Source organism: Castanea sativa, chromosome 5, assembly GCF_040712315.1.
Source record: "Castanea sativa cultivar Marrone di Chiusa Pesio chromosome 5, ASM4071231v1".
Taxonomy (NCBI): domain Eukaryota; kingdom Viridiplantae; phylum Streptophyta; class Magnoliopsida; order Fagales; family Fagaceae; genus Castanea; species Castanea sativa.
Genome location: NC_134017.1, coordinates 75,330,754 through 75,402,842, shown reverse-complemented (window position 1 = coordinate 75,402,842; position 72,089 = coordinate 75,330,754). Strand labels below are relative to the sequence as shown.

Below are 72,089 nucleotides of genomic sequence, written 5' to 3'. Positions count from 1 at the left end.
TTGTACTCGTAACTTGCATTAAAAGAGGTAATTAAAACAAATAATTCTCTTTATATAAACATTGTCCTTTTTAGTAATTTACCCCTTAAACTACAAATTTTATAAGTGCTAGCCAAATACTCAGCTTTTAAAAAAAACACTTTTTAACAGTTTTTACCAAACACTCAGTTTTTCAAAAAAACACTTTTTTATTATATACTTTTTAAAAACTCTACTTTCCATTATCCACTTTTTTTAAAGTACAACTAAACTAGCCTTTAAAAGCTATGCAATGAAGTCATAAACAAAGTAACACCCATTCAGCAAAAAACAAAGTTACACTCAACCCAACAAAATATCGTACCACAGATCTAAGGGGTCCATGTCATCAGTTAACGTTCCTAAGATCACTGCGGTATAGACATAAACATCCCAGATAACAAACACGATAAAGAGGATTATGCCAATCAGTTCAGCAGCGGAAACAACCCCAAGTGGTCCATCCACAAGAACGGGAAAAGTCCACAATCGGAATCTTGGAGTCTTCTTCCTGAAATAGACGAAGTTTTTATGTGACTCCAATTAAGCAAATACATTATGGGCAATATTATATTATTCCTTTTGCAGCTAGCTATCATATCTCGTAAAAACAAAATGCAAACTTGTTAAAGGAGTGCATAGATTAAAAAAATACATACTCTTGTACTTGTAGTTGGTCTTCCCCAGAGATGAGAAGATATGGAACAGCAAGAAAAGCAATAATGATAATTGGGCCACTGTATAGCAGCAAATAACTCCCTGAAAATGCACATTTTTAAGTCAAACTCTTTTGAATGCGACAACGAGGTTGAATTAAGAAGTAGCTACCTGTGTACCCAAATAGGGTTTCATTCGTTGCACCAATCCAGTCAGCATAGAGTTCACTCCCGAAGTCTGTAGGAATGACAAAAAAGAGAGCAACCCATGCAAGGAATACAATCCACATGGTAAATTTAAGAACCCATTTAGCCAATGACACAAAGTTGATGTTTTTGTTGTTGTTGTTGGCATGAGCTACATTGGAATGAAGAAGAGGGTGAGAAGTGTGTAAAATGTCATCGACTGCCATGCCTATGAGAACGAGGAAAAGGAATCAGCAGCGCGCAAGAAGCAGGGTGATGTTGTTATTGGAGATGATGATGGCCATTTTCATATGGAATTGTACATATATATATACAGGCCACTGGCGGAGCCAAGGGGGGGGCACCTGCCCCCCGACTCCTAAAATTTTCTAGCAACTCAAGTACTTACTGACTTTGAGGAGAAAAAGAAAGAAAAAAAAAAAGACTTCTTAGTTGAAAGTGACTCTCAAGAAAAAGAAAAGGAAAAAAAGGTTCACAAACACTAAACTTTTGTCTTGTCCTAAGTGACTTATTTCACTATTTTTTTTTAATTTTAATTTTATATCATTATTTACACAATTTTCATTATTTATGATACTTTTATAATATTTTATTCTTGAATGATGTTATGATACTACATATTTTACTACTTATATCTTACAAATTAGCATGTCACCAATAAAAAAAAATAATTTCAAACATTTATTCATTATGTTTTTTTAAGTAACACTAATCACATTTTTACTCTATCAGTTTGTAAATTTTTTAGTAGCAATGAATTTGTTATTTATTTTGATAATATGAAATATATTCATATTTGCTTATGATTTTTTATTTATTCTGTTATTATTTTTTATTAGTATTTTTTAGATTAATTTCACTTTTAATATTGCTCACTCTAGACTAAAATCCTGATTTCGCCACTGATACAGGTGAATTCAAATATACTTTTTAAGAATAGTAAATATTTTCTCAGCAAAAAAGAAAAAGAAAAATGAATAGTATGAGTTTGTGTAGTTGGAAAATTCTAGGATCGTTGTATAAAATTATGTGAAAATTATAGTTTAAAAAGTGTTGTGAAAACACATGTTTTCAGTATTCATAAAGTAAAAACTGTGTTTGGTACCATATTTTAATGTGTGAAAAAATATAATTGTATGGTTGGTATGTGTGTGTTTTATTTTTAAAAAGCTAACAAGTGGGCCCCATGGTTAGAGAAAGAAGTCAGTTTCTGTTTTGTCTAATTGAGTGGACCCTATGGTTTTTAACATATTTACAAAAGTGTTATTAAATAACGTTGTTTGAAAACTGAAAACTAGTAAGAAGAGTTTTTTAAAGTCAATGTTTAAAGACCCTAGGATGAGCAATGTTACTCAAACACTCCGATAAAAAACACCCTTACCAAATGTGTTGTTTTTTTTGGAATCCACAATTTTCAGTGTTTGTATATTGAAAACTGTTGTTCAAACACCTTAACCAAATAGGCCTATATATTTGTTTCGCCTTTTGTATGAACTTATGCGCATTAACAATTTCTCCAGAAGAAAATTTTTTTAGTTGTCAACAAAAGGTCTTACTATTTAGTTGTCAACAAAACGTCTTAATATTTAGCTATCAACAAAAGGTCCTACCAATTTTAGTTAGAGGTTGAAAGTTCTATGTAATACAAGGCCGGCTCAACTGTTGATGCAATTGATCTTTTTCTATAACCTCAGTCTAGTTTGAAATCTTTCTTCGTTCATTTCCTTTAATTCACAGTAAATTCAAAATTAAAAAGAGGAAACGTGAGCCGTGGCATACCAAAGGTAACCTTGTCTCCCTCTTCATCTTTTTGAAAATTAAGATGGAGGAGTTAGCAATTTATTCAATTTAAATATTTTAAATTATATATTTTTTAAATCTATTTCAAAACTTGATTGATTGATGTGAGTCATACGACAAAACGTTTTTTGCTATTTATTCAATTTAGATATTTTAAATTATATATATTATTAATCTATTTTAGTACTTGATTGATTAATAGGATTGATAGGGCAGTACGTTTTTTGCACATTGGACAACACTTTTTTGCACATAGGTAAAATAATATTTCCATCCCAATTTTTCAAAGGAAGTACCAAAAGGAAAAGACCAAAAACAGCCTTAAGTTTATGTAACTTATAAACGCTTTAAAGGGTAAAAAAGTGACTTGATAACCTATATCACCACACACTTTTATTGGTATTGACCAAGCAGCAAAACCAGAAGACTCTACAAAACCACCATCCAAATTAATGCAAAACAAAACCACTCAAACTCTTTTTTTTTTTTTTTCTTAATATATAGTACACATAAAATAAGACATAGGTCAAAATAATAAGTAGGTACAGAATAGATTATCAAAAAACAAAAAAGTAGGGACAAAATAAACATTAGCTTCCCATAAAAAAAAACAAACAAACAAACAAACATTAGTTCAACGCCTTCTTGTGTTGTGTTTTTCGAGATCAAATCTTCTATTTCACTTTTCGTACTCCACTCTATACTCCACTAATAAAAACTTGCCACGTGTTTACCTAATTAATTAAATACTATATTTATTGACTAATTAATGCTACCGTTATTAATTAATAATAGTATTTTATTAATTAGGTAAACACGTGGCAAGTTTTTATTGGTAGAGTATAGAGTGGAACACGAAAAGAGAGACAGAAGATTTGGACTCGTGTTTTTCAGGCTCACTAGGCCACTATGTTTTTGGACTTTTTTTTTGCATCAAAGGCGGGGCAACTAGTTTATGGTTTACTCAATTCAACATTTCAAAATCGTGCCCATTCTGGAAGTTGAAAACAGTCACCCACCATTACTGTTATTAACTGCCAAGGTATACGTAACATTAATTTTGCATTACTGTTGCTAGCAGCCCATGGTATATCTGACATTAATTTTTTTGAAAGAATTGCTACGTTTACAATATTTTTACAATAAATTTTAAATAGTAAGTTGTTCTTAGTTCTAATTTTAACATTTTTTACCCATTAGTAACAGTTAATAATAATCTATTATTTATGATTTGTTGTGAAAGTATTGTAAAAATATATAATTTTGAAAATAAAAGGTATTAATTTTGATGATATTTTCTTAGTGTCGATGAAGATGATGAAAAATGTTGACTCTGGTGTTCAACATAAAATCTAATTGAAGATTTGAGTTGAAAATCTCCTCTCTAAGTGGAATGAAGCTGAAGATTATTGGGTGCATTGCACCACATCTAATTGAAGATTTGAGTTGAAAATCTCCTCTCTAAGTGGCATGAAGCTGAAGATTATTGGGTGCATTGCACCACATGGGTCTAGCCCATTAAAGCTTGTTCAACAAGCTACTGAGAAGTCAGCATACTTAAATAGGCGAGCTGGAAAAGCTTGCCAAAAGTGAAGAAGAGGGTGAGAAGTGTGTAAAATGTCATCGACGGCCATGCCTATGAGAACGAGGAAAAGGAATCAGCAGCGCGCAAGAAGCAGGGTGATGTTGTTATTGGAGATGATGATGGCCATTTTCATATGGAATTGTACATATATATACAGGCGAATTCAAATATAATTTTTAAGAATAGTAAATATTTTCTTAGCAAAAAAGAAAAAGAAAAAAATGAATAGTATGAGTTTGTTTGGTTGGAAAATTCTAGGATAGTTATTTAAAATTATGTGAAAATTGAAGTTTAAAAAGTGTTGTGAAAACACATGTTTTTAGTATTCATAAAGTAAAAACTGTGTTTGGTACCATATTTCAGTATGTGAAAAAACATAATTGTATGATTGGTATGTCTGTGTTTTATTTTTAAAAAGCTAACAAGTGGGCCCCATGGTTAGAGAAAGAAGTTAGTTTCTGTTTTGTTTAATTGGGTGGACCCTATGATTTTCAACATATTTACAAAAGTGTTATTGAATAATGTTATTTGAAAACTGAAAACTAGTAAGAAGAGTTTTTTAAATTCAGTGTTTAAAGACCTAGGATGAGCAATGTTACTCAAACACTCCAATAAAAAACACCCTTACCAAATGTGTTGTTTTTTTTTGGAATCCACAATTTTCAGTGTTTATATACTGAAAACTGTTGTTCAAATACTCTAACCAAATAGGCCCATATATTTTTTTCGCCTTTTGTATGAACTTATGCGCATTAACAATTTCTCTAGAAGAAAATTTTTTTAGTTGTCAACAAAAGGTCTTACTATTTAGTTGTCAACAAAACGTCTTAATATTTAGCTATCAACAAAAGGTCCTACCAGTTTAATTAGAGGTTGAAAGTTCTATGTAATACAAGACCGGTTCAACTGTTGATGCAATTGATCTTTTTTTTCTATAACCTCAATCTAGTTTGAAATCTTTCTTTGTTCATTTCCTTTAATTCACAGTAAATTCAAAATTGAAAAGGGGCAACGTAGGCCGTGGCATACCAAAGGTGACCTTGTCTCCGTCTCCATCTTTTCGAAAATTAAGATGGAGGAGTTAGCAATTTCTTCAATTTAAATATTTTAAATTATATATTTTTTAAATCTATTTCAGAACTTGATTGATTGATACGAGTCATACAGCACGTTTTTTGCTATTTATTCAATTTAGATATTTTAAATTATATATTTTTAGTACTTGATAGGGCAGTGCAAAAAATTCTATTTTAGTACTTGATTGATTAATAGGATTGATAGGGCAGTGCAAAAAATTCTATTTTAGTACTTGATTGATTAATAGGATTGATAGGGCAGTACGTTTTTTGCACATGGGACAACATTTTTTGGATAAGTTCACAGACTACATAGCCCACATAGGTAAAATAATTTTTCCATCCCATTTTTTCAAAGGAAGTACCAAAAGGAAAAGACCAAAAAAACCTTAAGTTTATGTAACTTATAAATGCTTTAAAGGGTAAAAAAGTGACTTGATAACCTATATCACCACACACTTTTATTGGTATTGACCAAGCAACAAAACCAGAAGACTCTACAAAACCACCATCCAAATTAATGCAAAACAAAACCACTCAAACTCTTTTCTTTTTTTTTCTTAATATATAGTACATATAAAATAAGACATAGGTCAAAATAATAAGTAGGGACAGAATAGATTATCAAAAAAAAAAAAGTAGGGACAAAATAAACATTAGCTTCCCATAAAATAAAATAAAAACAAACAAACAAGCATTAGTTCAACGCCTTCTTGTGTTGTGTTTTTCAGGCTCACTAGGCCACTATGTTTTTGGACTTTTTTTTTGCATCAAAGGCGGGGCAACTAGTTTATGGTTTACTCAATTCAACATTTAAAAATCGTGCCCGTTCTGGAAGTTGAAAACAGTCACCCACCATTACTGTTATTAACTGCCATGGTATACGTAACATTAATTTTGCATTACTGTTGTTAGCAGCCCGTGGTATACCTGACATTAATTTTTTTTGAAAGAATTATTACGTTCACAATATTTTTATAATAAATTTTAAATAGTAAGTTGTTATTAATTCTAATTTTAACTTTTTTTTACCTATCAGTAACATTTAATAATAATCTATTACTTATAATTTATTGTGAAAGTATTGTAAAAATATATAATTTTAAAAATAAAAGGTATTAATTTTGATGATATTTTCTTTGTGTCGATGAAGATGATGAAAAATGATGAAAAATGTTGACTCTGGTGTTCAACATAAAATCTAATTGAAGATTTGAGTTGAAAATGGGTCTAGCCCATTAAAGCTTGTTCAACAAGCTACTGAGAAGTCAGCATACTTAAATAGGCGAGCTGGAAAAGCTTGTCAAAAGTGAAGAAAGGGGTGACAAGTGTGTAAAATGTCATCGACGACCATGCCTATGAGAACGAGGAAAAGGAATCAGCAGCGCGCAAGAAGCAGGGTGATGTTGATATTGGAGATGATGATGGCCATTTTCATATGGAATTGTACATATATATACAGGCGAATTCAAATATAATTTTTAAGAATAGTAAATATTTTCTCAGCAAAAAAGAAAAAGAAAAAATGAATAGTATGAGTTTGTTTAGTTGGAAAATTCTAGGATCATTGTTTAAAATTATGTGAAAATTGTAGTTTAAAAAGTGTTGTGAAAACATATATTTTTAGTATTCATAAAGTAGAAAATGTGTTTGGTATCATATTTCAGTGTGTGAAAAAACATAATTGTATGGTTGGTATGTGTGTGTTTTATTTTTAAAAAGCTAACAAGTGGCCCCATGGTTAGAGAAAGAAATCAGTTTCTGTTTTGTATAATTGAGTGGGCTCTATGATTTTCAACATATTTACAAAAGTGTTATTGAATAACGTTGTTTGGAAACTGAAAACTAGTAAGAAGAGTTCTTTAAATTTAGTGTTTAAAGACCTAGGATGAGCAATGTTACTCAAACACTCCAATAAAAAACATCCTTACCAAATGCGTTGTTTTTTTTGAAATCCACAATTTTCAGTGTTTATATATTGAAAACTATTATTCAAACACCCTAACCAAATAGACCTATATATTTGTTTGGCCTTTTGTATGAACTTATGCGCATTAACAATTTCTCTAGAAGAAATTTTTTTTAGTTGTCAACAAAAGGTCTTACTATTTAGTGGTCAACAAAAGGTCTTAATATTTAGCTATTAACAAAAGGTCCTACCAGTTTTAGTTAGAGGTTGAAAGTTCTATGTAATACAGGTCCTGTAATATCCCACATAATTTTTATTTAAGAGTTTTCTTTAAAATATAATTGTTGGGCTATAGGCTTTCTTTTAATTATTATTACAGCCCACTATCCACTAAGCCCACATCTTATAATACAAACTACAGGGTAGAGGAAGAGATAGTCAGGGTTTTATCTAAGAGGCTAAGAGGTGTTTTCCTTGGAGTTAGAGCACATACAATTGAAGAGACAATCAGATTGTTCAAGGTAAGATTTCTCACAATTAGAAACAAAAAAATTAGAATTTTATAAGGTTATTTAGAAATTTGATTTTGATCCTAAAATTTATATTCTAACGTTTAGATTTGCCGTTGGATTAGATGTTAGATTTGAGCCATGGGATTTCACGAATCAATATTGGGTTTAAGTCTTCCATTGGATTTGTACATATAATCCTAGATTGAAGTCAAACAATTTGGTCATTCTTCTTCCATTGAATTGGTACATATATATATATATATATATATATATATATATATATATATATATATATATATATATATATATATATATATATATAATATGGATAGAAGAAGTCAAAGATTGCGGCTGTGTTTTGCCTCTGAGACCTTGCCTTGAGATTATGCTATAAGTCAAATAATGCGGTTGGTTTCATTGCCTTTGGGACTTATGCTATGCCAGTGTGGTGTTATATATATATATTAGGATATTAGGATAGCTGTAAAGTTTTCTATGGTGGATATATATATAAAATATGGCTTGTTTGGGGTTATGTATATCAACTTAAACTCTAAGGTATTAGCTGCTGCCTCTATGTTCTGATAAATTCAAGGAAAACACATTTTTGGGTAGAGATACTTTGCATTAGTGTTATCATTTAGTTCAGCAAAGTATTTTACTAGTGAGTCAGTTTTTGTAGTATTTTGTAGAGGATATTAAGTAATTTTCATAATTGATTATAGGTCCTATTTAAGAGTGTCTTGAGGCTCTTTAGAGATTATTTTGGCTAGACTTCAGAGTAATTCGAGTGCGGTAAGTAATTATGCATAATATGCACATGTTTAATTCTTTAGGTTCTTAGAACTTAAAGATTTTCAAAGTTATATTTTTAAGCTTACATTTTTTTAAAAGTTTATCAAAAAGCATTTTTACACTATTGAAAGAGAAATTTTAATTGGCTTTTACATAATGTTTTAAAAGAAATTTCGAATTTTAAATAACGTTTTGAATGTCCAAAACCCATTTAAAAGAAGATTTTTAACTAAACTATTTTATGAAAATAATTGAGTTTCAAAGTAAGTTTTCTAAAAAGATTTTTGTTCTTTAAATTGTTTCAAACCAACGATTTCGAAATCATATTCTTGTTTTTCAAATGGTATTTAAGACGTTCCTTTTAGCAAACTGGATTTTTAAACTTATTCAAGAATTGTAAAAACATTTATATAAACTCTTCAGTTCCTATTCGTTCCCTAAGAGAGTCAAGCATCTTTTAATTTATGTTTCAATTTGATATTATGATATTCAATATATCTTTATTGTTGGAACAATTGTTAATATTGAGAAAATTATTATATGTTGTATAAACTTTTATTGTTTGTGATATGTGACTCAAAATGAGGGTTTTAAGAATTGATCAGATATATGTGTAAATCCGCTCACAGGATTGTATGTGAGAATATGTGTTGATCTCTCACCAGCAGGGGTTAGATGTTGGTATCCGCTCACAGGATTGTATGTGAGAATATGTGATGTGTATATGTGACACTATGCCCTGATCAATTATTTGTATGTGTTTCCAAAAGACTTTAAGATATGATTATATGTGTATTAAGTGATTCTTTACATGTTTTGAAAACTATATTGGATATTTTGAGTGAAATTGTGAAATCAAACTCGTGCTTTGCTTGACTCTATTCCGTTGTGTATTCTGTATAATTGCTTACTAGATGTGTGGCTCACCCCATCAATTAATATTTTTAGATTAAAGTATAGTTGGGAATTAGAACCTTTGGACCGCTTGTGAGGTGCAAGGTAGAGCGTGGAAGTTGTAGGCGACTTCAGTGTTACTTGAAGACTCATAAAATTTTAGTTACCTTTGTTTTGTAGTTCACATTTTATATAGTGGAGTTTATTTTCAATTTGTGGAGTTTTGAAAAGATTATTAGTTTTTTTTTTTTCTGCTTAGACTTCACAATATTTTGGAGATTATTATAAATTGTGGATTTTAGTTATTATAAGAGGTTTATCAGAAGCATTGTTTATTTGGAGTTTTATGGAACAATGTTTAAATAAATTATGTTTATTGAGCTAGGTCATGACAGGGCCGGCTCAACTGTTGATGCAATTGATGCAATCGTCTAAGGCCTCCACATAAAGAAGGCCCCCACTTGTAAAATATATATATATATATATATATATATATATATGTATATAATATATTTATCTATATATTTTAATTTTTTTAAAATTAAGTACTTTTATTGGTCAATAAAATGTATTAAAAATGCCGCATTGTATCCCAAAATGCAAAAGATTAAAAAGACTTTGCTCAACACTTGCGCAACTTGTGCTTACTTTAATGGCCTTTAAAATAATCATTTATATGTCTAGGGTTATAAGAAAAGAAGGCCCAAAGACATATCCATGAATTAGAATCAAAACAATATTGAAAAACTGTTTTCCTTAGATCTCGATAGCTAGAGGTGTCGAGGTGCTGTCAAGCCAACTGTCGAGCTTTAATGAAGAGTACTTCTCAGCTTGTTTCTTGGACAGTTTTAACACTTGATCTTGAAACTTTGTTTCTTGAAGTATTAAGAACATCCTAGATCTACCCAATTACAAGTAAAGTGCGTTTTTTCAAAAGATTAGCCAATTACATAAAAGAATGACATATGTTCTTATTAACTGAACCACATATGTCCTAACAGGTGTCTTTTTTAGTTGTGGTGATTCTCTTCCTAGATATTGCTATTGTCGTCCTTACCTTCTGCGCACAGTAGTGGCTTTTTATATAATGCTTGTCGTAGCTGGCTTTTATTATTTTAGCCCTTAACTATCATTGTCTGGTGTGGGCGTCCTTGCCGACCATTACTGATTGGTTAGTCGCCTAGCCAGCGCCACTTACTTGTGCTAGCCGTGCCACTCCACCTTACCAGTCAAAGAAGACAATTTTGTTTGTTTGCTTGCTGTGGCATTCTCACCTGCCACAATGTAAGTACTCTCTTCCTCTCTGTCCCTCATGGCATGCACCTAGTGGTTCCAACTCAGTTTTGCTTCTTTTGGGCAGTATGTCATTCTAGCAGGACATTGCCTCCAAAAAATCCTGAGCAGGAAACACAAAAATGGGTTTCCCCCTCCCCACCACCAGACCATGCCCTCTTACCTCTGACCCATGATCCACCACTTCCTGTATTGGTTGGGTACAAGCTGGTGGTGTTTGGGCCTTGCGCGTGCCTTACTTCCATGCTCGTCCAAAATTTTTCTGCTGCTCATGCACTCGCCGTGGTCTGAAGGTCTGTCTGCCTGCTTGTTCTACCATTTGTTCTTGACTTCCTACGGTGTGGGCTGCTTTGTTGATTTCTCATTCTTTATGGCTTGCAGGGCTTTGCCCGATTGTGGGCTTCTCCTCCTTAGTGCCATTCTCCGTGTTCTACTCTCAGCCTTGATATTACTTCCTGCCACATCATTCTGCCATGCCTTCCATGACGTTTATTTGACCCAGGATTACTGGGCCTCTTTGGGCTTGCTGTTCATCCTTTTTCTGATGGACTAATAAACTCATTGGGCCTTTTACTACATTACTTGTGGGCTCCCGCGTCCTGCTTACTTCCTTTTGAGCATCTTGGGCCCTTTCTAATTCTGTGCTTCCCATGGACTTTTTACTAACTCTTTTGGCTTCCTTGGCCCAAGTATTTTATACTTCATCTTTGGAGCTTATGGGTTCTCCATTGCCCCCTTACTTTCTTTACTTACATTGTTTTGGGCATACTATGGCAGTTGTGACCCATTCTCACTTTTCTAGATCCATACAGCCCATGGGTTTGCTACTTTTCTCTTTCCGAGCCTTTTTAGACCCATTTACTTCTTCAAGGTCCATTTGCTTATTTTATGGACCCATGATCCATTATTCCTGCCGCTTGGACTTAATGGCTTTTCTATCCCACTTTCTTCTACCCACGTTGTTAGGCTTCTTTCTCCTGCTGGGCTTCCAAAATAAAATGAGCATCTACATTTAGCCCCCTAAGCATATGAAATGCTTCCTGTCCCTTCTATTTTCTTCTTCTTCTTTTCCTTCGCAGGCGTTTTCTAATACTGGACCCCAACTCATACATTTTTTTTCTATTCCTACCGTGAACAATGTTGTCTCTTCGAATTTTCCAGTTTAGCAGTTATTATGAAACACAATCTCCGCTTCATTAACTCCTTCCCTTATCTACTAATTGACCCATCGCATCCCTTCGTACCACTGTCCATGGTGCTGGTATTTAAGATCGAGTCCCTTCATATTTCAGACACAAACACTCTTTCTCTTCCCTTTTCTTCTTTGTATCCTTCTTCCCAAACACCACAAATCGTCTTCCCCGATCAACTGATACTCCATGACTCCGGTAAGAGGTCAAACCTCTTCTCGCCGTAAAGGGAAAGAGGTTGTCGATGATCCTACTACACACGAGGCGAGTGAAGAGGCTCCTACTCTGAATCGGAGCATTCCAATGAGGAAGAAGAACAGCGTGATCCCAACAATGAGTGTGCCCCTCTTATTGATCCTTGGTATGATGTCCATGGCCACTTCCCCAAGGTTCTTGATGATTATGCGACACTGCCGCCGGGTCGTGTGTGGCTCGCCCTTTACTAGCGTAACGCAGACATTTCTTAGGCTCCATTGGCCTCTTCGATTTCCAATCTTGCCATCCGCCGTGGCACTTCACTCCCCATACCCATTCACTTCAAATTTGGGTCTGGCGCGGTTTTAGGTTGGAAGGAGAGGGAAGATAGAGAGTTGTCCGATACAGGCTTTATGGGATTACTACAGTAGGTTGGTGTATTAAAGGTTATTGTTTTATCCCGCCATTTATCTAACTTCAGAGACTTATTCAACCTTTTCCATTTAGTCCATCGATGGTGCACCACTACCCACACCTTCTTTCTCTCCTGCGGTGAGATCACCGTGACTTTGAAAGATGTGGTGAATCAGTTGTGCCCATCCTTGGCAATGTCAATCCTGCCACTCTAGAACTCTCTCCAGAGGAAGAGGCCATGGAGGCCGAGTTGAAGAAAAGAATGAGTGGTAACGCCAAGTTATCATTTTGGATTGGTTCTCCTTCAAAGCTCTCTGTCCTTGCTAGCCATGCGACCTTCATCACATTCTGGCTCTGTAAGTTTGTCTTTGGCTCTCATCCCCACTATGCTGTGAAGCCTCTGTACTTTCAGTTGGCTATTAAGATTTCTACTGGGGTGAGTCTGCCGATAACGCCTATGTTCTTGGGGCATTTGTATGTCTAGTTGGATATTCTACGGAGCGATGAGAGTCAAGTAGGTTCCTATCACATAATCACCACTTCTGTTCATAGTACCATCCTGCAACATTTGTTATATGAGCGTTGCGCTAGGCATCTGGCAAAGTGTAGGCCCATCCGATTTGCCAAGAAGAAGTACAGCTCGTGTCCAAAGGTCTTTATAGAATTCTGTGGCAAGTTCGATTCTGATTTTCCCTTGGCTTTTCATTGGGTTGGTTTAAAACCGATTGATCATCCCATTGTTGAGTTTTTCGATAAGGGGGTTGGGTTCTCATGGAGGGCATATAGGAATTTAGGTATAGGCTACACATGTGTAGATTCGGTGATGCGTACATTTGTTGATGTTGTTGGCACCACTTCCCCATTGACCAGCTTTGAAGGGAGGGGTATCATATACTTGGCAGCCACCAATGCGGGGTGGTTGCCTTACTTGGCTGATGAAGGCGTCAAATTTGTACATTATCCTGCTAACCAGGTGAGAAGGCAATTTAGGCTGGATCAGGACATTCCTAATGATATCTCTTTTCTCATGGAGTCTCCTACTTCCGTCCGGCCATTCTTGCGGCATACCATTTTTGAGTTTTGGAGACAGCGTTTTATTGTAGTTACCATCCTAGGCTCGCAGAGGGAAGGTATGTGTACCGCTGCCATGCATGGGTATTGGCAGGCCATGATGATTTCATTCGAGAAGGAGCTGTTAGGTAGTCGTAGATTTTCCTTCATCCCTCTTGATGGGCTTGGCGCAATTGTCTTTGCCAACCCTTGATTACTTCTGCCTTCTGCGCTCGTGTTGGCGTATGCTAGGAAATAAAGTCGTTCTGCCATGTTCGAGTGGGTTGAAGAGGAGAGAGGGTGGTACTGGCACGCCGATGATTATCCCAAGGGTTGGGAGAAGAGGGTAAAGGTGACCAATGTCCCCGTGCCTTCGAAGAAGAGTTCCACCAAGTCCAAGTCTGCAAAGAAGAAGGTAGGTGATGATTCCTCTAAGACTTGCTCAGATATTATACCTTTCAAAAGTGACCTTCCTCCTATGAGTAATATTGTATTAGAGAGCACTACTCCTCTCTCTGTTTGCACCCGTTCCAACAAGTGTTCGGCCGTAGGCAAGACCAAGCCCACCATTCCTCGGCCGTCTACTGATGCTCTTCCTTCTAGCAGGACCCGAGGTAGTAAAAGGAAGACTTCTCCTCCTCAAGCACCCACCACTACTGAGCGGAGAGTATGTCATCTCTAACTTTTCCTGTTCTTTATTATTCTTGTATAGGATTCTTTTTACGGCTAACTCTGTGCTCCTGTTGGCTCGTCTCCTTCTTCTCGTCTTTTTATTTTTTTTATTTTTATAGTCTAAGTACAGGGAGGACTCATCTGCTACCCATCCTATTTCACTCAATGAGCCCGAGTTTGAAGTATTCCTCTTTCTTCCCTTTTTCTTTCCCTTTTTTATTTTTTATTTTTTATTTTTATACATGTCATTATCCTCCATCCTTGTTTCTCAGGCCGAGCCTGAACCTATCTCCGTGTATCACCCCACGGTTGAAGAGATTTCTGCCTCCATGGGTACACTTATGGAGGGTTTCTTTGACGAGGTAGATATGGTGTTTCTTGCCGCGGCTTCTACCACTCTTACTGCCCCACAAGGAGTTCCTGTCAAAGGGATTAGTGAGACCGTTCCCATTCTTGCCGCGACACCTACTTCCCAAGAAAAGGTCATTCCTGCTACTGCTGTCTAAGCCGAGGCTGTCTCTCCAGCCACACCCCTCATTATTTCTACCAGTGACCCTTTTGCGGCTCTATCTCAGGCCGTGATGGATGGCTCCCCCTTAGTAGTTACCCCTTCTTCCATCCCTAATTTTGCCACATGTGGTCCTGATGCGGACTTGTCTTCTGAGGAGTCTGAGGATGTTCTTGAAGACCCTGACGATGAACCTGCCAAGAAGAAGAGGATTTCTGAATCTGAAGGAAAAGAAGAGGAGGGCTCTAAGCACGAGGCCGAATTCATGGGTATGTTTCTCTTCGTATTGCTGAGTTTCTCTTCCCCCCTTTTTTTTTTTTTTTTTCATGCTATCTCCTTTGTGTGTGTGTGTATATATATATATATATATATATATATATATATATATATATCTGTGTTACTCCCTCTGCTGCGGTCTCCCTTTATTTATTATTTTTTTTGCATGCCCATTTTTTTTTTTTTTGATTTGCAGAAACCTCTAAAGAACCAGAGGTTGCAGCAGACAAAGACATGTCTACAGCCATTTCCCCTGCCGTACCTGTAGCACCTATTTCTGTCGTTCCCACAGCCCCTATTCTTACAGGCCTTAGTGATTTCCTCCTTTCGTCTTCTCTCCCTTACCCATTTCAATTTGCTTGCCTCATGTTTTCTTATTCCACTCTTTACACATTCTGCCGGGCTTGCTTCCCACTGTTTCTTCTCAGTTTGAGGTGGATAACAGTTCTGCCATAGTGCCGGATCCGGCGAGTGAGGCTACAGCCTTTTTTTCCCACTTCGACCAACACAAGGTCAATGACCTCGATCCTACAGACTTCTGGGGTTTGAGGCCTCTCTATGTCAACTTTCATGGCTTTAGGATACTTGAGGATGGCGCTTCTCACCTCGTGGCGATTTACAGTAGCCGCGACAACTTTATGCAAGGATTTTGATATGGTCGTTCTACTAGGGAGCACTTTCTGAAGCTACTAAGGAGCATGATGAATGATATTGAGCACAATTTTGTTGACACCATTTCTACCGAGAGGATCCTGCAGTGGAGGGCTGCGATTCAGGAGCTTGTTAGTGTGGGGTTCACTGTAGAGTTCATCCTGGATCATCTTCGTGAGATTGCTTGTGCCTTTTTTATGAGGAAGGTTCAGCCTGCTGTTGATGCCATTGACACACGCCTTAAGGTTCTGAAGAAGAAGGTGGCAGACTTTGAGGGTCGTCATGAGCACTTTCTTTCCAGCAATGGTGGTTCTAGCCGTTTTGGAGACCAGACCCTTATCTCTAGACTTCGTTAATGATGATGTGGTTCCCTTCCTTTTCTATCTAGTACCTTTTATATTTCCCCTCCTTTTTTTTTCTTTTCTTTTTTTCTTTAGCACTTATTTGGGGGGTATGCCACAATTTGGGTTTTGTAATTATAAGATGCTACACTTGGTTACTATTTCTTTTCTTTTTGCTACTGTTATGACATAGAATGTTTTATAATGCTTCATAACTTTTCATTGTATATTTCATGAAAGTACATTGCAATTCTTTGTTTTGTAACATAGGCACTTTAAAAGAAAACAAAAGGGAAACATAAGACTCATTAAACAAAAAAATGGGTGATTTTGTGACCTCTTTTTCTTCCTCATTCTATGTATAATAACACTTCAGCCACTTCCCATTGATGGGATCTATCAAGCCTTTGCCATCAATCTGGGTCACACGGTAATACCTAGTGGGATGCGCCTCTCTTATCACAAAGGGTCCTTCCCATTTTGGTGCAAACTTAGACGGTCCTGCCATGCCTCGCCTGATGTAGTCTGCCACCTTTAACACGAGTTGTCCTTCTACGAATACCCTTTCTTTAGTCATCCTGCCATAGGCTTCTGTCATCCTTGTTCTATATCTGCGGTTGCACTCCTGAGCTTCTTCTTTCTTCTCGTCAAGCCCTTCTAAGTCCTAACACCTTTCTACTGCAAAGACCTCCTTCTCCTTTTCCTTCTCCTTCATTTGCATAACCCGTAAGGAAGGGGTCTTTACTTCTGCTGGGCTTATCACTTTTGTTCCATAGACTAGAGAGAAGGGTGAGAATCCTGTGGCTAACTTCGGCGAATTTCTGTAGGCCCAAAGGGCGTCTGGCAGATGCATTGCCCATGCTCCTATATACTTTTGACTCATTTTTCTAATGATATTTATGAGGGTATTGTTTGTCGCCTCCGCTTGCCCATTTCCTTGTAGGTAGTAAGGTGATGATCGATGGTGTTTGACCTGGTAGAATTCTAGTATTTTCCTCACATCACTGTTGACAAATGCGTGCCATTGTCGCTGATAATTCTATGAGGTACCCCAAACCTTACAATTATATTTTCCTTAATGAAGTTTGCCACTGCTCCTCCCATGGCTTTGCGAAGTGGCACTGCCTCTGCCCACTTCGTGAAATACTCTATAGCCACCACGATACATATGTATCCGCGTGATGGTAGGTTAACCGACCCTACCAAATCAAGCCCCTAAGTATGGAATGGCCGTGGGGTAACCATACTGTGTAGATTCTGCAGGTGGGTGTGAATTAAGTTGGCTTGTACTTAACAGCTGTGACATTTTTTCACAAATTATGTCGTATCCTTTTTCATGACAGACCAATAATAACCCATCTGCAGTAGGCATCTGTATAACTTCTTCTTCCCCTAGTGTTCCCCACATTCTCCTGCGTGTACTTCCTTTATCATATTATTTACTTCCTCAGGGTCCAAATAGCATAATGGGTCTACGTCATATCCTTTCTTGAAAAGGATCCCGTTGTGTAAAAAGTAATGTGTCGCTAGCCTCTTAAGCTTGTATTGATCACTGTGCTTTTATGGCATGATGCCTTTTGTTAAGAACTGAGTGAATGGTTTTCTCCAGTCTTCGCTGACAAACACAGCATAACTTTCTTCCCTATCTACCACAAGTTGGCAGGTCTCGCATTGGACTTGGACTTGGTTCACGTCTTTTCCCATACTCGGTCAATAAAAGCCTACTCTTTGAAGTCTGCAGTAAAGGTTGATCTCTCTGTTGGATCGACAAGTCTTATCATGCACTTCCTTCAACTTCCTCTGGGCTTCCTCTGGCCCCATGCATCTAGACAAGACCCCACTTGACATCCTACGGTATAGCTCCCCTCTTACTATGGCAAAATCTTTTAGCACCTTGAATTCCGCAAGCTCTCCTTCCTTCATCAAGATCTCCCTTATGAAATTTCGCCAATCCTTTTCACACTGCTCCTTCTGAAATCTTTCTTTTAATACTTCAATAATAGATTCTTTCCTCTTGCTGACTTCTATCCTTGTGCTATCCCCTTCAAAGACTATTTGTGAGCCTAACGAAGCCAGCGCATCTGCGAACCAGTTTTCGCTCCTTGGAGTGTGCTCTATTTCAAAGGTCGAAAACTTTTCCTCCATCTTCAGGGTCATTGCCCTATACGGGGCTAGACTAGGTTCCTTTAAAGAGAAGCTTCCTTGGTCTAGCAAACCACTAGGTTGGAATCTCCTATTACTCTTAAGTGCTTGACCCCCATTTCAAGGGTCGTGGCTAACCTTGTCAGGTAGGCTTTGTATTTTGCCATGTTGTTTGAACAGGGGAATTCTAATTTGAATGATAATGCCACAGCCTCATCTTCTTCATGATACAAAACTACTCCCACTCCCCCTGATTGGGTGGAAGAAGACCCATCAAATTTTATTACCCACCATTCTACAACTTCTTCTGCAATGGCTATTTCTCCTGGGACTTCATCATCTAGCGGGAATTCTTCTTCTCCTGGGAATTGCGCCAACAGATCCGCTATAGTCTGGCTCTTTACCGCTTTAGGTGTTCCCGCCTTCAGATCATACTGTGATAATTATAGCAACCACTAGGCTATTCTTCCAGAGAGAATCGGCTGTTGTAATTAGGCTTTGATGGCATGGGACTTGGTCATCAGCCACACCTCGTAGGCCAAGAAATAATGACGTAACCTTTGCGGGGCATACACGATAGCCAAGCATGCCCTCTTTACCTTTGGGTAACGAGTTTCTGCGTCTTTTAGAGCTCCATTGATGTAATAAACTAGTTGTTCCATACCATCTCCATCCTCTTGGGCAATCAACGCGCTTATGGCATACTAGTTGATGGCTAAGTACAACAACAGTGGCTTCTTGCGGATTGGAGCTTGCACAGTAGGGAAGTTCATCATAATCTGTTGTAGCCTCTTGAAGGCCGCCTACTGTGCCTCTCCCCATTCAAACTTTTGCCCCTTTTTGAGCAGTTTGCCGAAAGCAGAGGTAATGGATACCAATCCAGGGATGAATTTTCGGATATATAAGACCTTCCCCAAAAAGCTTTTCAATTCCTTTATTGTGGCTAGAGGCTTCATAGTTGCTATGGCTGTAGCTTTGGCTGGGTCTATGTCTATTCCTCTACTGTGAACTAGGAAACCCAAGAATTTCCCTGAAGACACTTCGAATGCGCACTTGAGAGGGTTCGTTCTTAGCTTGAAAGTTCTACATCTTTCAAATACCTTCCTCAACACTTGGACATATTCTTCTCGCTTCTTTAATTTTACCACTATATCATCCACATAGTCTTCTAATTCTTGATGCATCATGTCATGGAATATAGCCGTCATTGTCCATTGATAAGTTGCACCTGCGTTCTTTTATCCATATGGCATTACTGTATAGTAAAAGTTGCCTATAGGTGTTCTGAAAGCAGTCTTCTCTACGTCCTTTGGCGCCATTCTGATCTAATTGTACCCATTGAATCTGTCCATGAAGGAAAACATGGCGCTTCCTGCCACAGATCTATTAGTAAGTCCATATTTAGCAGTGGGAATTCATATTTTGGGTAGTCCCTATTGAGATTTCTAAAGTCTATGTAACACCTTATCTGCCCATTCTTCTTCTTTACTGGCACTATGTTGGACAACCAGCGTGGATGTTAAATGGGTTTGATGAATCCTATGGCTAACAGCTTCTGTACCTCCTTGACTATCTACCCTTCTATTTCGGTAGGGAATATTCTGGCAGACTAAGAGACTAGCTTGACCTCTGGATCCACATTCAACGTATGAACTACTAGCCTAGGATCCAATCCTGGCATTTCACTATAATCCCATGCAAACACATCTTTGCACTCCTTCAATAGCTGTATTAAACCTTTTCTATTTTGACAACTTTGAACTGATTGAGATAGGCCTTGGTTCCTGTGAGTTGGATCCCAAGTTGACTTCCTCTAACTTCTCTTCTGCCATAACTTGTACATCCATATCTGCTGTAACCTCCTCATCTTCCTCTTTGTGACTTTCTTCTTCTGAGCCTTCTTGAGCTATGCAACACACCAGGCTTTTGTGTTGCCATTCTTGTCTGGGGCCCACTCGTGTTTCACTCATGGGCCCCGCGCACCTTCATAGTTTATACACAATCCTACCATCAAGTCCTTAAACCCTGACGCATTGTGGCATGTCATCCAGCTCTGCAACAGGTACTTATTTTCTCTTCTTCTTCTGAGAGAGTAATTCTCTTAGATCAGGTTCTGGGTCACCTCGAATGTCCTCCCACCTAGGGACAAAGGTGCCTCTTCGTTTTGATACTGAGGTTTCCCTAGATGGTGCCCATTGGTCATAAAACATAGTTTCTACTAAATGAGCCTTTGCTTGCTCAAACAGCAACGGGTTTACCGCTATACGTATCATCCTGCCATTCAACCTCCTTTTCATGCACTAGTAATAGGTGGACGGCACCAATCGGTGCTTATGCAACCATGGCCTTCTTAAAAGCACATGGTATGAGACTTCAGTCTTTACCACTTGGAACCTAGCTAAAGAGGCTATAGGACCCACTTTTAACCATAGTTGAATGTGACCTACGGTATATTCACTACTTCCTCCAAACCCAGTTACTTCCATTGGGCACCCTTGGATCTTTCTTTTTGAAATTTCTGCCACCTGCAGGGTGCTTAATGGAACAAGTTTTACTAAGGCACCCATATTTACCAAGGCTCTTTTGATAGGGATTTGATTTATGGATGCGGCTAAGTAAAGGGGCCTCTTGTGATCAGGGCACCTCACTTTCATATCCTCATTACTGAAAGTGATTTCACTCGATTCCTGTAAGAGAGCTCTATCATTTGCAACTTTCGCCGACAAACATTCTACCCCTACCCCGGAAGCAATGCTTACTAAGGCCTCTATGGCTATCTTCCGTTCTTTCGCTGTAAGGCCTAGTTAGTCAAACAGATTTTTGAACTTGGAGCTATTTTGTAGGGTGGTGATTGCTGCGGCAGGTAGGGTTGGATTCTCCTCCTCGTCTTCCCCTGGATCTGCACAAATTACTACCACTGCTACACCCTTCCCTTTGTGGTTTAGGAGGGGATTTCTTTGAACCTCCTACTGTAACAACTCTAGGGTTCCTTCTTTGATCCTACGGTGCACTAGTCTGCGGAGTGCCCAACATTCTGCAGTAGGATGTTGCATATAGTTGTGCAAGCGGTAGAAGCGTGGGTCCCTCTGCTCTTCTTTTGTGGGCTCCCTAGAGACTTGATTAGGTTTAAAGACTTCGTCTGCTATCCACCTGTCCAGGAGCATATCTAGCTTTTTTGGGGTGCATGGTATTGGGGGAGGGGTATCATACTCCCTCCCATTAGCGTTCCTCTTCCTTTCATCGGTGGATGCTGCCATGGCCTACGGGGTGTTTCTTTTGTCAGAACTTGGCCTTACCAACTGAGCGGTCTTTTTGGCCTTTTACAACAGCTACGCCAACTGGGAGATTTCCAAGTTTTCCAGAACAACTCTGTATTCCCTGATCATATTCGTCATACACATCTCTACCAATGTATTTTCCTCACAATGGTTATAGCAATCAAGTGCTATGTCTCTGAATCTCTTGATATACTTCATTAAATCTTCACCGTTTCTTTGCTTTGTGGCTTGCAAAGTTGTGAGTGTCACCGTTTCCTTTATGTGGAAGTATTTAGTGCAAAATACATCCACCATGTTATCCTAAGTTGGGATTGATTCTGGTTTTAGACCAATGTACCAGGTGTAGACACGATCACATAATGATTCCTGAAGACATAAGTCCTCGTCTGCCGCATAAGGGCCAAGAGTATCAATGAACTTGCTCACGTGCTCAACAGCGCTTCCCTTCCTGCCATCATATTGCGTGAAAGCACGTGGTTCATACCTTTCAAGGTGTGGCTTGCTAAGCGATCTTAAAGGATAAGGAGGCCTCCGCGCGTAGAATCTGTCCTTCGGCGCTCTAGCCTTCTACTACTCCTAGAGAGCCGCTACCTCGGCCATGGTGATGTATCGCTGTCCTTCGTTCTGCGGAACGCCTTCGACTAGCGTCTCCTCTTTGTCTGCTGCATCCTCTAGGACATGCTGGCTCTCTTTCTCTTTCGTCTTTTCTGTCTTCAATTGACGGATATCCTCTATCATCTGCTGTTGTGAATGTTGCAGTGCTTACAGCACCTCAACAAAAGCACTAGCATTATCAGTATGATTCCTTGCCTGCGGTTGGGGTCCAACCCCCAGCCCGTTAACACCTTCCGCCTGGTTAGGCTGATGAGGCGTGGTTAGCCTCGACTTCACCTGAAAGGGCACAGCGCTCATGTTTTACGTCGTCCTGGATTTTGGCGGCATTTGTTTGCAAGGATCTTTGTTCCTGTCTGTCTCCCAACTCCCTAATAAAGTCGCCAATTTAAATGTGGTGGGTCTTTTCTGCAAATGTTGGGTTGGGCTGCCTCCTGCTATATTAGGCTCAAAGTTTTCTGGGTCAGGGAGTTGGGACTGATCCAATAGCAACCCTCCTTGGTCCAGCTTGTGCGAAAACTATGCCCCCATTTGCCAAGATTTTTATCACATGCCCATGGCAGGCAGAGGTGTTATAATAACCACCGCAAGCAGATACAATAAAGACAATAATAGAGATTCTTTTACTATTTAGCCAAAAGTAAATAATGGGTTTTGATAAGGAATATTCGTTTTATGAAACAGCAACAAAGGATAAGTACAAAATGAGTAGCAATAAGCTTATTAAAAGAAAATATCAGTCTGTCGCGTCAAGTTATGTTGTTAAGTCTAAATCAAGATGGGAGCCATCTCCTCAACGTGGATAATCTCTCTAGGGAAGAAATTAACTGCTTTGAGGGAGCAGGCCTAAATGACTTGTGCTAAGAGAGGTCCTTTGCCGTTAATAGAGAACATGGGTCGAAGAGGGAGAGAGGAAATCAACCTATTTGGTGCATGTTTACCGCTCTGTTCTCTCCGTTTTTACTTTTCTTTCTTTTCTCTCTAATTCTTTCCTTCTTTTTCTTCGTTTTATCTTTCGGTGTCTTTTTTAGTTGTGGTGATTCTCTTCCTAGATATTGCAATTGTCGTCCTTGCCTTCTGTGCACAGTAGGGGCTTCTTATATAATGCCTGTCGTGTCTAGCTTTTACCATTTTATCCCTTAACCGTCTTTGTCTGGTGTGGGCGTCCTTGCTAACCATTACTGATTGGTCAGTCGCCCAGCCAACGCCACTTCCCTGTGCTGGCCATGTTCTCTTCCTCTTTGTCCCTCATGATATGCATCTAGTGGTTTTAACTCAGCTTTGCTTCTTTTGGGCAGTATGTCATCTTAGCAAGACATTGCCTCCAAAAGAGCCTAAGCAGAAAACACAAAAATAGGTTTTCTCCCTCCCCACCGCCAGACCATGCTCTTTTATCTCTGATCCATGACCCATCACTTCCTGTATTGGCTGGATACAGGTTGGTGGTGTCTGGGCCTTACTCGTGCCTTACTTCCATGCTTATCCAAAATATGCCTGCTGCTCATGCGCTCGCCGCGATCTGAAGGTTCGTTTGCCTGTTTAGCCGTTTGTTCTTGACTTCTTACGGCGTGGGCTGCTTTATTGATTTCTCATTCTTTATGGTTTGCTGGGCTTTGCTTGATTGTGGGCTTCTCCTCCTTGGTCCTATTCTCCGTGTTCTACTCTTAGCCTTGCTATTACTTCCTGCCACATCATTTTGCTATGCCTGCCATGACGTTTATTTGACCTAGGATCGCTAGGCCTCTTTGGGCTTGCTGTTCATCCTTTTTCTGATGGCCTAATAAACTCATTGGGCCTTTTACTACATTACTTGCGGGCTCCCATGTCCTGCTTACTTCCTTTTAAGCATCCTGGGCCCTTTCTAATTTTGTGCTTCCCATGGGCTTTTTACTAACTTCTTGGGCTTCCTAGGCCCAAGTATTTTATACTTCATCCTTGAAGCTTATGGGTTCTCCATTTCCCCTTATTTTCTTTACTTACATTGTTTTGGGCCTGGTGTGGCAAGTGTGGCTCATTCTCACTTTTCTACATCCATACAGCCCATGGGTTTGCTACCTCTTTCTTTCCGGGCATTTTTAGGCCCATTTACTTCTTCAATATCCATTTGCTTGCTTTATGGACCCATGATCCATTATTCCTACCGATTGGGCTTAATGGCTTTTCTATCCCACTTTCTTTTGCCCACGTTGTTGGGCTTCTTCCTCCTGTTGGGCTTCCAAAAGAAAATGAGCATCTACACACATAACAAACTTTATTCTATCTTTATGTTTTCTCCTTTAGGTAGCTTTCAAATGGCTTGATAGTCATACAATGCACCTACCATTTTTACTAAAAAAAAATGAAGTGACATTGTGTCTCAACTTTAAGTAGAGTGTAGGTAATGGCCAAACAACTAGTTTATAGATATGGATATTTTCCAAAAAGAAAAACTTAAAGAACATTATAGCATTACATCCCTTTGCATATACCTCATTCTAATTTTATGAAAAAAAAAAAAAAACAGTTGTTCTACATTGGTGCGGGGTCTTTCATTGATCAAAACAAAGATAACATAGTCTTCATCCCTAATCTACAACTATGAGAGAAGGAAACACCAAAACAAACAATTGCATGATATACACATTAAATCAACTTTTGGTTATTCTTTCCCTTTTGAAATCATCTTGTAATGACCAAGGAAATTAAAATAAAAATCCATAATTCAAGCATATTATAGTAACAAATACAATTCCAAGGACATAAGAAAAAATTTTACTTTGTTAGAGAAAAAACATATAGGTCCTTGGAGTCAATTATGGTGCAAACAAAGAGAAACTAAGGGGAGAGACCAAATTCAAACTATAGTAAGAAAAAAGTATCATTTTTTTAGTGATGCATCCAAAAGAGTAATGGCATAGAAATAAGGAACCAAGCCAATAAACACTTAGGTATACGCTACCAAAAAATACACATGCATAAAGGGTTCTTTCTATTACTTTAATTTAGTAGCTTTCCTTCATTGCCATTTTAGTTTACAACTAATTGGCATTTTTCAATTAGCTTCCATAGCCTTCGGGTGCTATCTTTTAGAAGCAGTGGCCACAGTAACTTTCAGCACTTGTATATACAAGAAAACTTTAACATTGTTAGTGCAAAGATGTAGTCACTGAAACCTTTACCATTAGAAAGAAGAAGCTATTGGCGAACAAAGAATAAATGAAAAGGCTAACTTCAGAAACCAAGTAGGATTAACAAAATATGTATAATATTATTACTAAATTGCTTCAGACATATAGTTTTTAAACAATTCAAGCCAGAGAAGTCCCAAGTTAAGGTGCAACAGTTAATTTTGGGATTTCTAGGAAGTAAAAAGCACTTTAGATTATCAATCACTATATGTTATACCCTTTGGGTTGATGAGACCAACAAAAGCAACAACATCACTAACAATATTTTGCATAATTTAACTTCCTAAGAGCATTTGCATCAGCTTTTGCAAAAATCCCTCTTTATTTTAGCATAAGAACCTACTTCTTTTTTTTACATACTGTTGTGAAATTTTAAAATACTCGCAAGTGTACGAACTGTACCGAAGTATAGTTTGACAAGAATGAAGTCGAACCCACAGGGACTTGAATGAATGTAGGAAAATTAATTAAATCTTAACTATATTAATCCTAATCTAGTTTAATAAAAATTGGTTGTTTTGAAATTAAATAAACTAAGCAAATAATAAAATTATGCAAATAGTTAAACTAAGCAAAAGATATAAAGCAATAAAAAGATGTAAACAATCAAGGGAAATGAATTAAGGTTTTGGAATCCGCCTTGTAAGTCATATCAGCATGTATTTATGATCATTAATTTTTCCCAACTCACTACATGATAATCTAAAAATCAATCTTGCTATCATGGAAAATATTCTCATTAAAATCCTTATTTTAAAAATCAAAAGCATGTTCTTCTTCACTTCTTAAGTATAAAATCAAATCATCAATTGTATCCGTAGCCAAACAAATCACAAGATATATCCAATTCTAAAAATCAAATCGTAAATTGTATTCATTGACAGACAAATCGCAAGTGATATCCAATTTAATAATCAAGAATTAATAAACCAAGCATTCAAGTAATTAAGATATATCCTAAATCATGAGAAAAACATGATTGAACTCATATCTAGAATCTCATCTTAGTCAATTGATAGGAAGCAAGAACAATTTAAATCATTAAACAACAACTATTGTGGGAAAAATCAAATCACATAAATATTACTGATAATCCTTAACATGGTTTCATCCTCAACCCTAATTATAAATTTAGCTACTCATAGTAATTAAAATAAAACACGAATAAAATACTAAACATTAAACTAAACAAATAAAATAGAGAAAGAAATAGTCACAATGCTAGAGAAAAGTCACAAAGGAAGCCACATGCGGCTGCCTCTTGCTCCAATTTTTTGTTTTGCATCTCAGCCCTAGTACTAGCCTCCCTGAATTTTGCCCTAAAGAGCTTTTAAATAGATCAAGGAATCCTATTAAAAGTTGAATTTCCATTTGGAGAAAATCTCAGATTTTTAGGCTTCTCCTAACTGATAATTTTGGCCCATTTAACGTCATAATTCAGACTTTTGGTAAACTAAAAAATTGTAGCCCTTTAAGTTAAAGTTCCAGGCCAATTTGAATCATTTCGATTGGATATCTGAGCCAAAAGTTATGCCAAAAATACTAACTGATGTGCAGGTTGGAATCCTAATTCGAATTGGACTTGGATTTGGTGCAAATTTCCTTTGATTCTTTACTCCAATTGGACTTAAATTTAATTGAGTTGGCCTTCTTTAACTTCATCATGGCCCTTATAAATGTAAAGTCCATTAGCATTCTTCTTTGCACAAATCCACTTATTTAATTTCATTCTCCTACAAAAGATAAATTCACACAATAAGATTCAATTAAACACAAAATTGATTATTCATCATTATTCTAAAACCAAATATAAAATGCATGAATTAACTCAAAATAAGTATGATAATACTTTCTAATAATGATATAAATATGCAAAATTAAGCTATTATCAATGCACATCAATTACCCTCAAACCTACATTTTGCTAGTCCTCGAGCAAAACAGATAAAGAGTAAAACAAAACAAAGAAAATATCCTAACTAATCCACTTTCGCTAGAAATTTCAATTGCATTTAGCGTATGCAACAAGCCTTTAAACCCCTAGCTTACACTAGTGGACAAGTTGTAGTCTCGTGAGGGTTTGCAGGGAATATACCCACAAAATTCTGAGGATGAATACTAAAAAAAAAAAAAAACAAAACAGAGAAAATCAAACAATTTTTTTTTTCAATTGCCTTTTTCAAAGAGGATTAGCTCAAGTTCAAAAACACTACAAATGCTAAAGAAATTTCTCATGCCATCAGAACTCAATGTGAGTGAAAAGTGATAGCCAACCCAAACATACTCTTAGTTTTAGAATAAACTTGACTCGAATCTCTATTTGAAAGTATGCTTCAACTCAAATCTTTCCAATGTTATCACTCAACAAATGAAATCACTCTGAAATGGGGTGTAACTCTCTCAACAATATATGTGAGCAGAATAATGTCAAAATCAAATACCTCACATATAAATCTCATGAAAAACACTTAATCAATAAAGAACAAGTAGTCTCATGAAAGGATGCCAAAAATATTTATACCACACCTTTTTCTTCATAGTCATATCAATATCTGAACTACACAATCTTCAAGATCAAATAAGGACTTTATTATGACGTAATGTAGGGTAAAAGCAAAGGAAATGAAATAAAAATGGGTGAAAGTAAATATAAGAAGTTTTTTCAAGATCAGTTAAAATCTCGATACTTTTTGGAATTTACATTCAACACTTTTTTTTTCAACTCTTCTTCTTCAAAGCAGTACTCCTTCCTTACATCTTACTTCTCAAAATTTGATGAGAACCCTTTTTATTTTCTTCTTTTTGACACTTTTCCTTCTTCTTTTTTTTTCTTGAATTTTTTTTTCTTTCTTTGACTTCTTTTTTCTTCCGTCTTTGAATTGTCGCACAAACCACCATATTGAAACAAACTGATCAAATTCCATCTTGAAACACTATGGATAAGGGTTTTAAGAAAGAAAGGCTAATTAAAAGGCTTAATGGGGTGACTAGCGATAATGTGTCAAGAAAGAAAAAGAAAAACACATATATGGCTCAAAGTACACAAAAATGGCCTAATCTCATCTCTCAAAGACTAGTATAGTTCATTCAACATCAATGACTTCAAAAGATTCAAGTGTGGCATAAAATTAGATTTTTTTTTTCTTGGCCAAAAGAAAAAACAATGAGATTATAACAAGGAAAACATGTTACGCACTTCCAAATTAACTTTAAGATTAGAAACAATAAATAACTCTCCAAAAATAATGATTGGCTCAAAACTCACAGGGGTTACAGTCTCCACATTGTTATCATCAAGATTTTCTAATCATTTTTATCCTTCAACAACAAGTTATGTCTGAGTGGCTACGTGCATGTGCAATGAATTGAGCATGAAAGCAATGAAATTCTTTAAGCAGGTGTAGTACAACAAACTCAAAACATAAACCTCAAGTTAGGCAAAATATATATATTTTTTTTAAATACAACAAAACAAAAGGATAGAAATCTATGTACACACCCCCCCCCCCCCCAAAACCTAAACCAAACATTGTCCTCAATGTTAAAAATGATACTCTCAAATATATGTTTTGAATAAAAAGAGAGCAAAAATTAATATGAAACATGAGAACCAAGTAGAAACAAGTAAGGTAAGGAGAAGGAGGAGACATACCTTGATCAAGCTGATTGTTGTAAATTTTAATTTCTGTTAAATATCAGCTAGAACAAAAGAGAATAAAACTAAACAAGAAAATAAACACAAAGTCTAATCTAGAAGCAAAAAATAAACAATAGAAAAAGAAAGAAAGAAAAAAATTGCAAATCTGATAAACACAACTGGGATCAATCCTGATAAACAGGATCATCCAAGAGGACTTCTTCAACTTCTGGAGGCTCAAGTTCTAAAAATGGTTTCAAACATTGGCCATTAACTTTAAACATATCACCATTTTTAGGATTCTCAATCTCAATAGCACCATGGGGATAAACAGTGCGAACTATGAATGGACCAGTCCATCGAGATCGTAACTTGCCTGGGAAGAGACGCAAACGAGAATTATAAAGAAGAACTTTCTGACCAGGTTCAAATGATTTTCTCAAGATGTTTTTATCATGAACCCTTTTCATTTGGTCCTTATACGATTTGGCACAATTGTATGCATCATTGCAAATTTCCTCTAACTCATTGATTTGGAGTTTCCTTTCAGCACCTGCTTTGTCAAGATCAAAATTTAACCGCTTAATAGCCCAATAAGCTTTATGCTCTAACTCAACAAGGAGGTGACAAGCCTTACCATACACAATTTGATAGGGAGACATTCCAATGGGAGTCTTAAATGTTGTACGGTATGCCCACAATGCATCATCGAGTCTTAAAGACCAATCTTTCCGAGTAGGGTTAACTGTTTTCTCCAATATTCTCTTGATTTCCCTATTAGATATCTCTACTTGACCACTTGTCTATGGGTGATAAGGTGTTGCAACCTTATGAGTGATACCATATTTCTTCATTAGTTGCTCAAAAACTCTATTGCAAAAGTGATTTCCTCCATCACTAATAATGGCACGTGGTGTACCAAACCATGCAAACACATTCTCTCTCAAAAACTTGACTACAACCTTGTGGTCATTAGTTCTACATGCAATGGCCTCAACCCACTTAGAAACATAATCAACAGCAACAAGGATGTATAAGTTACCAAAAGAATTAGGAAAAGGACCCATGAAATCAATACCCCAAACATCAAATACCTCAACAATCAAAATCGGGTTCAATGGCATCATATTTCTTTTTCCAATACTCCCCAACTTTTGGCATCTCTCACAAGCTGAAAAATATGGATGGGAATCATGAAAAATGGAAGGCCAATAAAATCCACATTGCAAAATCTTGGCAGCAGTCTTTCTTGAACTAAAGTGACCTCCACAAGCATGATCATGACAAAAGGATATAACATTTTGTTGGTCACTTTCAGATATGCATCTCCTAATTATTTGATAAGAACAGTACTTAAACATGTATGGGTCATCTCAAAAGAAATACCTTACCTCAGCCAGAAATTTAGACCTATCTTGTTTAGTCCAATGCAAAGGCATTTGATTAGTGACAAGATAGTTTGCAATATCAGCATACCAATGTTTTTGGGATACATGCAGCAACTGCTCATCAAGGAAATATTCAAGAATAGGTAAACTGTCATCAGTGTGCTCAACAATTAATGTAGGCAAATGGTCAGCTACTACATTTTCGGTTCCCTTCTTGTCTTGAATCTCAAGATCAAATTCTTGTAACAACAAAATCCATCGGATAAGTTGAGCTTTAGCATCTTTTTTGGAGAAAAGATACTTCAATGTAGCATGATCCGAATAAATTAAGACCTTAGACCCCAACAAATAGGACCTAAATTTATCCAAGGCAAAAACAATTGCTAACAACTCCTTTTCTGTTGTAGAGTAGTTCATTTGAGCATCATTTAGAGTCTTACTAACATAATAAATCACATAGGGAACCTTTCCAACCCACTGTCCTAAAATAGCACCAATTGCATAATCAGAGGCATCACACATAATCTCAAAAGGCACTTTCCAATCAGGTGGTTGAATGATAGGTGCAGAAGTCAACTCAATTTATAGTCTCTTAAATGCATGGAGACACTCGTCATCAAACACAAATGGGGCATCTTTGGCAAGTAAGTTGCATAAGGGCCTTGAGATTTTACTAAAATCCTTGATGAACCTTCGATAGAATCCTACATGACCCAAAAATGATCTAATTTCCTTAACAGATCGAGGAGGTGGAAGGTTAGAAATCAAATCTATTTTGGCCTTATCAACCTCAATACCACTTTCTGATATGACATGCCCAAGAACAATTCCCTTTCTCACCATAAAATGACATTTCTCCTAATTAAGCACAAGATTCTTCTCCTTACACCGCACTAACACTAAGGATAGGTGGTGCAAACATTCTCCAAAAGTAGACCCAAATACTAAAAAGTCATCCATAAATACCTCCAAAAATCGTCCCACCATATCAGAAAAAAATACTAATCATGCACCTCTAAAATGATCCAAGAGCATTACATAAACCAAATGGCATGCGACGGTAGGCAAATGTCCCAAAAGGGTAGGTGAAGGTAGTCTTTTCTTGATCTTCTGGTGCATTGGGAATTTGATTATATCCAGAATATCCATCAAGAAAACAATAATAAGCATGACCAGCTAACCTTTCCAACATTTGGTCTACAAAAGGAAGAGGAAAATGATCTTTTCTTGTCATGGCATTCAACTTACGATAATCAATGCATACTTTCCATCCCGTTTACACACGAGTTGGGACTAACTGATCATCCTCATTCTTGACAACTGTTGTGCCAGATTTCTTTGGTACAACTTGCACTAGACTCACCCAATTACTATCAGAAATTGGGTAAATAATACCCACATCCAAAAGCTTCAAAACTTTAGCTCTCACTACCTCTTGCATAATAGGGTTTAGACGTCTCTGTGGTTCACATAAAGTTTTAGAATTCTCTTCCAAGTGAATTCTATGCATAACCACAAATGGACTAATACCTTTAATATCAGCAATTGACCAACCTATAGCTTCCTTATGCTCTTGAAGTAAACTTATCAATTGGCGTTCGCTAAGGTCATCCAAATCTGAAGCTATAATGACAGGTAAGGTCTTAGAAGAACCTAAAAAGGCATACTTAAGTGTGTAAGGTAATGGTTTCAACTCCAACTTTGGTGGTTCCTCAGCAGATGGGGGTGGGGATGAAGAAAATGGAAGAGGGATCACTTTTGGTTGCCATTCATCAGTACTTAAGAGAGGAACAGAATCTAACAATGCATTGACCTCTTCAATTGAGTGTTCAATATCAAAATTGCAACCAAAAAGATTTAAGCAAGCCTCTAGAGGATCCTCATAACTCGATTGTAGGAAAGTATCATGGACTAGACTCTCAATCATTTTAACCTCACAGATATCCTCATTGTCTAGCACTTGTTTACTTATTTGGAAGATATTAAGCTCAACGGTCATATTCCCAAAAGAAATCTTCATTACACCACTCCGACAATTGATTAAAGCATTGGATGTGGCTAAGAAAGGGCGACCCAAAATGACATGGATTTGTGTACTGGCATTTAGAGCAGGCTCAGTGTCTATGACAACAAAATCAGTAGGAAAATAGAATGCATCCACCTTAATCAGCACATCCTCAACAATACCTCTAGGGATTTTCACAGACCTATCAGCTAATTGAAGTGTCATGGTTGTTGGTCTTAACTCCCCCAAACCTAGCTGTAAGTATATTGAATATGGCAATAAGTTCACACTTGCCCCCAAATCTAGCAAAGCTCGCTCAATGAGATGATCCCCAATCTTGCATGAAATTGTAGGAGATCCTGGGTCCTTACATTTTACTGGATATTTATTCTGAATGATTGAACTAACTTGCTCGGTCAAAAATGCCTTTTTAGGGACATTTGTCTTTCTCTTCATTGTCACAAGATCTTTTTGAAACTTGGCATAAGCAGGAACTTGCTGAATTGCATCAAGAAATGGAATGTTTATTTGCACTTGCTTAAAAACCTCTAAAATGTCTCCAAATTGTGCACTTTTCTGAGGACTGATTAACCTTTAAGGAAATGGAGCTTTAAGAACAAACCTCTTATCAAGGGGGGAACTAAGATCCTGAATTGGAGTGGCGGGTGGGTTGTCCTTCTTTTCTCCATGATCATCATGTGAACTATAAGTACCTTTTTCCTTTAACACAATATTTTCATCATCCTCCACTTCTGGCATTTTCACTTGATTATCAACTTGCTTACCAAACCTAAGTGTAGTAATAGACTGAACATGCTCTTGTCCATGAGTAGAACTAGAAGAACCATTGATGGCATACTGTCCTTTTGGGTTAGGTATAGGTTGACTAGGAAACTTTCCTTTTCCCCTCTCTCCAACTTGGGTTGCTAACTGGCCAACTTGATTTTCCAACTTTGAAATAGCTTAAGTATTCAAATGGGTGGAACTTTTCATCTCTTGAATGGCTTGGCTAGTTGATTGCATAAAAGTTTTGAGAGACTCCTCCAAAGATGGTTGTTGTCTGGGTGATGCTACAAACTGAGGAGTTGATTGAGGAATGGGAGGATATGCTTGAGTAGGTGGACGAAATTGACTTTGTTGATACACTTGTTGTCCACCTACATTTGTGGGAGGCTGATTTTGCCTCCACGAGAAATTAGGATGGTTCCTCCAATTTGGATTGTATGTCTCTGAAAATGGACTAGCAAATGGTTTTCCATAATTATTCAGTGTATTTGCTTGCTCAGTATAAAAATCAGGGTACCCAGCTGTGGAAGGATACATTTGTGTTGTATGCATAGGACTTGCACAAATAGAACATGTTTCACTTTGAACTTGATTTACAGAATTCATCCATCTACCTAAAGCTAAAGCCTCAACCTTATGAGTGAGATTTTCCAACCTAGCTTTTATGTCTAAATCTTCACTAACTTCATACAATCCTCCTTTCTTAATTGCAGGGGCGAATCTCTCTTTACGATTGGAAAAATCTCATTGTTGTGAACTTTCAGAAAAATTCTCAAGAAATTTGTATGCCTCATCATCTACAAGACTAAAAAATCCACCACCATTCATGGACTCAATCATGTTACGATTTGTCTGAGCCAAACCATTATAAAAATATTGTACTAGTCTCCATGTTTTAAAACCATGATGGGGACACTTTAAGATTAAGTCCTTAAATCTCTCCCAACTCTCATAAAATTTCTCTTATTCATCCTGATAAAAATCTGCAATTTCTCTCCTCAAAGCATTGGTCTTGGCCATTGGGAAAAATTTAGAAAGGAATTTTATGACCAATAGTTCCCATGAAGTGATAGATCCAGGTGACAAAGAATTAAGCCATGCTTTTGCCTTATCCTTCAAGGAAAAAGGGAATAAATGCAAGCGAACAGAGTCATCAGTGAAATTCTGGAACTTACAAGTAGCACAAATCTCAAGAAAATCCTTCACATGCATATAAGGATCTTCTCTATCCAATCCATGAAAAGTAGGAAGAAGATGGATTATCTGTGGCTTTAACTCAAAATATGTAGTAGTGGTTGCAGGCAATACTATGCAAGATGGAGGGTTGGTGGTTATGGGTGAGAACAACTCCCTAAGAGTTTTTGAATCATCTCTTGTTTCTCCCATTGTAGATGAATAATCAAAACTAACAAGACGATTTTCTTTATCACGTATCCAAGTTCCCATACACCATGCACAAAGAAATAATTTTTTTTTGTTTTTTTTTAAAATAAAATTTAACTATAACTAGAAGAAGAAAAAATTCAATTACGACCTAATTTATTTTCCTAACCAAGTCCCCGGTAACGACGCCAAAAACTTGTTGTGAAATTTTAAAATACTCACAAGTATACGAACCGTACCGAAGTATAGTTTGACAAGAACAAAGTCGAACCCACAGGGACTTGAATGAATGTAGGAAAATTAATTAAATCTTAACCAAATTAATCCTAATCTAGTTTAATAAAAATTAGTTGTTTTGAAATTAAATAAACTAAGCAAATAATAAAATTATGCAAATAGTTAAACTAAGCAAAAGATATAAATCAATAAAAAGATGTAAACAATCAAGGGAAAGGAATTAAGGTTTTGGAATCCGCCTTGTAAGTCATATCAACATGTATTTATGATCATTAATTTTTCTCAACTCACTACATGATAATCTAGAAATCAATCTTGCTATCATGGAAGATATTCTCATTAAAATCCTTATTTTAAAAATCAAAAGCATGTTTTTCTTCGCTTCTTAAGTATAAAATCAAATCATCAATTGTATCCGTAGCCAAACAAATCACAAGATATATCCAATTCTAAAAATCAAATCATAAATTGTATCCATTGATAGAAAAATCACAAGCGATATCCAATTTTATAATCAAGAATTAATAAACCAAGCATTCAATTAATTAAGATAAATCCTAAATCATGAGAAAAACATGATTGAACTCATATCTATAATCTCATCTTAGTCAATTGATATGAAGCAAGAACAATTTAAATCATTAAACAACAACTATTGTGGGAAAAATCAAATCACATAAATATTACTGATAATCCTTAACAAGGTTTCATTCTTAACCCTAATTATAAATTTAGCTACTCATAGTAATTAAAATAAAACACCAGAATAAAATACTAAACATTAAACTAGACAAATAAAATAGAGAAAGAAATAGCTACAGTGCTAGAGAAAAGTCACAAAGGAAGCCACATGCGGCTGCCTCTTGCTCCAATTTTCTGTTTTGCATCTCATCCCTAGTATTAGCCTCCCTGAATTTTTCCCTAAAGAGCTTTTAAATAGGTCAAGGAATCCTATTAAAAGTTGAATTCCCATTTGGAGAAAATATCAGATTTTTAGGCTTCCCTTAACTGACAATTTTGGCCCATTTAATGTCAGAATTCGGACTTTTGGTAAACTAAAAAATTATAGCCCTTTAAGTTAACTTTCCAGGCCAACTTGAATCATCTTGATTAGAAATCTGAGCCAAAAGTTATGTCAAAAATACTAACTGATGTGTAGGCTGGAATCCTAATCCGAATTGGACTTGGATTTGGTGCAAATTTCCTTTGATTCCTTACTCCAATTGGACTTAAATTTAATTGAGTTGACCTTCTTTAACTTCATCATGGCCCTTGTAAATGTAAAGTCCATTAGCATTCTTTTTTGCACAAATCCACTTATTTAATTTCATTCTCCTACAAAAGATAAATTCACGCAATAAGATTCAATTAAGCACAAAATTGATTATTCACCATTATTCCAAAACCAAATATAAAATGCATGAATTAACTCAAAATAAGTATGATAATGCTTTCTAACAATGATATAAATATGCAAAATTAAGCTATTATCAATGCACATCACATACTTTCAAAACACCCCACATCAGCTAATCTATTTTACATTATATTTCATTAAAATACAAAATTTTCTTGATTTTTTTTAATTATATCTCTTTATTTATACACAATAACCACTATCTACTTTCTTCTTTCATCCTCAAGATATATAAATTAAAAAAAATGCAAAATGAATAATATCAATGTAAATTTACACAGTTATTGTATAACAAACTTGTAAATTTACACGATTATATATGGATTGATGTGGGTCATTTTTAGGCAAAACTACGTAAATTTTACACATTTTTTTTATCATACACTCACTGATGTGAGTGCTCCAACATTGGAAAAGAAATGCCCTTTCTTTATCTCAAATTTAGGCTTCTTATAACCTTCCTTTTCCTCTTTCTATAACAACAACAGCACCACCTTTGCAAATAGTTGGATGTCCTGGTTGTTGGCTTCTTAGCTTTAGGAGCATCATAATTATTGAATGATTTCTAGTCCCAACATAGCTAGCTCCTAGTATTTCATCCAAACCTTTCATATCAACTTGGAATGAAGGTCTGTTATTATTAGTTTTTGCATAAGAAGATGAACAAACTTTAATATTGAAAAGCCCAAATTGAATGAATTATAGAGATATATATGAGAGAGAGAGCCTGACATGGAGGTTAAGTATAGTACCATGTAGCAGTATCATTTTGGTTCTTTGATTTGACAGGACCAAATTTTCAACTCTTTAAAATCACCATTTCTCATCAGCAATAAATTTCTCAAAGAAAAAATGTAGTCATATTTGCAATTGACATATGCATTCAGATTTACATAAATAAACCCACACTCATACTCAGATAATCAACCCCCCCGTTCTCCTCCAAACAAATCACGCATGATGATGCACAAAAATCGTCAGTGAGTTGATGGCCCCTGATCACACTGATGGGTACCTGAAGTGTACGTTTTTAAACCCCTTAAACACAAGTTTTTAACCTAGTTATTTAGCCAAGTTATTAACTTAGGTAAATTATTCAAATCTAGGTTAAAACAATAACAATCATATCATGTAAAGCAGAGCGGAAAAATAAAAAACACACAATTTGATAACCCAGGAAAATCAAACCGATAAAAAACTTGGAGAGGATTTAACCTAGCTATCCTCAAGGTAAAACAAGATCCACTATGAAAGAATTGAAGTTTTACAATAACGACTTTGACCACTAACATCCTATTGCTATCTCGAGTAGAAAACTTATTATCACGACCACGTGACAACTCCGAGTCTATGGACTACTTCTTTCTCAGATCCACAGCATCCGCAAGTACATCACTTGTATTTTTTGAAAGTTCTTTATGCAGCAACTAAATCAATCGCCAAGATCTCGACATCAATCTCCATCTTGATAATCCTAAGTATGTATGAAGGCAAACGCCTCTAGATCTCACAAGAGATTCACACACACAGTATAAACAACAACCTAAAAACGTAGCTATGGTTTTTCCTTTTATACTTCAGACAAAGCATAAAACCCTATAAGTCAAACAGGCTTGGGCTAAGTTGGAAAAAACCTGCAAAAAAACAATTTGCACGAGCTTTGATCGATCGAGTCTAATTTTCAATTGATCGAGCCTTGCAGAAAGTGAACAGTAATTTCTATAATTACTCGATTCTAACTTCACATTAAACATACTTTGAGCAGCCTAAATTTAGACTCTAAGTTTTGATCATGGTTTGCCAACATTACACATTGAAGTTCTAATACATTTAGATCCTAAATCCTTAAAACCTAACATTTTCCTAATAAAATGTTTTTAAAAATAGCTCCTAAACCAATGCCCTAAAGGCATTTATTAACATTTTCCTTTATTATAAAATGCTAGGGTTACAAATTATTTTTTAAAACAGCTGTTGCGGTGGAAAAAATATTTTATATCAAATGATACCAGATTATCTGTATCCAAATCTAATAAACAAGAAACATGTGTGCAAAAATAACTACCCACTAAGACATGTCTTTCATTTGTTAGTAAGTTAGTTATTTTTTGCTAATATGTCTCATTTTTATTAGATTTTAATACCGCTGACATTGTATCATTTGATACCAAACGAAGAGGGCTAGAAAAGCAATCCAAAAATATAGAGAAACACAATGAGAGTGAGTTAGAGTGAAAAAGAAAAAGTGACATTAGATTATGATTGTCTTTTTGCCATGAGGCCAAAACAACAATATTCATTTTTTTGGTAAGTAGGATTTGAACCAAAGTAGTTGGTAGGATATATATATATAGTACTATATACTAACACAATCATAATAAATGCCCATTAATAATTATCATAATCATCAAATTTTATATAAGTGCTTATGGAGTGTAGGGGACAAGGGTCAGGTTTAAGTCTCTAAGAAATAGTTTCACACACATTTTCACTTAGATTATGGTAGAATAGAATTTCTATCTTAATTTTTTTTATTTTTTTAAACATTGCATGGATTACCGGTTAATTAGTAGCATGCACTAAGCTTTTTCTTACATCCCTTACTCACATGAATATAATTCGCATATTTTTTTTTTTAAAAGAGATTTTAATATTCATTTTAAAAATCTACCTTTTATTTTATTTTTTTATCTTACCTATTCACTCTTCAAAAAAATTCATGTCATATTTTTATTTTACAATACATTTTATTAAAATATCAAACTTTTTTATTTAATTTATTTTATAGTTGTTTTTTTTAAATTGTTTCTTTCTCTTTAGACAAATCAATCACGATCTATTCTCTTTCTTCATCATTTGACCAAAAGAATAAGTAAACCTAAATGAAAAATACATAGTGCTAGTGTAAATTTATTGTAGCAAATTTGTAAATTAACATAATTATAGGATGACTTGGTCATTTTTAAACAAATTTGTATAATTTTACAATTTTCTTTTTTGTTTTTTTTTTTTTTTCTATTATACCCAAAATGAGTGTTTTACTGCTATTGGGGAGGAAGAATAGAATTTCAGGGAACTAAGGGGCCGTTTGGCAATATTGTTCTAGTAATGTTGTTTATATATAAGTGCTTGTGGAGTGTAGGGAGCAAAGGCAAGGGTCAGGTTCAAATCTCTAAAAAAGAGCTTCACACATATATTCACTTAGTTTAGGGCAGAATAGAATTTCTATCTTAATTTTTTTTTTAAATTGCATGGATTACAGGTTAATTAGTAGCATGCACTAAGCTTTTTCTTACAGCCCTTACTCAAATGAATATAATTCGCATAATTTTTTTTAAAAGAGAGTTTAATATTCATTTTAAAAATCTACCTTTTTATTTTATTTTTTATCTTATCTATTCACTCTTCAAAAAAATTCATGTCATATTTTTATTTTACAATACATTTTATTAAAATATCAAACTTTTTTGATTTAATTTATTTTATAGTTGTTTTTTTAAATTGTTTCTTTCTCTTTAGACAAATCAATCACGATCTATTCTCTTTCTTCATCATTTGACCAAAAGAATAAATAAATGAAAAAAACTAAATAAAAAATAAATAGTGCTAGTGTAAATTTATTGTAGCAAATTTATAAATTAACATAATTATACGATGATTTGATCATTTTTAAACAAAATTGTGTAATTTTACAATATTTTTTATTGTTTTTGTTTTTTGTTTTTTCTATTATACCCAAAATGAGTGCTTTCCTGCTATTGGAGAGGAGGAATAGAATTTCAAGGATTTAAGGGGCCGTTTGGCAATGTTATTTTAATAACGATATTTATATTTTTAAAAAATATGTATAGATAAAAAAATATATATTAAAATAAATATAATATTATTTAAAAACTGAAAAGCGTTGGATAAGACTCCCGTCACCGTTCACTATTAAGCTGAGTGTCACCATTCACTATTAAGCTGAGTGAAAATGGAGGAAGAAAGCTGTGGTTCTAGCGAGAGAAGCTCAACTTCCAGCGAAGAGAGCGCTCCCTATTCGCCTCACCATTCCACTGATAATTCCAGCAATGCTACAAACCCCATGAATGTTGAAGAAGAAGAAGAAGAATCAAGCGATGATCATCGAAGCAAGCGCCGCAAACATGCACCAATCTTAGAAGAAGAAGAAGAAGATCGAATCAGCACCTTACCTGACTCCATCCTCCTCAATATTCTCTCCTCTTTGCGCACAAAAAACGCTGTCAGAATAGGTGTTTATCCAAAAGATGGGCCTATCTTTGGACCTCCGTTCCCACTCTCCGTTTCACACATACTAACACAGGAAATTCCTTCGATTTCGCCACTGCTATGGATGATACCCTGCTCCTACACAGGGTTCCCAAACCCACAAAATTCTCCGTCCTGTTCGTGTACAATTCAGAAGAACGAAGGCCTCGCGTCGATCGTTGGGTTCGTTTCGCCACGACTGCCAAGGTAGACCGACTTAGTCTACGTTTATCATTTCGTGGTTGCATCCCACCTCTAAGTTACAAATTGCCCCAGCATCTCTACGCCAATGAGTTTGTTTCTGAGTTGGATTTTCGTTACTGCAAAATTAAGCCTAATGGGTTAGTACGTTGGAGTTCACTCAAGCGCTTGTGTATTGGGTACACGGCTTTGCGAGAAGATGTGTTAAATAAAGTGTTATTGGGTAGTCCTAGACTTGAATTCTTGAAGATTGCATCAATGCTATAAGTTTAATCGGCTGGATATTGTGTCCGAGAGTTTGAAAGAGTGAGTCTTTGAAAATTATAGGGAGATTTTATAATATGAGGAAGTGTCAGATAAAGAACGTGTCGGCGGCATTAGTTGATGTTAGGGTCGATTTTGAGATACCGAATGAATATGATGATGAAGAGCCGGAGGACTGTAAAAACGTTGAGAGAACTTTTTGAGGGTCTGCATCAAGTCAAGAAAATTATTGTTGGCAAATGGTGTCTCATGGTTGGTTTTTCTTGATTACTCTCTCCATCGTTTTTTCTTTTTTATTGTTTCGTTTGTCATATGCAACACTTCATGTTTTTCTTGATTACAATTTTCCATTTGCAGAGACGTGACTGTATCTAGATTGTGTCTTTTTAATTGTTGGTAGTCTTATTGCTTAGCTAGGCTTGAATATAGAATAATGCACAGCATCTAGTGCTCTTTTTAGTGACAAGTTATTGTGCAATTTGATTTTGCTTCAAAGAATTTATATTAGTACGAAAAGGAAAAATCATTTTTTGATTTATGAGTATTGGAAAATTACCATAATCTCTATTGTGAGTTGGGCTTAGCCGACACCTAAAAATTTAAGATTATGTCTTGGTTGTTGTTGGTTCAACTTTTTCTGCTGAGCATCTTGATTTTAACACTAGTTATAGTCAATCAATATTTACAGGAGATAATATTATTGGTTCGATTTATGAGTTGTTCTATCGAGTTACATACATTGTTTATAGCTTCATGATGAGTGCCAAATAATGATTCTTCATGACAAGTTGTTAACTATAAATCAAGGTTCCAAAAAGGCCTCTTGTATTTCATTGTCATATAGATATAGGCTATATTGACATTTACTTTAGTGTTCTGTAAAACATGTTAGCTAAATTGGCCTCTTGCGATTTATGTTACAATTGGTCATGTTGTTTATTCTAATGTTCACTTTACCTTTTATTGTGTTCTGCCTTTTGCTTTGATGGACGTAGGTTCAGTGACACATCTGTCTTCTCCATTGTTAAATTGCAAATGTCTAACCATGAAAACAAGCATGGAAAAATGGGATCTTCCTGGCATTGCAAGCCTGCTTCAAAGATCACCTTATGTGGAGACATTGGTTATAGATATCATATCCTCCCCCCACGTGTCAAAGGTTTGTTTTTCTTGGTCCAATTTCCTGGATGTCATATCAAAGGAACTGTAATGAAGATAACATATATGTGTGTGTATATATATAATTTAGTTTAATGTGTCTATTTATCTTGTTGAGGATCTATGACTGACCTCAAAAACTTTGGGACTAAGGCTATGTTGTTGCTGTAGTTAAAGCTATCTATTTATTGGGTCAAAATGATTCCCTCGAGGAGCTTGGCCCCCTTACTCAACCTTCTCATTGATGATACATCCTTCTTTTTACGTCAAAGATGTCAGCAATAGATTTCTAGAAATCTATTTGTTTGAATAAGAGCTCATTTATTGTCAAAGTTGATATCTAGAATTTCTGGCCTTGGGGCAACAAGAAGCCATTTTCACTTTAATTTTAATTTGATTTAGTTTTAAGTGTTAGGGGCAATTATGTAAGTTTTTAGTGTCTGGACATTGGCTATTCTTTTTGAGATAGGACCTTGGCTATTGTAATTGTCCATTAAGTCTTATTTTTGTTTTATTTAAGTTTAGTGATTTAGTTTGGGCTTTGTAGTAAAAGTTCAGCATGTTCCACTAGCAATAGGTATTTGCCATCTGTTTAGGAGTTTCTTCTTTTTCTTAAAAAATTTTCAGCAACATGAAACCTAGCATGCATACATTGACTTGGTTTGGGTCATTGCTCCTATGCACTAGACTTATCAAGATCTTGACACGTGGTCAAAAGTGGACTTGTATCATAAATCTGTATGGGTCCAGTGCACAGGTGCACTAGATCCAATCTTTTCCCATGATTTATCATCCTTTAAACCCCAAAATCCAAAATCACCTACCCATCAAAATAGCCCCAAATACCAAATGAAAAGGCTAAATACTATGCAAGAGTTACTGTTTTTAGTCCCAGAACAGCAACCCAAGTTTTAGTTATTCCCCTTTGTTGGATCTCAAAATCCTACTATTCCTTTTCTCATTAGAAACCCTATGGTCCTTTTTTCTTACTATTTTTCAGCTTTTTCCCTTCCAAAACCTAACCCTAAATCCTCAAAATCCAAGATGTCCAAAGTTGACTTAGGAATTCCAAATTTGATTTGGCTTTGTTTCCTTCTTCAATGTCTAATCCATTATAACATGACAAGATATCATGATTTAAAAAGTGAACTTTAAAATGGGCTAATGTACTTTTTATTTTGCAGTTTCTAGTAAGTAGCTATGATGAAGTGAACCATTGGAAATTAAAAGAGGTCTATTTCAAGTCTTTGCTACGATGCCTCAGGACTATCAAGATTTTTGGTTTTGGAAAAAGCTTCCACAAAAGAAAGTACTCATTTTAGAGGTAAAATTTTTACTTAAGAATGTAAAGGTGCTGGCAATGAACCAAAGGTTTTGGAAAATGAAACGCGCTGTATGCCACTTAAATTTCTACGAGTGTCTTAAAAGTTGTTAAGCTTCCCGAGATCCTCTCCTGATGTAGTAATTATATTCCCATGTCAGTAAAATCATTCTAAGTTGTTCAATCCTCTTAAACTTTTAGTTTCTCATAAATATACATTAGTTATGCAGAGTAGTCTAGTTCAATGAGGTAAAATCTCACTATAAATTTGCTTTAGCTTCTGATTTCATGTACTTTATAGAGATCGTTGTTGTTGTTGTTTTCTTTTCTTTTTTTCTTTTTTTTTTCTTTTTTTTTTTTTTGGGTCAGTTGGTAACATGATAAGCTGTTCTCCAAATTATTATAAAAAAAAAAAGTTTTACGTGTTATAAAATTGTTTGTTAATGTATTCTGTCGTAGAATCATGCTATTTGATTGAAGCATGATTAAGTCTTTAGAAGTTCTCTATTTGATTGAGGCATGATTAAGTCTTTAGAACCTGAATTTCGAGGCCAAGACAGATCTCACTTGGATGCAATTTTTTTTTTCTTTAGAGTAGAATCTGAATGCAAACTTGGTTACTCACTGAGTATTTGATTATTTGGTCCTAAACAAAAAAGAGAATTAAGAAGATGCTTGTTTTGATTGTTTAAAGAAGAAGAAATATAGTTAGAAACAAATCTTCTTATTTTGGTTCTTCTAAATATACCCAGTCATTTGATGATTTGATATTAGAGACGCAGATGAATTAATAATTGATATTTGACACATGCAGAGTCTTGTAGTAATCTCGGTATCACATATAAATCTTGTATCACATGTTAGATTTATGTTAATTTTATTAATTGCTTTGCAAGTGTTCATGATTCAAAGATATGTCTCTGTTACTTTTTTCATTATGTATATGATGCGGTTTTAACTTTTGGTATTCACCTCATGATTGTCGTTTTTTATGATAAAAAAAGGATAGTTCTATATACTAACATCCCCTACAAAAATACTAATACAATCATAATAATCATAATAAATGCTTATTAATAATGATCATAAGGGTTTGTTTGGATATAGCTGAAAACTGAAAACACTGTAATAAAATAATTTTAAATGTGTGAATAGTGCCGTGGGACCCATTTTTAATAATAAAAAAATTCTGTAAAGTGAAGTTTGTGGGTCCCGTGAACAGTACACGAAACCCACAGATGTGCTAAAAAGTCAACAAAATGCAGCTACTATTCATGCACAGTAACATGAACAGTAAGCTCTGTCCCCCAAACTCGTGCAGCAGCAGCAGAAGAAAAAAAAAACAGAAAATGCAAAAAACTCAAAACGTGGACGCTATAAGCTGTATTCAAACCAAGCTTAATTATCAAATTTCATATTGTCATAAAAATTAAGAGAATAGAAATCACATTATATTAACTGTGCATGGATTACTAGTTATTTATTTATTTATTTTTAAGATGAATTACTAGTTAATTAGTAGTATGCACTAAGCTTTTTCTTGCATCCCCTCCCCAATCGAATGTTGTTAGTCTGAAAAAAAAAAAAAAAAGAAGTTTAATACCCAATTATAAATAGAACTTAGATGTCCCACCCAAAAAAAAAAAAAAGACCTTAGATGGGCCAACAGTAGCCCAACCTAATAAACTGGGCCTCATCTGCTGGCTGCTGCCCTATTTAGTTGAACGAATCCATTGGGGTGATTCTTTTACTATCTCATACAGAAGACACAAACACAACTTAAGACTAAATAATAATAATAATAATAATAAAAAAACCTAGTGACGAGAGTATCCGGATAGTTTGTTCAAAACATCTTTATTTTAGCATAATTGTTTATATTTTATTTTACCTACTCCCTTTTTAAAATGCCTTATATTATATTGTTTTTTTTAATTATATTTCATCAAAATATCAATTTTTTAAAATTTTCTTAATTACTAGTGTTATACTTGTGTGATGCACGATTTAATTAAAAATCATATACACCTTAAACAAAAGATAGCAATAACTAAATTTTTATATTTATCTAAAAAATCGATAGAGATGTACAGAAAAAATCAATAAGAGAAATTACAATTTTGTATCTATCCATAAAGAAATTAAAAAAAATTAAATTAAAGGTTGATATTAGTAGTTGTATACCTATACGTACTATTTATTCTAGAGTAAGAATCTATCTTGTATAAAAATAAATAAATAAATTATAATCCCCTATAATGCTAGAACTAATAAATCATAAATGAAGTAGATCTCCTATTGCTAATTAAATAAATCACTTATAAATTATAGATAAATTAATAATATATACAAGGATTAGATGAAGTTTTTTTTTTTTTTTGAGAAACAAACACACACACACACACAAGTGAGAGAGAAAGGAGTTTTAACTTAGATGAAGAATTTGGATTGTATTCAAATTGAAATTTTTATCAACTTAGAAATTATAAGAAAAGAAGATAAGAACAAAAAAAAAATTATATATATTTAAAAATCTAATTAAATTTCTGCAATTTGGTTAAGTTACATGGTGCAACAATGGCTTCTAAGCTCAACTTTTATTATAGAGTAAGTATACCAGTCGCTAACCTGTGCGATGCATGGGAAAATTATTGTGTATAAAGATGTAAGCTATTTTTTTTTTCTCCTCCTCTTTGATTAATTGTATATTAGGATTTCAGTCTTATAGTTTCCTATCCTTGATATGAAATATTAATCTTGATATGAAACATTAATTTACATAATAAAAATTGAAATCAAGCATAAGTTTAAATTAAAATAAAGAATTAAATCTTTAACATCCTCAATTATCCATAATATGTATGAAACACAAATTTAAAGAACTACTTAATCAATATTTAAAATAAATTGAAAGACAACTTTAAAGTGTTTTTTGTATCTTTTTCCTTTGTTGCTTCGTAGTAATCACTGAATATGTCATTTTGTTTTTCTTGAGTATAGATGGTGTGAGATGCGCATTGCTTTGAAGTATCACTAATGTATAGCTGGCAATAGAATAGGTTGAGGAATGTATTACCACACACACACACACACACACACACACACACATATATATATATAAGTTAAGTATCAAATTTGTAATTTTGCTATAGTAAAGAATACGTACTTCTGTCATTTTATCAAGCTAAATTGCTTTGTCAATTTCTTCAAAAGATTCAAAAACTTTCTTGATGGTGTAGAATTCTTATCCATACTTGAGATTATAGTCATTTAGTTGTATTTGGAAAAAAAAATTCTTTTCCATTTAGATTTTCTATTTGCATAAGAAGGACGACTTTTTTGGGCACCTAAAAAAAGTAATATCTTTCAAATTGTACACTCAAGTAAAGTTTAGTAAATATTAAACACTAATGTTATCTTCCATATTCCCACATCTAAACATTTGTTCAAAAAGTCTTTTGTTGATATGTTGAGTAATTTTTATGCTTCTGAATCAAATAAAATGAATATGGGGTAGCATTGAAGTTTTATAGGTCAAACCATATATTGAGTAACCCCATCCTGAATAGGCTGAATCTGATATATATTTGAACCACATGCAAAGCCAAACTAGAGGTTTACAAATATCCTCATACTCAAATACTTTATATTTCAAATTCACAAATAATAATAAAAATTTCCAAACAAATTCAAAATTATAAAACTATAAAATACAATCAACTCTAGAATACAAACCAAATTCAGAATTATAAATCAAGAAATTCATTAACACTTTTTTAATTCCCTATTTCTCTATAATGAAGAGGCAAAAAAAAGGGGGTGGGGGCTAAGTGGAGACAAAGAAAACTGGCATTTTAGGTAGCCAAGTAATTATTCAACCATATAGACGATTAAGCTAAGGTAAATCGGATATGCTAAAAAAACCTATGTAGCAAATAAAGCAGAACTTGAAAATAAAGCAAAACCTATAGGATTTTTGTCAGATTTTGAGGGTTGGGAGGCTCTTCAATACTATCTCCACTACGAAACCCATTCATAACCACAATATTTTCTTACAATACTTGTAGAAGTTGATTTTCTATTAGTGTTTCCCTGACTTCAACCAAAAAGAATAGAGAGAAAAAAAGGGTTAGGAATTGAAATCCCTAAATTGACAGAAAACCTAATTGAAGACACTATGAAAAGAGATTAGTCATAGATTGATTGAGAAAATCCTAGAGAGAATGATCTGACATGGGGGTTGGGTTAGAGATTGAACATGTTGGCACCCATGGTCAAGCTTGGGTCTATGTTTGGAAGAGGAGCACCCATGGTCATGCTTGGATCAACGTTTGAGAGAGGATAGATAACAATCTTTTGCTTGATTTGTTGTTTCTTCGTTGATTCTTTAGTTTGCCAGCAAAAACTATTGAATAGAAAATAGGTTTGTTTAAGAGTTTTATCAAGTTTTCTTTTGGGGGAAGAAAGAGAGGTTTTTTTAATTAGTTTATTAATTTTAATAGAAATAAATAAATCAGATTTAAAAATATAAAAAAATGCTAATGTGTAAAATTGTGGAGAGATCAACTAAAAGTCAGAGGCTATTGTGTATAAAAATGTAAATAATTTTTTGTCTCTTCATCTTTGATTGTACATTAAGATTCCAATCCCAGAGTTTCATATCCTTGATATGAAAAATTAAATTACGTAATAAAAAATAGAAATCAAACTTAAATTTAAATGGAAGAACCTCAACATGCATAAAAAAATTCAACACCAAAAATAACAAAGCACTCATTAGTCAACTTAACTAAGCCTTAATTGTACTTGCAGTATGAATTCATAAATGTAAAGATTACAAAAAGAGAAGAAGAAGACAAATCCTTCAAAGATAATGAGATTCTACTGAATTTTTTACTCACGGAACTTTTTTTTTTATTATTATTAGTAGTAGTAAGGTTTAGACCCAAGGGAAAGGGGAGATTCAAATTTTTGACCTCACTTCAAGAGGGTGCCCAACCGGCTATGGTATCCCTTGGGTTTACTCACTATCAAAAATATGATTATAAACTCATCAAATAATTACTTACCTGAAGGTGTTAACAATCAATACAATTATCTCAAACAATCAAAATCAGCATGAGAACAAAAGCATTGAAAATTTTCTAGTAAAAAGTAGATTACAATTCTTAGTATACAACCTTTATGCTTTTTGCAGTTAACATTTGTTTGTGGTGGCGAATCAGTGAGTTGGGTTGCAAGATGGTAGGTAGATTTAACGAAGAATTTTTCATTGGGGTTCAGTAACCATAGAAATTTGTCTAGTCTTGGGGTGGGAGGATGGGGGAGAGAAGAGATTTTGAAATTTGGAAAAAGGAGAAGAGTAGAGAAGAGATGTGTTTTTGATTTTCAGAGTTGGGGAGAATAGTTATCGTGTTAGGGTTGGGGAGAAATTGATTTCCGTTTTGGGAAGGAGAAGCATTATATGTTTTAGGTTTTAGGTTTTACGTTTTAGGTTTTAGGTTTTTTCTTTATTTTAGTTGAAATTAATGTGAAAAATTGTGAAGACTTCAACAAAAAATTTAGGTCTCGGTTATATATATATATATATATATATATATATATATATATATATATATATATTTTTTTTTTTTTTTCTTATTTAAGAAAAATGGTTATACTTTTTAAAGAAAAAATGTGTAATTTTACTTATACCCAAAATGAGTGTTTTTTTTTTTGGCTGAGAATGTAGAATGAGTGCTTGTAGCGAGGAAGATTGAAGAACAGAATTTCAGAGAACTGAGAAGTGTCCGCATCTCACCATTCACTATTGAGCTGAGTGAGAATGGAGGAAGAAAGCTATGGTTCTAGCGAAAGAAGCTCGACTTCCAGCGAAGAGAGCGCTCCCTATTCCACTGATAATTCCAGCCATGCTACAAACCCCATGAATTCTGAAGAAGAAGAAGAAGAAGAAGAAGAGTCAAGCGATGATTATCCAAGCAAGCGCCGCAAACATGGACCAATCTTAGAAGAAGAAGATCGAATCAGCACCTTACCTGACTCCATCCTCCTCACCATTCTCTCCTCTTTGTGCACTGTAGACTCTGTCAGAACAGGCGTTTTATCCAAAAGATGGGCCTATCTCTGGACCTTCGTTCCCTCTCTACGTTTCACAGATTATTACTTCCGACACGCCGCCCATTACCCCAATTTTGTGGATAATGTCCTGCTCCTACACAGAGCTTTGAAACTCGCAAATTTCGCCGTCCAATTCGAGTACAATCCAGAGCTAAAGCCTCGTGTCGATCTTTGGGTTCGTTTCGCCACAACTGCCAAGGTAGACCAACTTAGTCTACATTTATCGTCTTGTTTTTACAAATTGCCCCAGCATCTCTACGCCAATGAGTTTGTTTCTGAGTTGGATTTTAGAGCTTGCGAAATTAAGCCTAATGGGTTAGTACGTTGGAGTTCACTCAAGCGCTTGTGTCTTTGGAATTTGGATTTGCACCAAGATGTGCTAAATAAAGTGTTATTGGGTAGTCCTAGACTTGAATTCTTGGAATTGCGTAATTGTGATAAGCTTAATCGGTTGGATATTGTGTCCGAGAGTTTAAAGAAATTGGTGATGGATTCTTATGATGAAGACTACCCGTTGGAATTGGAAATTTTTGCTCCAAAGATCGAGTCTTTAGAAATTAGAGGGGATTTTTATGGTATGAAGAAGTGCCAGATAAAGAACGCTTCGGCATTAGTTGAGGTTAGGGTCGATTTCGAAATAAGGATGGAATATGAAGATGAAGAGCAGGAGGAGGATCATTATAAGAACTGTGAAAACGTTGTGAGGGAACTTTTTGAGAGTCTGCGTCAAGTCAAGAAACTTATTGTTGGCAGATGGTGTCTCAAGGTTGGTTTTTCTTGATTACTCTTATCATATTTTTATGTAGCACTTCATGTTTTTCTTGATTACTAATGTTGATTTCCATTTGCAGAGACATGACTGTATCTAGATTGTATTGTTGGTGGCCTCATTGCTTGGCTAGGCTTGAATATAGAATAATGCACAGCGTCTAGTGCTCTTTTTAGTGACTAGTTATTAATACCAAAAGGAAAAATCATTCTTTAATTTATAAGAGTATTTGAAAATTACCATACTCTCTATTGTGAGTTGGGCTTAGCCAACACCTAAAAAATTGAGATTATGGCTTGGTTTTTGTTGTTGTCGTCGGACTTTTTGTGCCTAACATCTTGATTCTAACATGAGTTGTAGTCAGTCAATAATTAAAGGAAATTATAGAATTGGTCCAATTTCATGAGTTGATCTATTGAGTTATATACACTGCTTTTAGTTTCATGATGAGGTGTAGGGGCCTTGCTTTAGTGCCAAATAATGATTCTTCATGATGATTTGTCAAATATAAATCAAGGTTCCAAGAAGGCCTCTTTTATTTTATTGTCATATAGGATATATTGACATTTATTTAAGTTAGTGTTCTGGAAAACATGTTAGCTAAATTGTTCTCTGGCGATGTATATTACAATTACAATTGGTCGTGTGGTTTATTCTATTGTTCACTTTACCTTATTGTGTTCTTCCTTTTACTTTGATGGACATAGGTTCTGTCTATAATGTCAATGAAACATCTGTCTTCTCCAGTGTTAAATTGCAAATGTCTAACGATGAAAACAAGCATGGAAAAATGGGATCTTCCTGGCATTGCAAGCCTGCTTCAAAGTTCGCCTTATGTGGAGACATTGGTTATAGATATCATATTCTCCAACCACGACTTAGAGGTTTGTTTTTCTTGGTCCAATTTCCTGGATGTCATATCATAGGAACTTTAATGAAGATAATACTAAAATATAAACAAATATATATAATATAATATAAAATTTAGTTTAATGTGTCTATTAAGGAAGTAATAGGGCCTTGATTTTAAATAGAATAAAATGGAGGAAAAGAATACATGTGATCTTTCAAGATCATGACACATGGCCAAAAGTGGACACGTATCGTAATCCTGATGGGTCTAGTGCTTTTGTCCAGTGCACAAAAGCACTAGACCCAATCTTTGCCCATTGATTTATCACCCTTTAAACCCCAAGATCCCAAATCACCTATCCATGAAAATAGCCTCAAACACCCCCATGAAAAGAATAAATACTGTGCATGAGTTACTCTTCATTGTCCTGGAACAGCAACCCAAGTTTTAGTCACTACCCTTTGTTGGATTTCCAAATCCTACTATTCCTATTCTCATTAGAAACCCTATAATCCTCATTTCTTACTATTTTCCAGCCATTTTCCTTCCAAAGCCACCTAACCTTAAATCCTCAAAATTGAAATGTCCAAAGCTGACTCCCTTTTCCTGCGCCAACTCCTTTATAACATGACAAGATATCATAATTTAAAAGTCAACTTCAAAATGAGCTAATGTACTTCTATTTTGCAGTTTCTAGACAGAATCTATGATGAAGTGAACCATTGGAAATCAAAAGAGGTCTATTTCAAGTCTTTGCTACAATGCCTCAAGACTGTCAAGATTTTTGGTTTTGGAGAAAGGTTCCACACAAAGGATGTATTCATTTTAGTTGTAGAATTTCTACTTAAGAATGCAAAGGTACTGGAGAAGATGGTTATCACTGAACCATGGGTTATGCAAAATGGAATACATAATATGCAACTTAAATTTCTACAAGTGTCTCAAAAGTTGTTAAGCTTCCCTAGATCCTCTCCTCATGCAGTGGTTATGTTCCCATTTTAGTAAAATCATTTTAAGTTGTTCGATGCTCTTAAATGATGAAATTCTCATAAATAAATTGTAGTTATGTAGATTAGTCTGGTTCAATGAACTAAAATCTTGCTATGATTTGCTCTAGCTTCCAATTTCATGTTCTTGTGTTTTCATTGTGATGTTAAACTTGCTTTAAGATGCTAAATATCAATGGTTATGTTGCTTAATTTCCATCTCAATTAAAGGCACTTCAACATGTTTGGTTGTGTTGGCAGAGGAACTGACCAATGCATATCTTTTTGGCTAAATACCAATACATCTCATTATCAATACAAAATGAAACACAATGAAATTAGATTAGCTGGAGGTGCTGCCTGTGCTTGTTGGAAGTCTTGCAGTAGCTGCATTTTCTTTTTTCACTGCTAAGGTAGTCCAACTTAGTCTATGTTTATCAGCTCCTTATTTAAACCCTTATGGAAATGATGGATACACATTGCCGCAGCATCTCTACGCTGATGAGTTTGTTTCTGAATTGGATTTTCATTTCTCCGAAATTAAGCCTAAAGGGTTAGTGGGTTGGAGTTCACTCAAGTGCTTGTGTATTGGGTACACGGCCTTGTCTGAAGATGTGATAAATAAAGTGTTAATGGGCTGTCCTAGACTTGAATTCTTGAAATTGCAAAAATTTTTTACTTTAATCGGTTTGATGTATTGTCGGAGAGTTTGAGAAAACTAGTGATAGATTCTTGTTATTCGAAATGCCATGAGCCGATAGAATTGGAAATTGTGGCTCCAAAGATCGAGTCTTTGGAAATTCTGGGGAATTTTTATGGTAAGAAGAAGTGTGAGATAAAAGGATGGGTCGGCATTGGTTGAGGTAAAGCTTGATTTTGAAATATCAATAGATTATGAAGTTGACGAGGAGGAGGAAGTTTGTAAGGACAGTGTAGAAGTTGTGAGTGAACTTTTTGAGAATCTGCATCAAGTGAAGAAACTTATTGTTGGCAAATGGTGTCTAAAGGTTGGTTTTTCTTGATTACTCTCTTCTCTCTATCATTTTTTTTTCCACAATACTTCATGTTTTTCTTGACTGCTAATTTTGATTACCATTTGCAGAGACATGAATGTATCAACATTATATGATTTGTATCTTTTTATTGTTGGTAGTCTCATTGCTTTGTTAGGCCTGAATATAGAATAAAACACAGCATCTGGTGCTCTTTTTAGAGACAAGTTACTGTACAATTTGATTTCGCTTAATATTGTTTGGTTGCATTAGTTAATACAACTATATAGGTAGTTAAATTCACCTCACTATACCTAAATTTTGCCATTCTTTTAATATATTTCAAGAAGAGAGTGAGTTGATGAAGAGGACCTTCTTTGCATATTCTACTTTTATAGTTCTCTTTTTCTATGTATTTAGGCATGTTTCTAATTAGTGAGATAAGAATTGTATCTCTGCCTGTAATGTATAAAAGAAAAATGGTCATGGTGACATTGACAGTATGATTCTTGAAATGGGAAAATATATAAAACTACAGTTTAAATTCTTCTCTAATAGTGAACTGCCTAGAAGAGCGTGGTATCCATGGCATTTTTGTTTTCCTGTGGTTGTTTGATTTGGAGAATTTTTAGTAACTTATTCTTTTTAGAAGTTAAGCCTTGATTTGATGGCAAGTATTTTCCACAAAAAGGGTATTGGGTTTGATTTCGGGAGTCATCCTCTTCTATGAATTGGTATAATGGTTGTTACCTTAACCTTTCTTAAACCTGCGCAAAAGTGAAAACTCTGTTTATTGAGTAAGACCTTTTTAGTGACTAAATTTTTTTAAGGTGTGTATCACTTTTTGACAATTCCATCTAGTTGGGTTATTTGATATACGATCTGATATCCCTAGTTATGTTACAGTGGGAATTTGGTAATGGTTTAGGCTTGTAACCTTCCAAATTTGGTAGCCAGTGAGTATATATAGATCAATGTGCAAGCTAACTATAAATGGTTCTCTTCGTTGATAAGTTGAAAATATTTTTTAATATACTTGTCTTAGTAGTTGAGTCGCACCCTGTCATAGAAGAAACTAAACTGTATCAGCCCCATGGTTTAATTAGAAAGTAAAAAAACAAAATTTCATACCACGTACGCTCTCGTGGCAACTAATAATTAATGGTACAAATCATGCCATTAGGTCTTTTCTATTTTTCTTTTGTGGCAGCCTGGGAGAATGAGTGTCAAGGAAATTCAAAAAATCCATTCTCTCAACTATTAATGAAGGAAAATTATTGAATATTTCGGGAGTACCATAATTGCGTACTTCTCTCTCTCTCTCCCTCTCTCTCTCTCTCTCTCACATAAATTGTGTTTCACTATTATGTGAGAGAGAGAGAGAGCTGAGTATGCATTTATGATATTCCAGAAGTATTCTTAATTACTCATTAATGAAGCCCATTTGGCCATTATCCCACCCTTTGCTATGAACTATCAATATCGTCTGTACATGATATGAAAACATACTTTCTCAATCACTTGAACTTATCAATGCTAAACTGTCTTGCTCTCTTGCTTCTCTCTCTTGATGTTGTAAGGTATTAACAATATCAGAAATGAGAACTTGGCCATCTCCATTGGCAAAGTTCTTATAAACTTCAGTATCTTTCCACTTCTATTTGGTCTATCTCACCTTTAAAATATCCAATTTCAAATGGAAATTTTTTTTTTTCTTATCAAGCCTTATTTCCACTTGCTTGAAGTTTAAGATATACCCGTTTATCTTTTGCAAAGGAAATTACGTTGCAAATTCAAATATGTATCCCTGACTTAATGTTCATCTGTAGCTGGAGTTTCCCCTAGACTTTACCATTGACAATAATTTTGATCACGAGAAGTACTGGAAATCACAGAATAGGGCATTTGGCATCTCAATTCTCAAGACTGTTGAGATTGTTGGCTTTGAAGCAAAGTGTTTTGGGTTGAAATATTTAACCGGACTTGTACAATTTCCGCTTAAGCATGCAAGGGTGCTTGAGAAGGTAGTTATATATGGAAAAGCTGAGGCTAGTAATCAAACCCAACTCTTTTGGAGGCATGGAGATTACTTGAGGTCACTTTACTGTTTTTATCATACCAATTAAAGATCCTCTCCAAATTCTGTGGTTGTGTTCTCCTGGGGATCTATCAGAACTCTCATAAACAACAGTTTCATAATTACTATTGCTTCAATTCATGCTTAGGAATTTTCCTTCTTTAAGAGGACCTTATGACCAAGCTTTTCAATAGCCTACGCTCAAAATGTTGGAACGTCATCTTCTTGGTATCAAATTATTAACACAGCATCCAATTCGTGGATATATGTTACAGTGATACCATTTTCTCTTGTCTAATCTCTTTGCTTTTGAATTTGGAGTAGTTTGATTCAAAGTTCTCCGAACTAAATATCAATCGAACTTTTGGTTTGAAACTTTGGGTGGCTTGTGCCTCGTTGAACGGATCAAACTATAAAATGACTTCAACATACTAGAAAACGTTTGTTAAAGCCTTATAATCAAATGCTATTGTTATTCGAGTAAATGCTTTGATTGGATGATATGAAAAGCTTTTGGAAGAGGGAAATAGGGAATCATTTCTCATCTCAAGGATCCAATTTGGCATTATTACTCAGTTCCATTCTGATTTCTGTCCCTTTTTTCAATATGAATGACTACTTAACTTATGTAAACAGTTCACTAATAGTATTAGAGATCGGTTTTTTTTGTGTGTGTGTGTGTGTGTGTGTGTGTGTGTGTGTGTTCAATTGGTAACATGACATGCTGTTCTCCAATTTTTTCAAAAAAAAATCTTTTACATGTTATAAAATTGTTTGTTAAAAGTATTCTGTCGTAGAATCGTCCTATTTGATTGAAGCATGATTAAGTCTTTAGAACATGAATTTCAGGACCAAAACAGATCACCTAAATGCAATTTTTTTTTCTCTTTTTGAGAAGAACCTGAATGCAAACTTGGTTATTCACTGAGTATTTGATTATTTGGTACTAAACAAAAAGAGAATTAAGAAGACGCTTGTCTTGATTGTTTAAAGAAAAAGAAATAAAGGAAGAAAAAAAATCTTCTTATTTTGGTTCCTGTAAGTATAACAAGTCATTTGATGATTATTATTAGAGACAGAGATAAATCAGTAATTGATATTTGACACATATAGAGTCTTGTAATCTCGGTATCACATATAAAATTTTATCAATTGCTTTGCACGTATTCTTAATTCAAAGATATTCCTCTATTATTAATTTTTTTTCTTTCTGTATACGATACCGTTTGAACTTTTGGTATTTTGTCCATTATATATGGTTTTTTTTTTTTACCCTTAGACTAAGATTGTTTTTTACCATTAAAGTCAAAACAAAATATTTTTCTTTTCATTAGAACCAAATTGTTTACTAATCTTACTCCTTTGCTTACTATAAATACCATATTTTACTTGTAAATCTTCATTCATTAATGTTAAGCAAAATTCTTAGTCTATTCTTACCTTTTTTTCCTCATTTCTCCACTTCCTTCTCTTGGAGGTTTGGCTACCCCAAATTAGCCATATACTTCTTCCCAAAAAAAAAATAGCCATATGCTTCACAATTCCAGGAAAGGATCCCCTCCCATTCTAAATCCTCCAATTTTTTTTATTTTAATTTTTATTCATTTATAAGACATGTAATATTATAAAAAAAAAAACTACGCAAACCATATAAAATTAAATAAATACTGTAAGTGCACAATTGCACCTGGACCCAAAGACAACTACGGGCTCAGGCCCAATGAGCCTTAGACAATAAAATTTGTAGAGCGTGGGCTTGAAACCTAGGTTAGAAGTGCTGAGAACTTGATAACGGGTTAAGAGTTACAAACACATGTAAATAACAAAAGATAATTGTAAATAGGCCTCCTCGGACGTAAGCCGAGGACTACTTCTGTATTATTTCTATTTCTTACTTAAAAGTTACAATTCATAGTTTATTTCTTTGTTGCCGATCCCCCTTTTCTCTGGCCTTCACCCCCCTTAAATACTTCCTTCCCTGATACTTTTTGGACAGTAACTAGAAGTTTCAGCTCTACTGTTCAGGGGTCACTTCCCCATTAATGCGGCCAGGGAGGTAGGTGCAGAGCCTTTAATGCGGAGGTGGCAGCCTTTGCTCTTGATATTTTCTTTAACACTGGTGCATCTAAAAGGTTCAGGGTGTCCCCCTTTAACCATTAGTCTTTCCAGAGTTGTGCCTTGACCTTCATAATGAAGTTTTGAGTTCTCTTGGATCTGTCCGAGGAAAAGCTCGCCCTCGGCTGTACCCTCGGATCCTCGGCGTATGGGCCAATTCGTAGAGTTTAATTCTGGAGCAGGTCGGCCCTCCATACTACAGTCCAAAGGCCCACATGCCCATTTGGGTCCTTTTACTCCCCACAAATACTAAATGTCTTACTTCTATCTAAAAATTGGAGCTAATCCCCTAAAACCCCAAGCAATCTAGTTCTGAACACTCTCGTCTCCTATAGGACATGTTGACCTCATCCCCCCCTCTTCCACCACCACCCTCCCCCCCCCCCCCCCCAAAACCCCATCCACCAAAAAAAAAAAGTGTTAAAGACAACTTCAAACTCATGTTAGATAAAGTGAGGCCAACTTGATATTGGAAACTAACTCATGAAATCATCAAAGCGGATACGGCTTGGTGGAGATATTAGCTAGCTAATCTTGTGAGTAGGCAGCTCATAGCAGTAAATTAAGTACCTTAAAGCAAATGATCATGAAAGAAGTGGTAATCAATCTCAATATGTTTAGTATGCTTATGAAAGATATCATTGTGGGTATCTTAACGGCATTTCAATGGTCACGGTGGATTGAAATCTCTGTGAGACAATCAACTCCAAGATGTAGGAACCAACACAACCGAAGAGCTTGGTTGTGAACTTGTGGTGCTAGCAAGTGCATGATATTTTACCTCAATACTAGAGAGAGTAATGACAATTTTTTTCTTGTTGTGCTAAGAGATGAGGGAATCACCAAGAAATAAGCAATACCCTGAAGTGACCAATGGTTAGTGGGATTGCCTATCCAATTTGCATTTAAGTAAGCTAGAGAGTTAATGGAGAATACAGGAAAAGTGAAATCTATGAAACATGGTGTCTTTTAGATACTAGAGGACTATGGGAACATCAACATATTGAGAGGACAGTGTTGCAACCATGAATTGACTGACATTGTGGATTACATAGGAAATATCTAGGCAATGAGAGATAGACTAGACTCCCAACTAGCTATCTATAGAGGGTAGCATGAAGAAGAGGTTCTCCACTAAGTATACCATGTTAAAAGATTGAATATCTTATTGTATAAAATAGCCTAAAATATTATACAAGGGACTATTTTATAAAGAAAGAGGTTCTCCAATATGAGTGTAATAAAAGTAAATGTAGTACAATAATACAAAAATCTTAAAGCCCGTTGAGATTGTATTGTAACAAAATGTATCTTATTTATCTATTTGTCACTCTTTTATTTTCCTTTTAAGAGCTTAGAGGTTAGCACAAATAATTCCACTATCTTCTCTAGAATCCCTATTAAAGATCAAGGAACCCAATAATAATAACTTAAAAGTGCATATTCACATACATATAAGTGTATGTATATTGTTATTAATATTTATTCTTATCAATAGAGAGTATTTAGCTTCTAAGATAATTGATTACATTAAGGGGAAGATGAGATGATGAAGGTGGTGCCTACAGATCGAAACTAAGGCTGTTGAAATGGAAGATTGGATGACGGTGTTGTCTCCTAATATTCTGCGACCTGATTTCTTTAGCAAAGCTTGTCTGAAGACTTGGAGGACCACACACAATAACACCATCAACGTAGCCCCATTTCTCTGATATATCCCCAAAGATATCTACAACATGACAAAGGAAAGGTAATCAAGAAAGCCTTTGGTGTAGTACAACTAAAGAGGTTAAACTTTGTTATTAAGATTTTTTTTTTTTTATGTTTCTTTTAGTTTTACTCCATCCATTTATGAGAGGGTTTGGATCCAGCTTTTTTTTGCTGCGTCCACGTTTTGAGTTTTGCTTTTTTTTTTTTTTTTTTTTCTCTGCTGCGAGGGGACAAGCGCGCAGTGCGTGCACTGTGTGCGTACTGTGCGTTCACTGTTCACGTACTTTTTTAGCAATTTTTTATTAAAAATGGGTCCCGCAGCACTATTCATACATTTAAAAATTATTTTGCTACAGTGTTTTCAATTTTCAGTTTTCAGTTTTCAGCAATAAATTCTATCCAAACAGACCCTATGTCAAATATTTTGTTCACAGCTTGTCCTAAGCTTGGTAAATAGAGGAGGGGTGTGGTAGATTGATGGCTTATGTAGTTATGTGAATTTTAGTCACTATAGACATGCGTGCTGGGGAAGCTTGCCAAAAGTGAAGAATTGAAGTCATCATTTTTCTCTATAATTATGTACAAAAGTCAAGCAACATTTATAGAGGGATGTACAAAATTCAAGCAACATTTATGAAGGGATAAGTGTTGTTTTGTGCGTGTCCCACAAGCTAGAGAAGAAAGAAAAAGACGAAGAAATATAAATGAGGCCATTCGGCCAATTGGTGCAGAGAGGGAGAGAAGTCCCAGGGTGTGAGGACCGGTGTAATCTTGAAGGACTGCATGAGTGAGACCAAGTAAAAGAGAAGAGAAAAATAGAGAGAGTAAGAAAAAATTGTGAGAGATACTGAGTGAAAAGAAAAATGAGATTTTTTTTTTTTTGTGCTCAAAATTGTGTTTTTAAGTGTTATAATCTCTATTTACTATAGTAAAATTATTCGAAATTTATCCCGTAGTATTTTCCTTCAAGGAGAAAGGGTTTCCACGTAAACTTTTATGTTCTTGTGTAGTTGTGATTTTACTGTGTTTGCTAAAATTTATTCTCACTTATATAGAATTTTTCCCAACCCTTTGATCATCTATCTAGTCTGAGAGACTTTTAAGGAGCCATAGTACTTGTAAAGATCACTTGTCTTCTTGCGTCGGTAGAGAATTCATGAGATTCATCGTACTTGTCCTCAAGTGAATTATCATCTCAACTTTAAGTAGAGGGTAGGTTATGACCAAACAACCAGCTTATAGATATGGAAATTTTCCAAAAAGCAAAACATAAAGAACATTATAGCATTACATCCCTTAGCATATACCTCATTTTGATTTTACAAAAAAAAAAAAGTTGTGCTGCACTAGTGCGGGGTTTTTCGTTGATCAAAACAAAGATAATATAGTCTTCATCCCAAATCTACAACTATGAGAGAAGGAAACACCACAACAGATAATTGCATGATAAACACATTATATCAACTTTTGGTTGTTCTTTCCCTTTTGAAATCATCCTGTAATGACCAAGACAATTAAAATAAAAATCCATAATTCAAGCATATTATAGCAACAAATACAATTCCAAGGACACAAGAAAAAAATTTACTTTGTTTGAGAAAAAACATATAGATTCTTGGAGTCAATTATGGTGTAAAAAAAGAGAAACAAAGGGGAGATACCAAATTCAAACTATAGCAAGAAAAAAGTATCAATTTTTTAGTGAGGCATCCAAAACTATGACATTTAAATTGTTATAACAAAATGTAGGCAGAGTGATGCATCCAAAAGAGTAATGGCATGGAAATAAGGAACCAAGCCAACAAACACTTTAGTTTACAGCTAATTGACAGTTTTCAATTAGCATCCATAGCCTTCGGGTGCTATCTTTTAGAAGAAGTGGCCACAGTAATACTTTCAGCACTTGCATATACAAAACAACTTTAACATTGATAGTGCAAAGATGTAGTCACTGAAACCTTGACCATTAAAAAAAGGAAGCTATTGGCAAACAAAGAATAAATGAAAAAGCTATCTTCAGAAACCAAGTAGGATTAAAAATTATGTATAATATTATTACTAAACTGCTTCAAATATACATAGTTTTAAACAATTCAAGCTAGAGAAGTCCCAAGTTAAGGTGCAACAGTTAATTCTGGCATTTCTAGGTAGTAAGAAGCACTTTAGATTATCAATCGCTGTATGTTATACCCTTTGGGTTGATGAGACCAATAAAAGCAACAACATCACTAACAATATTTTGCATAATTTAACTTCCAAAGAGCATTTGCATTAGTTTATGCAAAAATTCCTGATTATTTTAGCATAAGAACCTACTTAAGTTTAAATGTAAACATATTTTAGCTTATGGGTATTACTTTTCACTTTTTAAATGTAAACATGGCAAAAAGACAACCAAAGAGAGAGAGTCTCACTCAAGTTCTTTAAATACTTTCCTCTGTGTTTTAACCCAAACAGCATAGATAGATAAACATGAACAAATTTAACCCAAATACCTAAATTAAAACCACTTAATCATAACCAAATATAACCTAAAGACCTAAACTGAAACCAATCCAAACAAATATAAATAAATAAATAAATAAAAAAACTTGCTCATATTTATTGCACAAACTGAAAATGTAATAGATAAACATAATTTAAAGACCCAAATGGAAACCACTCCAAATAAAATTTCAAATTATGATCATATTTAATGAAAAAACTAAAAAATGAAAAAAAAAAAAAAAAAAAAAAAACTTACTGGTAGCAGTTTCGGCATGATGATGGGGGGAGGCTTGTCATTAGTGGGAGGACCGCCTAATACTGACTTAGTTCTTTAAATTTTTTCTTTAGTAATCACTAATCAAGCAGTAACAAATGAAAAGAAAATTCATTTAAAAATGAGTAATGCTACAACCATAAACCATTTTACAACATTTTAAAAAACATGTTGATGTGGTCAATCTCTTATTGGTTTTCATTTAGGCCCACAATTAATATAACTTTTTCATTTACTAATAATCACTTACCACATCAGCAGTTTGTAATTTTTTTTTTTTTTTTTTTTTGTAAAATAGTTTGTATCTCTAGCATTATTCTTTAAAAATAAACTCAATAGAAGATAATTAATTGACAATCGCAACTCTGTATGATGCTGGCCCTAGACATTTTGGGGCCTTAGGCAAGGACTAAAATGGGGAATTTTTTATATTTATGTATTAATTAAATTAATATTTTTTATATTATTATATATTTCATTTAAAATATATTTTTCTTTCCTTTTGTGATGCAAATTGACTAATTAAATTTTTGTATTCAAGTTCTTCTAACATCTCATTTTCAATTGACAGTATAATTAATCCACATAATTTTTCTTGAGACATTGATGATCTTAGATATACTTTTATTAATTTTAATTTTGAAAAACTTCTTTTTGCATAAGGAACTATAATTGATATTGTTATTGAAGTTCTATAAGCAATGCATGTATTTGAAAATGAATCTAACATTTTTATATAATTTAGTATGTCAATTAGAGTATATTATTTTATTTGTAAAATTTCTTTAAAAACTTTTAACTCTGAAAATAAATCTAAACCATTAATATCATAATAAATATCATGCTTGAGAAAAAAAAAATTCAAGTTTAAGACAATATTTTTGCAAACTATCATCATCTAGCTGAGGGAGAGAGATGGAGAGCAAGAGTGAGAGAGAGAAAATGTATGACTAAATTTTAGGGATTTGAGATTTTTGATTTGTTTCGATTTGAGATTGTTTTGTGGACAATTTTTTAGACTGGATTTACATTTTATTCAGTTGATTTTTGATTTGTCTAGAGGTTAATGATGATATTTTTTGGGATAATTGATTTTGTTTAGACCATTTTTTTTTTTTTTTTGGGAACCAATGTTTACAAGAATGTTCTAAATTTTTTGTTCTTTGGTCACAAAGATGTATCAGATTCTTCGGAGATTCATCTAAAACTATTTTTTTTTTTTCTACTACCCTTCTTTTTCAAAATTTTGGGGGCCTTAGGCAATGACCTAATTGGACTACTGGAAAGGCCGGCCTTGTCTGTATTAATCCAACATGAGATCAAAACATGCATAAAAGTAAATAACATAATACATGAAGAAACAATAATTATGAGAAGTGCTACGTCTATAACATTTTCACAACAAATCATATCTCACGCATGTTTAATACTTTTTTTTTCCCTAAAAACTAGCATACGCTAAACCCAACCTTTACTCTATTTCAAATCCAAAATTTTAGTTTCTTAAAAATTCCTTATTGTAGATAAATTGAAATAATAATTATATCTCACTAACAGTAGATAAATTCAAATTGAAAAATTATATTAAATTCAAAATAAAAAAGAGCCTCATTATATTAATGAAGCTAATTTATTTTAAACAGCTTTACATGAAAATATCAAAATTTCTTGATTTTTAAAATTATTTCTCCTTCTTCATCTAAAACAATTACCATTTACTCTCTTTCTTTAAATAGTATCAATGTAAATTTATATGATTATTATAACAAAATTATAAATTTACACAATTATACATTCATTAAGATCGTTTTTAGGCAAAAGTGTGTGTGTGTTTTTTTTTGGGTTGTTGTTATTAGTTAAAGGATGTGGCTTACCTCTCGTATTTTTTTAACGAGAGTTGCTACGTTCATAATATTTTTACAATATTTTCACAACAAATAATAGGTGGTTAGTTGTCACTGATTCAAATTTGAACTTAACACTAAGATTACTTTTTTGCCCTAACAATAACAACCAATAACAACCTATCACTTATAATTTGTTGTGAAAATATTATGAACATACTATTTCTCTTTTTTAATTGTACATACCATTTTGTTTTAAACTTTCGATGACAAGCAATAATAAATTTTAATCATCACCGTCTATTTAGCTAGAAGACGTAGAGACAATTTCCCATTAAAGCAAAAGGAAAGTACCGGAGGTAAGTAACAAATTAATTGAGTGCTTTTAGGGAGGAAGAACAGAATTTCAGAAAACTGAGAAGTCTCCGTATCTCACCATTCACTATTGAGCTGAGTGAGAATGGAGGAAGAACGCAATGGTTCTAGAGAAAGGAGTGCTCCCTATTCCCCTCACCATGGTACAAACCCCATTAACTCTGTAGAAGAATCAAGCCATGATCATCGAAGCAAGCGCCGCAAGCATGGACCAATCTTAGAAGAAGAAGAAGAAGATCGAATCAGCACCTTACCTGACTCCATCCTCCTCAAAATTCTCTCCTCTTTGCTCACTAAAGACGCTATCAAAACAGGCGTTTTGTCCAAAAGATGGGCCTATCTTTGGACCTCCGTTCCCTCTCTCTGTTTCACAGATACTTCCTTCAAAAACGCCGACATTTTGGCCACTGCCATGGATGAGTCCCTGCTCCTACACAGGGCTCCCAAACTCACAAACTTCTCCGTCCTATTCAAGTACAAGCCTCACCTAAAGCGTCGCGTCGATCGTTGGGTTCGTTTTGCCACAACTGCCAAGGTAGACCAACTTAGTCTACGTTTATCAGCTTCTCATTTAAACCCTTATGAAAATGATATGTACGAATTGCCACAGCATCTATACGCTGATGAGTTTGTTTTTGAATTGGATTTTCATTTCTGCGAAATTAAGCCTAATGGGTTAGTGGGTTGGAGTTCACTCAAGCGCTTGTGTATTGGGTACACGGACTTATCTGAAGATGTGATAAATAAAGTGTTAATGGGCAGTCCTAAACTTGAATTCTTGAAATTGCAAAATTGTATTGACTTTAATCGGTTTGATATATTGTTGGAGAGTTTGAGAAAACTGGTGATAGATTCTTGTTCTTTGAGATGCCATGAGCCGATAGAATTGGAAATTGTGGCTCCAAAGATCGAGTCTTTGGAAATTCTGGGGGATTTTTATGGTATGACGAAGTGTCAGATAAAGGATGGGTCGGCATTGGTTGAGGTTAAGCTTGATTTCGAAATATCGATAGATTATGAATCTGACGAGGCAGAGGAAGTTCTTAAGGACAGCGTTGAAGTTGTGAGTGAACTTTTTGAGAATCTGCATCAAGTGAAGAAACTTATTGTTGGCGAATGGTGTCTAAAGGTTGGTTTTTCTTGATTACTCTTTTCTCTCTATCATTTTTTTTTTCCCGCAATACTTCATGTTTATTATTACTGCTAATGTTGATTTCCGTTTGCAGAGACTTGAATGTATCAAGATTGTATGATTTGTATCTTCTTATTGTTGGTAGTCTCATTGCTTTGCTAGGCCTGAAATATTATAGAATAATGCACAGCATCTAGTGCTCTTTTTTTTTTTTTTTTAAGAAGGTAGCATCTAGTGCTCTTTTTAGAGACAAGTTACTGTACAATTTGATTTTGCTTTAAAGAATTTATATTAGCTAATTTATATTAATACCAAAAGGAAAAATTATTTTGCTATTTATAAGAGTTGGAAAATTGCTATACTCTATTGAAAGTTGGGCTTTAGCTGACCCAAAAAAATTTCAGATTATGGCTTGGTCGTTGTTGTGAGTTCGGCCTCTTCTGCTGAGCATCTGTTTTTAATACAAGTTGTAGACTTGTAGCCAATCAATAATTAAAGGACCAAATAGTGTTGGTCCAATACTCCAATTTCATGAGTTGAACTATTGAGCTATAATGAGGTGCAGGGGACTTGCTTTAATGCCAAATAATGATTGGTCATATGATAATTTGTCAACTCTAAGTCAAGGTTCCAAAAAGGCATCTTTTATTTCATTGTCTGCATATAGGATATATTGAAAGTTATTTAAGTTCGTCTTCTGTAAAAAATGTTAGCTAAAATGATCACGGCCTATGTATATTACAATTGGTCATGTTATTTATTCTGGCATTCATTTTACCTTATTGAGGTGTGCCTTTTGCTTTGATGGACCTAGATTCTATCTATAATGTCAGTGAAAAATCTGCCTTCTCCATCGGTAAATTGCAAATGTCTAACGATGAAGGCAAGCGTGGAAAAATGGGATCTTCCTGGCATTGGAATCCTGCTTCAAAGTTTCCCTTACGTGGAGACATTGGTTATAGACATAATATCCAAACGCGACTTTCTAGCAACGGTATGTTTTTCTTGGTCCAATTTTCTAAATGTCATATCAAAGGAACTTTATTGAATAATTAATACTAGTCATTAATTTTTTATATATATATATATATATATATATATATATATATATATTTGTTCAGTGTGTCAATTAAGGAAGTAACAAAGGCCATGATTTTGGATAGAATAAAATGGATAAAAAGAATTCATATGGCTAATTCTAATTAATTTTGTTGAGGATCCACAGCCAAATCCAAAAACTTTGTAACTATGGCTTTGCTAATGTTGTAGTTAAATCTGTTTATTAATGGATCAAAATGATTCCCTCGAGGAGCTTGGCCCCTTTGCTAAACCTTCTCATCAACTCTTTCTTTTTACAACAAAGATGTTACTAATATATTTTTGGAAATCTGTTTGTTTTAATAAGTGGTCATTTTCTGCCAAAATTACTAATTAGATTTTTGTGGCGCTTGGCAACAAGAAGCCAATTTCACTTTAATTTTAATTTTCTCCAGTTTTAAGTGTTAGGGGCAATTCTGTAAGTTTTTAGTGTCTGGACATTGGCTATTCTAATTTTCCATTAAGTCTAATTTTGGTTTTATTTTAGTTTAGTAATTTGGCTTGGGTTTCATCTTAAAAGTCCAACATGTTCCACTAGCAATAGTAATTAGTCATCTGCTTAGGAGTTTCTTCTTTTTCTTTAAAATTTGCAAGCAGCTTGTAACCTTGCATGCACACATTGATGATTGATTAGTACTTGGCTTGGGTCCATTGCTCAGAACCTTTAAGATCATGACACGTGGCCAAAAGTGGACAAGTATCATAATCCTGACAGGTCCAGTGCATAAAAGCATTGGACCCAATCTTTGCCCATTGATTTATCACCTTTAAACCCTAAAATCCAGAATCACCTATCAATGAAAATAGCCTCAAATACCCTATGAAAAGGCTAAATACCATGCATGAGTTACTCTTCATAGTCCTGGAGTAGCAACCCAAGTTTTAGTCATTACCCTTTGTTGGATTTCCAAATCCTACTATTCATTTTCTCAATAAAAGCCTATAATTCTCATTTCTTACTATTTTCCAGTCTTTTTCCTTCCAAAGCCTAACCTTAAATCTTCAAAATCGAAGATGTTCAAATCTGACTACGTCTTTCTTGTGCCAGCTCCTTTACAACATGACAAGATATCATAATTTATAAGTGAACTTCAAAACTTGCTAATGTACTTTTATATTGCAGTCTCTATTAATATGCTATGATGAAGTGAGCCATTCAAAATCAAAGGAGGTCTATTTCAAGTCTTCACTACGATTCCTCAAGACTGTCAAGATTTTTGGTTTTAGAAAAAGTTTCCACATAGAGGAAGTATTCATTTTAGTGGTGGAATTTCTACTTAAGAATGCAAAGGTACTAGAGAAGATGGTTATCACTGAACCACAAGTTATGCAAAATGAAACACATGATATGCTACTTAAATATTTACAAGTGTCTCAAAAGTTGTTAAGCTTCCCTAGAGCCTCTCCTCGTGCAGTGGTTATGTTCCCATTTTAGTAAAATCATATTTTTAAGTTGTTCGATACTGTTAAATGATAATATTCTCTCAAATTAATTGTAGTTATGCAGATCAATCTAGTTCAATGAACTAAAATCTTACTATGATTTGCTTTAGCTTTCAATTTGTTTTTGTTGTGATGTTAAACTTGCTTTAGGATGCTTAATGTCAATGGTTATGTTGCTTAATTTCCATCTCAATTAAAGGCACTTCCAACATGTTTGGTTGTGTTGGCAGAGGAACTGACCAACACATATCTTTTTGGCTAAATACCAATACATTTCATTATTGATACAAAATGAAACACAATGAGATAAGATTAGCTAGAGGTGCTGCCTGTGCTTGTTGGAAGTCTTGCGGTAGCTGTGATTTCTTTTTTCACTAGTTTCAAACTTTCTTTTCACAAACCTCCATGGCCATCTCATGTGCACGATCTTCTCTTCCAAATAAAGCTACCATTTTCAAATCTCTCAAATTATTTCTGACCTGTAGATAGATATACGTGTGTGTGTGTATTCCTATTCTTTCAAGTTCACTCTCTCTTTTCTTTTCTCTCTCTCCCCCTGTTTGTCCTTTTTTTTCTGTTAAAACTTAAAATAAATCTTCCTTTACATTGTCAATTGTCTCTCCTGTCATTTCCTCTCCATTGTTTTTGTTTTCTTTTCTTTTTGGTATAACTTTGGCTAATTTGAAATCTACCAACAAGGCCCCCTCAGTCACCCATGGTAGCCAACCACACAATACAAATGAAAATGAAGAGTTGATTTGGAATATCAAAATGGAATTATGTTGTTGAGGACATATTTTATGTAATTGGCTAATCCTTTAATAAAATGTATTTTATTTGTAATTGGATAGATTTAGGATGAGTTTAAAACTTCAAGAAACATGTTGTGGAAGTTAAATATTAAAGCCATGAAGATTCAACTAAGAAACAAATGAAGAAAAGTTGTTCATTAAAGCTCGATAAATACCTCGATAGAAACAGTATCTATCAAGATTTAAGAACGAAGCTCGACAGAAAACTGAATCTGTTGTGATCTACGAAATTAGAATTTTCAGGCCTGATTTTTGGCCCATGCTGAAATATTTGTGTAGGATTTCTTTTCTCACAACCTTAGATATATATAAGGCTTATTTTAAAGAGCGTCACAATAGGTATGCACATGGAGAACATAAGTAGAAAGCGACTTAGTGCCTTATTTTCTCTTAAAGAAGTTACTGCGTATTTGCGCCTTAAGGTTTTGTAACCAAATACTTCTTAATCTTTATTGTTGATAAAGTGAAGAACTTTGCAGCCAATAACATCTTCAAGTTGCTAGAGTTAGTCACGTACTGAGAGTCGTACATCATTGGTTAGTCACGCATTAGGATCCATGTAAAAGGGTGGGATTCATATATTGAAGAGTTCAGAGGTTCTGAAGCGGTAGAAGGTTTTTACTATAAGATCATCTACGGGGATTGTAGAGTCTAACGACAAAAGTTTTGTAATAAATCTGAAATTTCTCTTTATTATTGTGGATTACTTTTCGAGAAGGTTTCCCCCCAAGTTTTTTATTGTGAAACTAGTTTGTTTCATTAGTTTTCCAAGGTCATCATATCTTATCTTATTTATTATTCTAATGTACATGATATTGATGTTAGTTTGTTTTTAACAAGGTTTATTCATAATAAATCAAATTAACAACTTGGGTTTAAAACTTGCTAATTCTATCAATCGGAATTTAAATTTCTCAACAAGTGGTATCAAAGTGGGTACACTCTGATTGGATTAATTTCCTAAGTGTGATCATTGACCCTCTTTGTGATGGATCGTAGACAATCTCTTTTGATTCCTCTTTTATTTAATGACACTAATTATGCGTATTGGAAAGTTCGTATCAAACCTTTTTTGCAGGCTCTAGGTGAAAAAGTATAGCAAGCTGTTGAAGTTGGCTAGATTAAGTCAAAAGAAGTGCCGATGGATTGGGATGAAGCAACTATTGAAGCGGCAAATTTCAACTGTAGGGCCTTGAATGCTTTGTTTTGTGGGGTGACCAATGAGGAATTTAAGAAAATGTTATCCACGGAAGTTGCCAAAGGAGCATGGACCATTCTTAAGATCACCTATGAAGGTAACAAGACAGTAAAGGTTGTGAAACTTCAAAGACTCATTAGTAATTTTGAAGAAATAAAGATGGAGGAGGATGAGACATTTGATGAGTTCTATGCTAAATTCAACGATATTGTAAATCTTGCCTTCAATATTGGAGAATCAATAGCAGAATCCAAAATTGTTAGGAAAATCCTTAAGTCCTTACCTAAAAGATTTCATGCCAAGATTACTGTCATTGAAGAAGTAAAAGACATTGATCAAATTCCTTTGACTAAGCTTGTAGGGACCTTCAAACCTATGAGATGATATTAGGTTTAATGGGAAAATGTGGAAAGAGTAAAAACTTGGCTCTTAAGGGTATAGAGGAAGAGATTGATGACTTTGAAAATGAAGATAAAAGCAAAGATGAAGATGATGATGAGTTTGAGGATCTAACCTTCATAGCTAATGAGATTATCAATCTTCTTCAATATAGGAAAAAGGATAAGGACAAACCTCCTATGAAATCTAAATCTTCTAGGAATGGCAAGAATGAGAAACCCATCATCCAATGCCATGAATGCAAAGGTTTTGGTCATATGAGGATAGAGTGTCCAAACTATCTTATGAAGGAAAAGACCAAGAAGTCAAAAGATAAATGATTGGTTGCTACCTAGAGTGATATTGAGAATAACTCTTCTAATGAGTATGTGGATGAATGTGGTCACTTTATGACTTTTGTTGCCACAACCGATAAGGCAATTGTGGAGAGTGCTAATGACAGTTGTGTGGGCTTTTTTTTGCAAGTGTTGGGCTAGGCCGCCTGCCACAACACTGGGCCCAAAGGTTTCTAGATCAGGGAGTTGTGACCGGTCCAAGAGCAAACCTTCTTGGTTTGGCTTGTTCGCAAAAAATACCCCTTGTTGGCCAAGCTTCGATTACATGTCCATGGCAGGCAGAACTGTTACATTAACTATGGTAGGCAGATACAATGAGGACTGTAATGGAAATTCTTTTAGGATTCTGATAAAACAGACAGTGGGCTTTGATAAAGAGTGCCCATTTTACAAAATAACAACAAAATAACGAGTATTGAATAAACAATATCAAGCTTATTAAAAAAAACAAATGTCAGTTTGCCGCATTAAGTTACTACTTAGTCTAAGTCAAGAAGGGAAACCACCTCCTTAATGCGACTAATCTCTTATAAAAGGGGAAATTAGCTGCTTTGAAAGGGCGGGTCTAAATGACTTGTATTCAAAGAGTTTTTTTTTTTCGTTGTTATAGAGAGCATGGGTTAGAGAGGGAGAGGGAGATTGACCCATTTGGTGCATGCCTACCACTTTCGTTCTCTCTGTTTTCTTTTACTTCTTCTCTCTATTCCTTAATTCTTTCATTTCTATCTTTTCGTTTTTTACTCTCTTTTCATTTTCTCTGATCCTCTCTCTTTTCTTCTTGTTTTATTACTCCCACTGTTCTTATGATTCTAACGATTATAACCCAGAGGTTGCCGTCCCCCTGCCGTACACAGCAAAGGTCCCTAATATAGGGCCAGTCGCAGCGGTTTTTTACCATTTTGCCCCTTAACTACGGTATGCCATCCCAGCAGGACATTGCCTCCAAAAGAACTTGAGCAGGAAATACGAAAATTGATTTTTTTTCTCCCTCCCCACCGCCAGACCATGCCCCCTTACCTTTGACCCATGACCTCACCCTTTTTCCTGTATTGGCTGGGTACAGGCTGGTGGTGCCTGGGCCTTGCGTGTGCCTTGCCTCATGTACATCCAAGTTTTGCCCGCTGCTCATGTGTCTACCACGGTCTGAAAGTCAACTTGCCCTGTCTGCCGTTCATCCTTGGCTTCTTATGGCATGGGTTGTTTCCCCTGGCTTTACATTTATGGTTTGCTTTTCTCAGGGCCTGGGCCTTGCCTAATTGTGGGTTGTTCTTATACTTCCAGCCCTTGTTGTTTGTTCCCTACCATATCATTCTGCTATGCCTGCCGTGACGCTTGCCTGACCCAAGTCTGTTGGGCCTCTTCGGGCTTTCTATTTATTCTTTCTTTGGAGGCCCAATAAACTCATTGAGCTCTTTACCATTTGCGGGCTCCCTCGTCCCACCTACTTTCCTTTTGGGCATCCTTGACCCATTTACTTTCTTGGGGCATCCTTGACCCTTTCCAATTTTATGTTTTCCATGGGCTTTTACTAACTCCTTGGGCTTCCTTGGCCCAAGTACTTCTTGCCTTTTCCTTGGGGCTCATGGGTTTTCCATTACCCCTTACTTTCTTTATATTGTCTTGGGTCTACTGTGACAGCCGTGGCCCATTCTCACTTTTCTACGTCCATACAGCCCATGAGTTTATTATTTCTTTCTTCCGGGCCCTTTTAGGCCCACTTACTTCTTCAGGGATCCATTTACTTACTTTATAGACTCATTATCCAT

General features: G+C 35.0%; 2 protein-coding genes, 1 non-coding gene and 3 pseudogenes across 4 annotated transcripts; 4 read left to right on the top strand and 2 right to left on the bottom strand.

Moving 5' to 3' along the window:
- LOC142636705 (ferric reduction oxidase 7, chloroplastic-like) overlaps positions 1-1,087 on the bottom strand; it is a 15,918-nt pseudogene extending 14,831 nt beyond the window's left edge.
- A 27,976-nt stretch (positions 1,088-29,063) lies between these two features.
- On the bottom strand, positions 29,064-33,594 carry LOC142635813 (uncharacterized; annotated as a pseudogene).
- A 361-nt stretch (positions 33,595-33,955) lies between these two features.
- Positions 33,956-34,064, top strand: LOC142637719 (small nucleolar RNA R71). The gene has a single exon (XR_012844845.1). It is a non-coding gene; the product is annotated as a small nucleolar RNA R71 (small nucleolar RNA).
- A 6,003-nt stretch (positions 34,065-40,067) lies between these two features.
- LOC142635811 (F-box protein At5g03100-like) lies at positions 40,068-43,471 on the top strand (annotated as a pseudogene).
- A 5,547-nt stretch (positions 43,472-49,018) lies between these two features.
- On the top strand, positions 49,019-52,181 carry LOC142633514 (putative F-box protein At1g49610). Of its 2 annotated transcripts, XM_075807753.1 has the most exons (3): positions 49,019-50,190; positions 50,901-51,077; positions 51,737-52,181. In XM_075807753.1, the coding sequence occupies exons 1-3, from the start codon at positions 49,132-49,134 to the stop codon at positions 52,046-52,048; spliced, it is 1,548 nt and encodes a 515-aa protein (XP_075663868.1). In that variant the 5' UTR covers positions 49,019-49,131; the 3' UTR covers positions 52,049-52,181. The 2 variants fall into 2 exon arrangements, with proteins under 2 accessions (XP_075663868.1, XP_075663870.1); XM_075807755.1 differs by lacking the exon at positions 50,901-51,077.
- An 11,748-nt stretch (positions 52,182-63,929) lies between these two features.
- Positions 63,930-67,654, top strand: LOC142634515 (putative F-box protein At1g49610). Its single transcript, XM_075808827.1, has 3 exons — positions 63,930-65,035; positions 65,853-66,032; positions 67,260-67,654. Exons 1-3 carry the CDS (start codon positions 63,992-63,994, stop codon positions 67,569-67,571), a joined length of 1,536 nt encoding a protein of 511 aa, XP_075664942.1. The 5' UTR covers positions 63,930-63,991; the 3' UTR covers positions 67,572-67,654.
- The last annotated feature ends 4,435 nt before the right edge of the window (positions 67,655-72,089 follow it).

What these genes read in the sequence shown, in the direction of transcription:
- LOC142634515 (XM_075808827.1), top strand. Translation starts at nt 63,992, where the DNA reads ATGGAGGAAGAACGCAATGGTTCTAGAGAAAGGAGTGCTCCCTATTCC. An exon ending in TTGGCGAATGGTGTCTAAAG is followed by an intron (nt 65,036 to 65,852) that starts GTTGGTTTTTCT and finishes TGATGGACCTAG; the next exon opens with ATTCTATCTATAATGTCAGT. An exon ending in AACGCGACTTTCTAGCAACG is followed by an intron (nt 66,033 to 67,259) that starts GTATGTTTTTCT and finishes TTTATATTGCAG; the next exon opens with TCTCTATTAATATGCTATGA.
- LOC142633514 (XM_075807753.1), top strand. Translation starts at nt 49,132, where the DNA reads ATGGAGGAAGAAAGCTATGGTTCTAGCGAAAGAAGCTCGACTTCCAGC. An exon ending in TTGGCAGATGGTGTCTCAAG is followed by an intron (nt 50,191 to 50,900) that starts GTTGGTTTTTCT and finishes TGATGGACATAG; the next exon opens with GTTCTGTCTATAATGTCAAT. An exon ending in TCTCCAACCACGACTTAGAG is followed by an intron (nt 51,078 to 51,736) that starts GTTTGTTTTTCT and finishes TCTATTTTGCAG; the next exon opens with TTTCTAGACAGAATCTATGA.